Here is a 72,089-nt window from a genome sequence, read left to right on the forward strand (position 1 = left end):
ACCTCGAAGCACTCTAGTAGGTGTTTCTCCATTGCGAAATTCATCAGCATATTTTTGTTAATGCACTTATATTCTCGTGTGATTTGTTTGATCACTAGCTCTGAGTTACCCTTTATCTCGACCTTCATGGCTCCCAATTCCCTCAAGATATTGAGGCCAGTGATTAGGGCTTCGTATTTTGCTTCATTATTGGAACATTTTCCGTCGACTTTACATTTGAACTTCGTCGGAATGTCTTATGGGGATAATCTTAAGATCCCAACGCCTGTTCCATTTTTGTAACTTGACCCGTCAAAGTATAACCTCCAAGGGTTTGTGTCGACCATGTTTAGTGATGGTTCGTGTAATAACCCGTATAATATATATCTAGAATAATATCATACAAGTGTTAATAATTGGTACTGATCCAACACAAGTGCCTAATGGCATCAATATATACACATGTCCAAACTAAAAACATCAATGGAGCATGTTATACAATAGTGCCTAAACAATGAAAATCTAAGAACTATGTGCAATATCTTCACTGTACACAACCCCACAGCAGAAGATCATGATAAACAGCATCCCTTGAAACATCCATAACAGCTTCTCTTAGATTCAACCTGCAAGGATTACCTGAAAAATAAAAACAGTAATGGGATGAGATAATAATCTCAGTGAGTTCTCCTATCCTATGGGTTCACTCGGCTCTACATGGTTTCTAATCAATATTCAACTCATATCCAACTCAAGTCAACAAGGGAACGAAGACTTGAGCGATGGGGAAACTATCTCGCAATTGTATGGCAACATACATCTGAGTTCTCTTAACTCAACCACAATCATTATTCATATCACGAAACATCAATTCCCGAACGGACTTACGTTTAAGCCAGGCCCGGTTCATGCATGCTCGTATGATTCGACTTTCGTGGTGGATATTCGGTTCCCCTATAGGACTTAAATCCACTATTGAGAACTATCACTCGTATGGGACTCTACCCACTTAGAGTCTCTTTCACCGTATGGGCCTTATCCCACTTTGGTGTCCACCTTTCCCCCATGTCCACCATGGTTGGGGCTCAAACCTAATTGAGGCTCGAATCATTGGTCCCACATCCCAATGCTTACTCGCCTAAGCGTACCAATAAAGATGTGTACCATCACAGAAAACACACATTCTGAATACATGATCGGTTCCACAATCATCGGTTCCACGAACCATAACAAAATTCATCAATCACTGGTGACTTCATTCATCACAATACACAAATGACAACATGGCATATTCCATACAATGCGTCTCATTCTCAATCATGACAATAATTCGTCCACGACCTCACATAAGCGCCGTATGAATGAATACCGTTTTCTCATACATATATCACACATGTTCCATAACCTAGATTATCTTTCTAAGTTATTAATCAAGTTATTCTCCTAGGTTTCCTCACTCATCTCTGTAAGGTTTTTAATCATGTTATTTCACCTTCAACATAACAACAATATTTAACTTTCATCATAATATAAATCATAGTATTTATAAATCACATAATATTTTATAACATGGAACAATAATAATAGCCCTTTACGTTATCTTTCTAAAGCATCCGTCCGTGTCCAAAACGGAGTTATAACCCTGAATTAATTCATTAATCTATCTTAATCAAGATTTAGATTAACATTTATTCATTGCATAAGTATTATGCAATCACATCTTTGGCCTAGTGGTAAGGCTTGTACCATACTAAGGAGGTCTTGGGTTCGACCCCCATTAGTGACATATTTTAATTCATCAAATAATTAATTCATGTTAATAGATTGATCAAATGAATCAATATTGGTCGGAACTCTATACTCACAATAGGAAGTTTGTACAATCGATTGAAAATAAGGACCACCTTACTTTCACTTACATAGTTTTGCTTCATTTTTCACAACCAAACTCTTGGCATGGACATAAAACACATCAACAAACTTCCAAACAACAACCACATCATTGTATCACAATAATCCAACATATGCAAGAACACCCATACAAATATCATCAATGAAGATTCATAGAAAACTCATCATACTATCAACTATCTCACTATCAATTCCATGGTTTTACCAACCCTAATTTCTAAATCTAAAGTTCTATCTAGAACTCACATAGTAGAAGAAGAAGATGAAGTTTGGTGAGGATGATGAGTCGAAAATGGTGATGATGAGCTTTTCCTTCTCTCCTCCAAGCCTTTCTTCTTCTTTCTTTCTTCTTCTTTCTTCTCTTTTCCCCTTCTCTTCTTCTTATCCTTTCTTCTTTTCTTTCTTTATGATAACTCTCTCTCTTTCTACCTACTCTTCCTTCTTATCCACTTCTTCATTCTTTTCCAATCACCACCACACAAATACTATATAATATATATAAATAATATATAATATTAAGTAGTAATATAAAATATCTCAATTGATATTTTATCTTCCAGTACCAATTGACCAATTATCAATGTTATCAAAAATATCCTCTCTTGCACTTATTAATATTGGTTTGTCTCTTTTGTTAATAATTAATCTCTTTAGAGTTCACTGGTTACTCTATTGGTCCCAATTGATAACACTTAGAGCACATATGAGCTCTAATTGTTATAATTGATAATAGATAGAGTACACAGGAACTCAATTGGTCTCAACTGACAACTAATTGAGTATTTAAGGGACTATGGGATATTACATTCTCCCCCCTTAAATTGAAATTCGCCCCCGAATTTCCTTCACTCAACAAACGAACAATTCTTGCATTAACGTCTTAGATCAACATTTGACTTCTCTTCGATTTCAAGCCTTTGACATACTCATCCTTCTAACTTGTCCTGCTGACAAATTTCCTTCAACAAATATGACAACCTTCTAATCCATTTATTGATAATCTCATCAATTTCATTTGATCTGAGACTGTATGTTGCAAGTCTCTACTCCTATTAATTCACTTCTCTCATACTACTCCAATGAGATAGAACCATTAGCACGAGATTGTCTTACTCTTATTCTTACCTCCATTCTTATGAGTAACTATCTCCCTGATCCCCATAGACTTGATTGAGCTCTTTCTTCCATCACCTTCCATTGTCATACTCTGATTCCAATAGTGGAACACCTGGGTTTCCTAGGCACTACTATTTCTCTAACAATCTACAAAGAAACATACTTATCCTCCAGAGTGCCTACTATCCAAAATGGTACTAGAATCTTATCGACTTCCATTAGTAGAATAACTTCCTTGATGACTCACAAAAGTTCATAATAAGACCAACACTCTTCAAAAGATAGGTATCCAGGAGTTACATTACTACAACCATAAAAATGTAGAACATCCAAATTCATCACGTGTTCGATGCAGCTAAACCAAATTAGTTTGACAATATCCGGTTCTGGTTACTATATTCCATATCAAATCCTCTTGTAGGGTTTTGATTCATTCAAGATTTCTCCCGACACATGATCTCGGCCAAAACAACATAACACCATCAAGGAACTTTAAATCATCAACAAGACGTCACTTCTAAGGTACTTAAGCAATCTAGAGCGTAACTATGAGTGTCCATACACCTCATAGAGTCACACACAATATCTCACACATATCTAAAGATAACATTTCACTTTGTACCCAAAATCATTCTTCTCAATCGTCTTGTCCCATCTTCCATAATCTTGGCGCATGCTCTTACTAATACACAGTCCGAGTTACATGTTTAACTTCAGGAATATCTTATCCTCATTCCTTCTGGGAAGTATAACTCATGAATCCTTCCAATAGGGTAGAGTATCATCGTACACATCCATTACGACTCTCAAGGAGTCTACATCTAAGGCTATGAATCCGAATGAATTAATCAATTTCATACCCTGACCAACCACTTCACACCTGAATTAATCAATTTCTTGTAAATATCTTATTTTTATTTTTATTTTTAAGTAGTAATTTATGTTTGGATCTTATTCTCACTAGGCTAGAATATATATATATATATATATATATATATATATATATATATATATATATATATATATATATATATATATATATATATATATATATATATATATATATATATATATATATATATATATATATATATATATATATATATATATATATATATATATATATATATATATATATATATATATATGAATAAAAGGAATAAGTTACCACCAATGACGGATAATAAAAGAAAATATAGTAAGACAAATGATATTTTCAAAGGAAAATTTTCAAGGAAAATTCTACGTTGAAGTCATCAAAATAATTTTATTGATCATTATATGAAAAAGTGTTTTTAAATAGGGATTAAACTCCTTACTATTATGAAACACCCTTCAAAAAAAAATTTATGAGGGGATAAGTCGTTTATCTAAATAGGTCATCGCAAATTATTTGCGAGGGGCCTGCCACGTCGCTATTCTGCTTGGGGCTAAGCCTCTTGCAAAATGTAATCCTTAAATGTTATCCTGCTGACACGCAAGTGTATGCGAGAACTAGAGGCACAATGTGTCAGTATTTCCCCAGGGGTTAAGTCACCGGCAAAGCCATCTACGTTTTGGTATTTGTGTGGGAATTAACTCCTCACAAATTGGTTAATATATGTTTTGGTATTTGTGAGGGGATTAGCCCTTCGTAAATTGACCGATTATTTTTTAAATAAAATACTTTTTGGTGTTTGTGAGGGATTTAACCCCTAACAAATGTTTACTATATTTAATAAAAAATATTATAATTATGTTATTATAAATATAGTAATATAATAATAATAATAATAATAAATAACCATCAATATAATAAATAAATATGTATTATTAAATTTTGTAAAATAAAATTTAAATTAAATTATAAAATAAAGTAATTCATGATTTAAAGGTGACATAACAATAAATAGTCTCCACATTCACCAAAGTTAAGTTTAAAAATACATATTAAAAGTTTCTTATTCCAACAAACTTAATTATCTTCTTCTTCCTCCTGCTCCTCCTCAATTCCTCCATATCCACTGACTCGGTCATATCCATCACCAGAATCTTGGTTCATCTACGAGATTATAAATTGTTCAAATCTCTGTGCACCTTCATTTGGAACCCACATTGCTTCCTCATAATCCATTTTTTTCCTCCCCAATTCTTCCTTCATATCTGTTTGTTTTCTCCTCATTTCTTCCATTTTTTTTTCATTTCTTGGTGTTGTTTCGTGTGCTGCCTCGGTACGCACTAAATTTCTCGTAGTTTCTAGCATTTCAGCGGTTAATATATATGGATGTGATTATCCTTCTCCATTAGGAAGTTGGATTCTGAAACTCGTGTCACGCCACCTGATAGTTTTTCCGTACCTTCAAACACCATACACTCTCTCATTTTCCCTCTTTCCACGTGCAACATCATACCAAGTGTGAAGACTCGGACTAGGATCAACATGATATCCTGATGGCAGTTCAGGTAACTCAGGATGCTTTGGTAGAGTAAAAGAAAGTTGTTTATCATACTCCTACTATAAAAATAAATAATTAGATTTTATCATAATTTAAATAAGTTAGGTACATAAAAGAAATAAATAAAATGGTTAAATATAAGAAACACTTACTTGAGTGTTTCTTAAGCGATCATCGACAAACTCTTAATTTCTCTTCATATGAGTAACCAGATAGATCTCATTAAGAAGCAGAGTTCTACACAACTCGTCATGCTAATTAAATGAAAACATAAGTAAAAAAATAGTTTTAATTAATTTAAAATCTAAATGAAAATTTAAGTAAAACATAAATAAATGTACCATCATTCGTTCACCTTCAGCAATACTAATATTGTATGCCGCGTAGTTGCAACCGCCAACTTCAGATACTTTTTTTTTCATTTCAGATATTTGCTTAAATGTATCAGAATTCCGACGGGCAATAAACTCTTGAAATACATCTTCAACTATCCAACAAGGACATGGTCATTTTCTTTCCCAACTAAGTCTAACACGCCTAAGCGTGACAGATAATTGGACAACATATTTTGAGTGAAAATTTTCTTTAATTGGATGATGATCTCTAAATAACATTTCTTATTATTTGGAAGTAAGAATCCAGCATACATGTTGTCAAAGGTGGTAACTATTGATAAACTGAAGTTGTGCTCAACTTCAGTTGGTCTGCTAGAATAAAATACCAGAGAAGGTTGTTGCATGATCGAGGTGTGAAGACCGACTGAAGTCAATCTTCAAGTGGGAGATTGTTGAAATAAAATTTATTTTCTTATTATTTGGACGGTCATTATTTTCATATTATTTAAAAATAAATGGAAAATGTTTCTATTTTATAAGAACCATAATGAATGGGTTACGGATGATGCATCCAATGCTTTGGCTATATAAGATATCAAAGTCAAAACAATATAAATTTCAACATTGAGAGCATTTTCAATAACTAGAGAAATGCACCAGTGAGAAAAAATATGAGTGAGAGAAATTCTTAAATACAATGTGTATTTTATCTTTTCAGTAAATAAAAAAGTTTTCCGCAACCCGTATCAATTTCCGTGTGTTATTATTCTGCATTTATATCGCTATTCCACGAATATGACTATAAGAAAATGTTGTGTAATTTCCTAACAATTGGCTTAGAATATGCTTTACCAAAAAATGTTGCCTTAGAAACACTTCTGATTTTCCTTGAAAAGTTATAAATCTTAAACCCTAAAATAATAGAGTACAAGCTCAAAATCTAAATAAAATAAAATCATCAATAAAAAATAATAAAAGAAAACAATGCACATGACCATTTTAAAAGGTAGATCTTTGTAGCAATCAAATCTTACTATTGCATAATCTATTTATATATATTAAATCCAATGTTTCATATTATATTGCGACACTTAACACATTCTTATTCCAAAACAATCCACATCATACTATTAGTTTATGTGAATATCTTTTGTAAAACCACCAATCAAAACACCATTATTTATCCACATCCATATTTTGACTCTTAAAATACCAAAATAGTCACTACTATTAACAAAAACATTAATACAAATAATAAATAATAATATAATATTTGTCTAATAATAATAATAATAATATATAATATCTAGATACCACTATTAGAAATAATATTATTTATAAAATAAAAGAGAATGTTTAAAAGAAAGATTTTGATCTAATTAATTAATTAATTAATTATTTTCAATGTTATTATATTATTTTATTCTTAAAATCTTCAAACAATATTCTTTTTTTTTGGTTACTACCAAAATAGTCACTACTATTAACAATAATATTAATACAAATAATAAATAATTAAATAATATTTGGCTAATACTAATAATAATATAATATAATATCTAGATACCACTATTAGTTCCAAGTTTTTATTTATACTCTTTTAATTATTATAAAAATTAATACTTAGAAAATGAAGAGTTTTATGAAACGGTGAATGTGATGAAATTTTAATTTTTTTTTTTGGTTACTACCAAAATAGTCACTACTATTAACAATAATATTAATATAAATAATAAATAATAATATAATATTTGGCTAATAATAATAATAATAATAATAATATAATATAATATCTAGATACCATTATTAGTTACAAGTTTTTAGTTATACTCTTTTACTTATTATAAAAATTAATGCTTAGAAAATAAAGAGTTTTATGAAACGGTAAATGTAATGAAATTTTAAATTATAAATTCAGTCACATGGATATAAATTAAATTTAATAGATTTTGGTGTAGTTATAAACTCAATCAAGATATATGTGATATTTGATTTTCTCCAATAATATTATTTTATTATTCTTAAATAATCAATTTGTTTCACTTTTTAATTTAAATAGATAAATTTCTCTCACTTTTTTTCTTTAAATAGATAAATTCCTCTAACTGTCTCCCTCACACGTATCTTTTAGAACTTGATGCATAACCAGACAAAAAATGAGATGAATGGGCGAACTATTCAACACGGATTAAAAAAATTTGATTTTTCTGTCTTTATCTAATCCAAAAAATGAGATGAATGGGCGAACTATTATTTTGCAGATTTTGTAATTTGAGTGAGAGTTCAATCGGCTCCAACTCCTACAAACAACAATCTTAGAACGAAAATTGAAATACGCGTCTCTTACAATCATTTGAAGAAACAAAATTCTAGAAAATGCAATACATATGCTTTCATTCAGATATTTTTATTTTTTGTATTGATTTTTATTTTATTTTTTTGGTTTAATTTCCTTCCTCTTTCTTCATAATTCTAGAATTGTAATATTTATGTTTTCTTTCGAATATAAATTCTTATTTATATCCTTAGTATAAATTCTAATTATTATCTTAATTATATTTTATACTCATATATATTTTTATATATGTTGTTTACTGTCTTTGTAACTAGTAAAGGACCCGTGCGTTCGCACGGGTCGCGCAAGTGCAATAATTTATTTAAAAAAAATTAAAATATAATATATTTTTTTGTTTATATATATATATATATATATATATATATATATATATATATATATATATATATGGTTGGATCAACGTACACAAATTTATTGCATAAGAGTTTTTTTTAATGTAATGGATGTTAAATGATCAATAAATGGGTTCAAAAAATTTCCACATATAACTTTTTCCAGTTTGGGACATAATAAAGTAAAACATTATTAATTTATAGTAATATAATTTGCTTAATTTTTTTGTATACTATATTAAGGAAATAATCAAAAAATATAATACAAAAATATTTTTACAATTTATTGGTATATTGATATATAATAAACATTCCATTGTTAATGTTATGAATAAACATTCCATTTATCATTGAGATTTTGGACATAAGAGACAAAAATATATTTATTTAGTAATGGATGAAATTTTCCAATCTGTTACTAATTTGAGGTATAAAAACGCAAATATTAACCTTCATAATAAATGATTATTTAACCAAAATACATAAACCATGTAAAAGAAATACCAGAACCTCATTTGTTTTAAAATATAGTAATGAATACTACCAAATGTTGAAATTAATTGCAATTGATACAGTAAGGTTTAGTGCAACAAAAGATATTGAAACAAAAGGTTCACAATTTTAGTTAAAATTGTGAGAAATAAGTCCAACAACAAAAATGATTTAACTTCGTACAATTCTTTGGTCCTTAAAAAACTGGGTTTATACAAAACCTGACCGCAACCTTTTAGGAAGTGATGATTCATTACCCTGTAAAAAACAATTACATCCATATAAACAAATGTTAAAACATAATGTATATTTTATACAACTCATTCAATAAAATTCTAATAATAAACAACGACATTTCTTGATATAATATAACTAATGAAAAACTTACGTTCTATAAGTTTTCAAAAACTTCTTTGAACACGACGTTTGTTGTAGAATTCAATGGATGGTTATCCTTGTCATGGATTAATATCTTAAGCCCTTTTTTGCTTTTGACCCTTGATATTGCAACATATAGTTGACCATGACTAAATACACTTCTAGGCAAATACAATCCAACATAATCCAATGACTGACCTTGAGATTTGTTAATTGTCATAGCATAACATATAGTTATGGGAAATTGCCTTCTAGTCATTTTGAATGGCCACGGAGATTGTGTTGGAGTCATATCCATTCTTGGAATATAGATAACCCCTCCAATATTCTTTCCAGATATAATCTTTGCCTCGATAACGTGGTTTGCCAATCTTGTAACTATAAGCCTTGTTCCATTGCAGAGACCTTCAGGTTGATCAATGTTTCGAAGCAACATAATAGGGGTCCCAATCTTCAATTTAATCTTGTGGTTAGGTAGAGCGGAAGTTGTAAGTGTATTCAAAAATTCCAGGATCAGAACATCAAAAGCTTCATTTCCTTCACCGTCAAAAGTGTCTACAGAACCTGAACTTAAATATTCCTTTTCTTCACCTTTGGGAAATTTTTTGAAATTTTATTATTATAAATCTATGTTAGTACATATAAATATATGAATGTATCTATAAATATGTTTACAATGGATAACGCATACCTGGTATGAATCCCAAAACGTATTGATTTATGATGTCAACCGTTTCAATTGTTCCTGCCAATATAGCTCTTGATTGCAAAAATTCTGGATTCTTGTAATTGTTAAGAAAATTCGGATATGTTTCACTAACAATGGCTTCTAGTGGATCATCATAGTTAGAAATTAAGAAATCATTTGGAATACGAATATCCGTGTAACCATCGTTAGGTTCTTCCAATTTCCCATCGCCAACTTTTAATATCCAATTAGAAAACAATTCTAATTCAGATGTACTTGAAGTATTGTCGGCTTGTTGGAGTCGCGTGTTCTTTGTAAGCTTCAGCACAACACAATGATCCCAGATGTATGATGAATTTATTGTAGAATGTATTATATCTGAACGGCTGCCCCTTGGTACAACTGGTAATATTTGCCGAAAATCTCCACCAAATACAATTACTTTCCCTCCGAATAATTTGTCAGAACAATTGGAACGCCCCATTATGTCTTTAAGGGTTTTATCAAACGCTTCAAAACAAAATCTGTGTGCCATTGGAGCTTCATCCCAAATTATCAACTTTGCCATTTTTAGTAGCTCTGCACGATCACTACCTTTGTCGATATTACATGTAGAAGACTCCATTGTAGGTATTGGAATCTTGAACATTGAATGAGTCGTTCGACCTCCTAGAAGTAGTAGTGAAGCTATGTCCGATGAAGCAACAGTTAAACAAATTTGTTTCTTTGATCTTATGTAGGAAGCTAGAGTTCTCCACATGTAGGTTTTCCCTGTGCCACCGTATCCATACAAAAAAAATACGCCTCCTTGTTGATTGTTTACTACTTCCATTATTCGCTTGAATACACCTCTTTGCTCATCTAATTTAAAAAAAATACATAGCAAACATGCAGTGAATAAATTAATTATACATTAAAAAAAATTGTAAGATAAAATCATACTTTAAAAGTTAACTTTATAAAATTATGACAAAACTTACAAACATTTAACATATTTACCTGTAAGATTTAAGAACAAATTATTGTATTCTTGCAATTGTTCGGCTGGATTGTAACTCCGCTCTTCGTATATGAGCTTATTTCCCAACTGCTCAACCACATATCCACTTGGATAAGGCATTCCAGCAAATTCCTTTAGACTTTGGCTCTTCCTTTGAAGATTTCGTTCAATGTCAATTAATGTTAAATTCATTATCTCTTCATCCGACAACCTCAAACCTTTATATAATAGTAATTATAAGTGTAAACTATAAAACAAATTTACTTTTAAGAATCAAACAAATAAATATAATAAAAATTCACAATATAGGAAAAATAATACCTCTATTGTTTGCAATTCGCTGTTGAGCATATAGTATTCCATCAGCTAAGAGATGACATGTTTTACTCCATACATGTCTTGGCCTGTTAATGCTGCCTGATAATAACATGTGAACAAATAGTAATCTCAAATATTGACCTGAACCCCAATGATTTGCCTCTTTAATAGCTGCAATGAATTCTCTATCATTGCCGATAAAACCCATAGCAAAACAGGCATCCCGGAAAGTATCATATTTTACGTTATTCACTGTTTTTGTATCATTATAACTGCGGGGGCCTTTGACATGTGTGAGCATCAATCTAAGATAGTACAATTCGCCAGTTGTTGGAGGAACCCATATAAGCCTACCAATTGTGTAACCTTTTTGACGGGGTTTCCATTCTCTTTTTTTCTTAACATAAACAAATTTTGAAACAAATTTGCTGTAAGTTAAATTTTGTGCTTCAGGATACTTGCAATTTGCTTCGAACCATAATGTAAACATCGATTCAGTTACACTTGGTTTTTCCAGAACTGTATTGATACGATCAAAATCAGTGTAATATACCGAATTTTGACCTTCACAATGAAAGTACAGTCTCTCAACAGCTGGTTTTCTACCATGGATTGGAAAGGAGAATATCCTCCAAGATGCTTCACTCGGAGAAACGTACCTACAAATAATATAATGAAAGGCAATGGATTTAAAATTAATAGAATGATTATTGTAGACAGAATATATAAATTTTATTATAACACATATAGTCAAAATAGTGTACATATAAAATTTTCTACACCATGCATGTAAAGAAAAATTGCACACTTTTAGTTGAAATAGATAAATTGCATGACATCATATTTCAAGTGATATATTAGAAACGTACCTACAATCAATATACTGTTTGATCTCGTCAATATTCTACGGCTGGTTGGAAGTTCCATCATCATTCGGTACAATGGCAGCGGTGATTCTGTCGTAACCTTTGTTGATGTACTTGAATAAGTACTTAATCGATGTACTTTGATTGCACCATTCGATTTTTATGTGAGCTTGGTAGTTTGTCAACAACTTTGCATTGTATGGAACAACATTCCGGTTATCGACTTGAATTCCATTCTTAAGAATTGTATGTCCATTGTCCCTTCTTCTATATACCGGAAACCCATCTTGATCAACAATTGTTTCGGGCTGAAACTGTTTTGGAAAATATTTAGAATATTTTCCATCTTTCATGCACAGTGAAGATCGATTTGCAAATCCACACGGGCCATGAATCATGTGAGTTTTAACCAAATTATACAACTCTTCATTGGTATCTTGGTCAGGTATTTCAGCTAAAATAATGCGATCAATATCACTTGGAGTTGGATATTTGTTAGATGGATGGAGGAAAATTAAGATGTGAGCATGTGGTAATCCTCTCTTTTGAAACTCAATTGTATACATATCTATAAAAATAAATATATAAAATATATACAATAGTCAGCACACGAATGATAAATTTGAAAATAACAATACGATTAATTGAATATGGAATAAGTTACTCACATGCAAGAACTTTCCCCAATAGACTTTTCTTTGTGAGATCAGACAAAAGCTCATCAAATTTCATTTTAAAGACTCTTGAAATGATGTCAGGACGATCTGATGCTTTTAGATGAACAGAACCAAGCAAACGTTGAATTTCAGGCCAGTTGGGGTTACATGTGAATGTAATGAAAAGATCTGGAAATCCGACATAGCTGCATATTGCCATTCCGTCAAAGTATAGTTGATCCATATATCTACGACTACCAACGTATGAAGAAGGTAGCACAACCCTCTTACCTGTGTTTGACCCGTGTGTTTCTCCATTTGAATTATATTCATTCAAATTGTGATACTTGCCAACCCTCAGTTTTGACTGATTCTTTCGAAGCCACCTAAGTCTTTCTGATTCCATCATTGTAAAACCGTCTACCAAAAATTGTTGATAAAGTCTCCTTGATCGCAACAATGTTTGTGCTTCATTAGATCTTGATTGAATTCTAAAGGCCAACCACTCTCTTATTGTAAGTCGATTTCGCTTTGTTGCTTCTTCCCAAGGAATATCTTTATTGTTCTGTTCTGACTGTGTTATGTCTGTGAAGTGGCGAATATTTGTCCCTTTATCACGGTGCCTCACATTAGGTCTATATCCATCCTCACCATATGGAAATAATAATGGGTACTAATATCCTAAATAACTGGTATGATACTCATCTAACCTTTGAAGTTCGCCACATTGTTTTTGCACTATAATGTCTCTTTTTTCTGCAGTGTCGACATCTCCAACAATTAAAGCAGCTACTTCGGATACAGTTGGTTGATTATATATCCTTCCATCATTTCTTCGTTCAGATATTAAACGAAGTTTTAAATCAAAAACACCTTCTTCACAAAGTCTGTCCCTTGCCATGCGAAATGATTGTGCATGAACATTATGTTCATATAACATTTCAGATAGTTTTCTCACAATATTAACATCAACTCCACTTTTTGACCTATAATGAAAAGAGTTGAAACAGTTTATTGCAAGTTTCTTAAATAAATAAATTTAAAGTTTGGAAAATAATAGATATCTAACCTGAATCCATGCATTCTGTTTTCAATTTCATTCTCAGTGTCATAAACATATAGTTGTGCAAATCGTGGATTTTGACCTGGCATCGGTAACATGCATCCTATTCGGTGACATGATTGACCTTGGATACGAAAATTGGAAGGGCATCTACCGTTGTTAAATCGATTGTCCACTTACGCACCGGGAGATGTAAATACAAACATAACGTTGTACATTCGAATTTGTTGTTGGAAATTTTTTGATTCACATGATTCGTTGTCAAACAACAGATGTTGTAGAACTTTAGGAGCGGGTTTTAACAAAGGTAACTGAACTTTTCCTGATCCACAACACATGGAAAATTTAGGATTGGACGCATGACGACATTTGTTTTTCCTTTCCGAATACCACATATTTGCACCACAATATTGACATTCAATGACAGGATCCCCTATATCATAATACCCTCCTGATCATCAATAGTATTTAATTCATATGTTAAATGAGTTGTATTTCATAATAATAAAATATTATTTATAGTAAATCATTTTAAAATACCTGATGTAATTTCAAAAGTTTCCATAGCATCTGTTCCATTAGACATTTCATCTTCATCAAAACTTGAATTTGTTGTTGAACTGTAACCTTTTGACATAACATTTATTGTGTTAAGAATTTTGTAATATTCTATGACATATCATAAATAAATTAACTCAAATGAAAAATAATTAAGAATATACCGTCAGATTCATCATTCATATTATCGTCTCCACTATCAGATGCAAAAAGCTCATTGAGTTGCAATTCTGGTATTGGATCTTGATTTGATGTTGTTGCAGCAAATGTATTGTCAAACCTCTTAGATAAGTTAACTCCTAATTTGGTAATGTTTCTGCTTGATATCCTTTTTGATCTGATATTATTATTGGTACTTGGCTTAGTCTTTAAGGACGAATGAAGTTGACGACTTACTTCAACGTTGGCTATACCACGACTGTCATTTAGTATGTTTGGCGAAAGTTCTGATAGTGGTATCCTCAAAGCTGTTGAGTCATTGCCGCGTCTTTTATCAAATGTACCGTTTTCTTTTAGAGCAGTTTTCAACCTCTTAGATTTCTTGTCATCAATAACACTCTTTCTATAAATTTTGGCTTTTGCAGCATTCTTCCTCCTCAAAACAGTTTTAAAATGTAATTCTTCATCTACCATTTTGAATATTTTCTATTATAGTACTCACTCAGGCTCTATAATTCAAAATGATCATACTTGATCATACATCTGAAAAAATTACACATATATAACAGATATTATATATCTTCATCATTATAAATAAAACAAAAGATATATAATTTTATAGTGAATAAAAATATCAAATGTTCACCCGATAAAAAACATAACTTACATTGCCATTATATATATATATATATATATATATATATATATATATATATATATATATATATATATATATATATATATATATATTTGGTACGAAAATTCGTCTGTTCCCTCCAAAATAATTGACAATTATATAACATGTGGATATGTGTAATATAGGGAAATGAAAAGTTTTTCATCAGCCTATGTATTAATATAGCCGTAAAACCTAAAGGGATTTCATTAGAGCATGTTTATCTATAGTTTTCCCAAGTTCCTACACATTTACCGATGTTGCTGTGTCAGAAGCATTTGGATATTTGAGATTTTCCAACGTTCTCTCATTTGCAATGTCCATAAAGAAACATACGCTCCTACAATTTAAGTGGTTCATATTTATTATTAAAAAAATTCAATTTGTCATTTAAAGAAAATCAAACAACGATAGTATTTGGCAAAAAAAATACAATAATAATTAATTTGATTTCATTTAAAGAAAATCAAGCAACGATAATATTTGGCAAAAAAACTACAATAATAATTAATTTGATTTCAGGATATTGATTTCGTTTTGGAATGATAAGATTGCAACAACAATAAAATAACGGTAATATTTTTTAGTAGTATAAATAGGTAAGAAAAAATATTGTCAATGTAAGAAAAAAACAGTATTAAGAAAAAATATTGTCAATGTACAGAATGAATTTATAAAAATTGCAATTACATAATGATTTTTTTTTTAAAAAATATATGAATCCAAACAGAATATTGTACCTGGAATTAATTTAAAATTGTATTTTAGTAATCTTATAGGGGAATGAAATAAATTTGTTAGATTTCAAAAAAATTAATATTATATTATTCAAATTTGGTTTCTATCTTTATTGAAAAGTATGATAGATATAGGTTTGATGTGATGTTAAAGTAGAGCATTAATGATGGTTACTTTTGGGAAAGTTTGCTTCAAATATAAGCAAAAAATATTGAAGTGAAAGGTGTGGATATATTGATTTTTTAGGGTTGAAACACGTGTATTGGAAGTTGCATATCTGTATCCATTACATTTAAAATGGTATAATATTGTCAGTGGTTTTGGAATAGTGGTTTTGAAATATTTTGAGTTATTAAGTGGGTAAATGGGATTAATAATGATGATAATAAATATTAATAAATAACAATATTAATAATAATAATAATATCAATTTATTCAATTAAATAAAACCCTAATTTTCATCAAACCGTTTCATATTACTTCTCCCTCTTTTCATATTCTCGGTTTGACATCTCAGAAAGACCACTTAAAAAATAAGTATATTTATTATTAAAAAAATTCATTTTGTCATTTAAAGAAAATCAAGTAACAATAATATTTGGCAAAAGAACTACAATAATAATTAATTTGATTTCAGAATATTGATTTCATTTTGGAATGATAAGATTGCAACAACAATAAAATAACGGTAATATTTATTATTAAAAAAAATTCATTTTGTCATTTAAAGAAAATCAAGCAACGATAATATTTGGCAAAAAAAACTATAATAATAACTAATTTGATTTCAGGATATTGATTTCATTTTGGAATGATAAGATTGCAACAACAATAAAATAACGGTAATATTTTTTAGTAGTATAAATAGGTAATTTATTTTATCACATTTTTCACTCACATCTAGTCTAAATTTGACCAATTTATTTTATTTAATTTTAATTTTTATGTGTACACATTTCCTCAATCAACATAACACATGCTCAAATTTTATGCAAAATGATGGAAGTCCTCTTTGTATCCCAAATCAACAAAACACCTCATATTTTGGAAATCCACCTCTTATTCCAAATCCACACCATAATTCAAGATTTCAAAATTCTCTTTTTATCTCAAATTCATAAAATAATTCACCCATTGGAAATTACTCATATCATACATCACCTTACCCAATGAAAAACTCTCTTTTAATGTATTTTGATATATTTGAATCAATTTTTTAATTATATTTTATATAATATATAGTTGAATCAATTTTTATGTTGTCGAGGCAAATTTATTAAATTGTAAAATGGTAGAGTTAGTTAGAGTATTAAATAGAGTTTAGTACGAAATTACTTCAATTTCAAAGTTCATATAAATTTACAGGTCTTCAATTTGAAAGTTTATAGTCTCTATGAATTATTAGATTTAATTCATATTTAAGTTTGTTAGATATTAGATTTAAATATTAGATTTGATTCATATTTAAGTTTGTTAGATATTAGATTTAAATATTAGATTTGATTCATATTTAAGTTTGTTAGAGGCTTATAAATAGGGTGTCAATCATTGTAACTTTTAATCCTTTTTGTAGCCATCATTCTCTGAATAAGAATATTTCCATTCATCATATATTCTACCTTTGCACCAACAATTGGTATCTAGAGCTCCGGTTCGGATTCATTGGGAAACACGGGAAACACGAGTGAACGTGAGGTCTTGTGTGTTTGATTTTGATTCTTAGATTCGTGTTGAATCTTGAACAAAATCTGATCAGAATTTTAATTCTGTGGGTTGGGAAACACTGTGTGAGAAATCTGAGTGTATTGTGCAAGGTAGAAAGATGAACGGAAACGGCAACATGAACACCAAACTTCCAGTATTTGACGGTAAAAACTGGAATCGTTGGATGATCCAAATGCGTGTACTGTTCGGTGCTCAAGATGTTCTAGATCTTGTCACTGATGGTTATGTTCCGGTAGCAGCAGATGCGACGGATGAACAGAAAAACGCGCAGAAGGAAGTAAGGAAGAAGGATCAGAAAGCATTGTTCTTCATTCATCAATGTGTTGATGTAAATGTGTTTGAGAAGATTGCAGATTCAACGACAGCAAAGGCTGCGTGGGACACACTGGTTAGATGTTATGGTGGTGACGCATCAGTGAAGAAGGGGAAGCTTCAGTCCTTGAGAAAGCAATATGAGAATCTCAACATAAAGAATAATGAGAAAGTTTCTGAATACATCTCCAGAGTGATTCTGATCACTAATGAGATGAAAGCGTGTGGAGAAACTCTTTCTGAAGAAACAATCATGGAGAAGGTATTGAGATCCCTTACCTCTCAATTTGATTACATTGTGGTAGCAATAGAACATTCCAAAGATCTGAGCACCATGAGAATTGAAGAGCTGCAGAGCAGTCTAGAAGCGCAAGAGTTGCGTTTGACTGAGAGAACTTCTGAAAGGGAAGTAGAGCAGCAGGCTCTGAAAGCAACTTCTGATAGGAGGTATCAGAAGCAGTCAGAAGCCAGGAGAAGATCTGATGGTGGTCAGAAGTCAGAAAGCTCAACCTCTGATAAACAAAAAAATGCTCAGAAGGGAAAAGAGAAGTATGACAAGAAGAAAATCCAATGTTACTGCTGTAAGAAGTTTGGTCACTTTGCTAGAGACTGTTGGTCAAACAAGGAGAGAAAATCAGAAGAAGCAAATATAGCCAGAAGTTCTGATGACGAATCTGTGCTATTGATGGCCTCTGAATCTGATGATATGGATCTGATAGACTGGTGGTATATGGACACTGGCTGTTCAAATCATCTTACTGGAAACAAGAAATGGCTGGTTGACTTTGACTCTGAAAAGAGGACAAAGATCAGATGTGCTGATGACAAATATCTTAATGCAGAAGGTATGGGAAATGTCAGAGTGACTCTGAACAATGGGAAAACAGCATTGATTCAGAACGTGTGGTATGTACCTGGCATCAGAAGCAATCTGATGAGTGTGGGACAATTAATTGAGAAAGGTTTTTCAGTTACCATGAAAGACAATCTTCTGAAGTTGTATGACTGCAATCAGAAGTTGATTATGGAGTCAGAACAGGGAAGGAATAGAACATTCAAGGTGAATGTCAGAACTGCAGACTCAGAATGTCTTAGTGCAACAAGTGCTGAGAAGGAGAGTGAGCTGTGGCACAGAAGATTTGGTCATTTGAATTTCAGAAGCTTAAAACATCTGAATTCAAAGAAGTTGGTACATGGAATTCCTGCAATTAAGAAGCCTGAAAAGTCATGCAAAGTTTGTATGGAAGGAAAACAACCACGATTGCCATTTGCGTCAGAAACTGCTCCAAGAGCAAAACATGCCTTGGGAGTTGTACATTCTGATGTGTGTGGTCCATTTCCAGTAGCATCGATGGGAGGGAATAAATACTTTGTGTTATTTGTTGATGAATTCACAAGAATGACATGGGTATCCCTTATTAAGTTCAAACACGAGGTGTTTGATGAATTCAAGAAGTTCAGAATGAAGGCTGAGAATCAGAGTGGTCAAAAGCTGAAGATTCTTAGAACTGACGGTGGAGGTGAGTATAACTCCAAAGAGTTCCAGAAGTTCTGTGAGGAGAATGGAATTGAGCATGAGGTTACTGCTCCTTATACCCCTCAACACAATGGTCTTGCTGAAAGAAGAAACCGAACTTTGCTTGATATGGTGAGAAGCATGCTAAAGGAGAAGAAGCTTCCTCAGAAGCTCTGGGGAGAAGCTGTTGCCACCGCAACGTATGTACTGAACCGATGTCCTACGAAGAAGTTGAAGGAAATAGTTCCAATACAGAAGTGGACTGGAGATAAGCAAAGTGTTAGTCATCTGAAGGTGTTTGGTTCTGTTTGCTATAAACATGTTCCAGAAGCCAGAAGACAGAAGCTGGATGATAGAAGCAAAGTGATGATTCTGATAGGGTACCACAGTACAGGTGCATACAAGCTCTATTGTCCAGAAACCAATAAAATTGAATTCAGCAGAGATGTGATTGTGAAGGAATCAGAAGTTTGGAATTGGGATAAGTCTCAATCTGACTCTGATGTTAGAACCTCTGAAGAAAGGTCAGAGTTCAGAATTTCTGAGGCTGGAGTAAACTCTGATATTGATTCTGATTCTGATAGTGATTCTGACTCTGGAGAAGACTCAGAAGATGAAGGTGACTCTGATGATCCAGACTCTGATGACCCAGACTCTGATGGTAATCCAGATTCTGGTGGCAATTCAGACTCTGGAAATATGCCAGACCCTGAAGATGGTCAAAGCTCTGGAGGAAGTCAACCATCTGAAGGTAGAAACTCTGAAGTTGAAGACTCTGAACAAGCTCAGAGACCACAAAGAGTCAGAAACATCCCCAGAAGATATGCAGAATTTGACATGCTGCAAGACACTGAAGTAGACTCTGAAGGAGAAGTTATTCAGTGTGCCATGTTAGTAGACTCTGAACCCATAAGTACAGAAGAGGCTCTTAAGCAGAAGCTCTGGTTGAAGGCCATGAAAGAAGAACTTGATGCTATAGAGAGAAACAAGACTTGGAAGCTGACAGAACTTCCAAAAGACAAGAAAGCCATCAGCGTCAGATGGGTTTTCAAGCAGAAGTTAAAGCCAGACGGTTCAATTGGCAAACATAAAGCAAGGTTGGTAGCCAGAGGATTTCTACAGAAACCTGGGTTGGATTACTCTGAAGTGTTTGCACCTGTAGCAAGACATGAAACAATCAGAATGGTGATTGCAATAGCTGCTAACAGGAATTGGCCTCTGATGCATTTAGATGTAAAATCTGCATTTCTGAATGGTCCATTAGAAGAAGAAGTTTACGTGTCACAACCTCCTGGATTTGTGAAAAAGAATCAGGAAGGGATGGTGTACAGATTATACAAAGCTCTATATGGATTGAAACAAGCGCCCAGAGCTTGGAATAAGAAGATTGATTCTTTTTTCAAGAAGCAAGGCTTTCAGAAATGTGAGATGGAGTACGGTGTCTATGTTCAGCATACTTCTGAAGGAAATATGACTCTGGTATGTTTATATGTTGATGATATACTGCTGACTGGAAGTTCTGAACAGGAGATAGCCAAGTTCAAGAAAGTTCTGATGAATGAATTCGAAATGACTGATCTAGGCAAAATGACATACTTTCTAGGGATGGAGTTCAGATACTCTGAGAAAGGTATTATTTTGCATCAGCTCAAGTATGAATTAGAACTTCTGAAGAGATTTGATCTGAAGAATTGTAAGATTGCTGTTACTGCATGCCAAGCTGTGTGGATTCTGAATCTATTGCAGGATCTGAAGATTAAAGTAAACAAACCTCTGAAGCTGATGATTGACAACAAGTCTGCAAACAATCTTGCCAGAAACCCAGTGTTGCATGGGAGAAGCAAGCACATTGAGACCAAGTATCATTTTCTGAGACATCAAGTTCAGAGGGGAGTGTTAGAAGTTGTACACTGCAGCACTCAGAAGCAGTTGGCAGATGTTCTGACGAAAGCTATCAAGACTGATCAATTTCTCAGATTAAGGGATGGAATTGGTGTTACAAGTTTTGATGGAATATGAATTAAGGGATGGTATTAGATTTAATTATTAGATTTAATTCATATTTAAGTTTGTTAGATATTAGATTTAAATATTAGATTTGATTCATATTTAAGTTTGTTAGATATTAGATTTAAATATTAGATTTGATTCATATTTAAGTTTGTTAGAGGCTTATAAATAGGGTGTCAATCATTGTAACTTTTAATCCTTTTTGTAGCCATCATTCTCTGAATAAGAATATTTCCATTCATCATATATTCTACCTTTGCACCAACAATGAAGTCCTCTTTGTATCCCAAATCAACAAAACACCTCATATTTTGGAAATCCACCTCTTATTCCAAATCCACACCATAATTCAAGATTTCAAAATTCTCTTTTTATCTCAAATTCATAAAATAATTCACCCATTGGAAATTACTCATATCATACATCACCTTACCCAATGAAAAACTCTCTTTTAATGTATTTTGATATATTTGAATCAATTTTTTAATTATATTTTATATAATATATAGTTGAATCAATTTTTATGTTGTCGAGGCAAATTTATTAAATTGTAAAATGGTAGAGTTAGTTAGAGTATTAAATAGAGTTTAGTACGAAATTACTTCAATTTCAAAGTTCATATAAATTTACAGGTCTTCAATTTGAAAGTTTATAGTCTCTATGAATAATAATCATTTAGATCATCAAATTTTTTGAACTATAATACACATGTTTTCATCCAGATATAACCATACCAATTAGATTTTTTTTTTTGTTTAGTTTCCTTCTTTCTCTTACAATCTCTTTCGAATATAATCATACCAATAATATTTAATTTCAATTTAATTGTTACGAAGTTATTCTTTGGTTTAATTTCCTTCCTTCTATTTTAAAACATTTTTGTGGTTTAGCTATATGAAGTAGTTGATGTTTTTATTATTTATAAAAAATATTTTATTCCTTTAGACAAACTATTTTTAACAATACTATAATTAGTGCATATAGATAATATCTAATTTTTATTTCTAACAATACAATAATTAGTGTATATAGATAATATTTAATTTTCATTTCAATTGTTATGAAGTTTTATTTTTTATTTCTTTCTAATTGTGGCTAATAATAATCTATCATTCTACATTCATATTTAATAATTAATGACTTATTAAAAAATTAAAATTTATTTCTCACTATTTTAATTATTTATCAATCCAAATTATGACTCTAAATCAAAAGGAAGCTCCATTTTACAATATTAATGACATTATCTACCAATCAAAATTTTAATTTTATAGTTAGTATCATATTAAAAAAATCAAATTGAATATCAATTTCTCACTATTTACTAATTATCTATCAATCTAAATCTTCAACCTATAATTAAGGACTATTAGAAATTTTGAAATTATATTTCTTACTTATTATTGATGATAATTATCTACAATTCCAATTTCTAACTCAACAATTAATGTAATATTAAAAATTTTGAAAGTGTTTTTTCATTATATTTTAGTACAATTATTATTGCTTTATAATTGCCAATAAATCAATTATTCTCTTTGAATAAAAATAAATTAAACTATATTAAAAATTTAACCATGAAGTTGTTCTATTATCTATTATTCAATCATTAAATTTTTAAGATACAAACTAATTGATAAATTTTAGTATAATTCTTATATTGTTTACAATTACATCAATCTTTTTTATTACTCCTTAAAATTTAAGTTATTCTCAAATGTCCTAATAAACTCATATAATAGTTATTCACATAAATTCACTCGGAAAAAAATTCTATCAAAATAATCAATTAATTTTCTCTATTACTTTTAAAATTCAATCTTTTTTCAAATATGTATTTATTAAACTACATATAATAATTATTCAAATATAATTATTTAAAAATTACTCAATACAAAAAATCTAAAATTTTGATAAAGTTTAAAATTTCATATAGAGTGACATTAATATATTATAGATCAACCGTTATATTCTAGTTAAATGTAAAAGGTAGAGCTTTGTTGCAAACATATTGTAGCTATCATCAATCAAACAATATTGTTAATGCGGTAACTTCTTCAATTGTTTTGGATTGCAGTTGTGGTGTGATTTTTTAATTTAAAATCGCACATCCGATTGCATTAGGAACCGTATGAGATAATTTCTCAATGTTATTTTCATAAAAACTCCCAATATCAAAACCTTAAAACTCAATTTAATTTTAATGTAATGAAAAATCTTAAAATATTTTTCAAATGTGCATTTCAAACACATATCAATAGAAATTCTCCCGTAACGACCACAATGTGCATCACAACAACCGCAATGACCCCAGCTATACTCGCGACTGCAGCCGTAATTTAAAACCATAGTATTGTTCTTCTTAAGGTTTTAAGTTTGAATACCATAAGACACGAAGATTGTTTGAGTATAGTTTCAATCATGATCTCCGCAAGTGGGCGGTATGACTGTTTCTTTGGATTAATCGGTCATAGAATCAGATATCGAGTTTTCAAAAAACAACTTTACACCTTGTAGAGCCCTTTGCTAATGAAGATAATTCAGAATATCTGCATAGTAGCTATACTTATTTTTCATAGTCTTTAGAACTTTTGAATTTTGCAAAATGTATTTTGCAAATTGGAACTATGGGTGGATCCTTCAAACAATTTCATAAATTTCTGTATTTCAAACATTTAAATACATGAAATTATACTTAAAAATGAAAAAAAAAATATATAAAATTGAAACATCGTCAAAACATGTATGATTAAGCTTTGAAGTTTGTGGCATTGTTCAAGCATTTTTAGGAACCAATCCCGTATATTATCCCAAAATATAGGGAAAATTTTAAGTTCTACATGTGTTGGGAAGTTTAGAACACTGTACCAATATTATCGGCATGAATTACACAAGACACATGTAGAGATTCTTATAACCGAATATTCTTATTTTCAAGAACAATATGTTGATCAACACATAGTTTGAGATGTAAGTATTTGAGGGTGTAACTGACATCTGATGTTAGCCGATTACCGTTGAATATAGTTTATTTTTTATGTCGGTTATAATTGGTTACAGGCCCGAGATTTTGAATGTTTTTATTATGTAGTTACATGTTTTGTTGGGATTTTGCATTTTCTTAGGATTTTGTATTTTGAGTTGATGTGGCTGTTCTGCTCCATTTTTAAAGAAATAATACTTAAAGTTTTTTTTGTTGGGATTTGAAGCATATCTTGGATTACTTTTTGGTTTGGTTATATTCAATATCTGAGGGAATATATGGTATTTTAAAAATAAAAAAATGGTGGTTTTTGGAATTATATCTCGGTTTTTTTTGGTGGGTGAAGTGAAAACGTTATCATGAAATCTAGGAAATATCCACTAAATTGAGACCAAATTCCCACCTCCAAGCACCATCAAATCAAACACCTAAGATAGGGAATTCCACGGAGATTTAGTAATATTGTAGAGTTATTTGTGGTGTTACAATTTGTGTCAATATTTCATACAAATTTGTGACAAGACTCACAAAAATGAAAACAAAACACTAATTTTTTTATTTTATCCAAAATATCTCTCAAAGTTTTGTATCGATTTTAATATTTCTTATGGATTTGAGACGGAGCTCATAAAATAAAAATATATTTTTTTAGTATACAACTCATCCAAAACATGTCTAAATGTTTCACACGAATTTGAGACATATAATAGAAAATATCAAAATTTAAATTTTTATTTATTTTAATTAAAAAGTAACACAGTCATTAAAAAAATATAAGGGTGCAAGGTATTATTTTAGGGCTATAATTTTAGGCCCAATTAATGAGTTTTAGTTTGGTTTTGAAACAATAACAAAAACCTAAATAACATTTTTTTAAAACCCTAAATATAAAGTGTACTCAGTACAAACCCTTTTCATATTTGAAACATTAGGATTGAACTAATTACGGCATGTGATGCTGAGGACAGAGATAATGGCAGATAGAATCAGTGAGTTGCATGATTCAATTCTCTGTCACATTCTTTCTTTTCTTCCAACGAAACATGCTGCAACCACAAGCATCCTCTCTAAGAGATGGAAATCATTATGGCTTTCAGTCCTCACTCTCGAATTCGACTGCAAATCCTTCAAACACATGGCCTCATTTGGATATTATATACACAAATTGATGCCCTTACGAAAAATTGAACTTCCAATCCTTTCGTTTCGTTTCAATTGCAACTACTGGTGTCCAATTCAAACCCAATGTGATGTTACTCTATTTGTTTCCTATGTTTCCTATGTAATGAATAGAGGAATTGAGAAACTTAACATTAGCGGCGACATGAAATTACCACCTAGTATTCTTAGTTGCAAGACCCTTAAGGTTCTTAAGTTGAAAGGAATAATAGTGAATGGTTTTTCTCATCAAGTGGATTTTCCTGTTCTTAAAATTCTTCATTTAAAGAGAATGATTTTCGAACGGCATGAATTGCTTCTTAAACTTCTCTCTGGTTGTCATATACTTGAGGAATTGGAAACCAAATATTTAAGTTTTCGTAATGGTTCGCGTGTTCCAGCAAAAGAGTTTGATTGCTTGTTACCTAGTTTAGTCCGAGCAAAGATTTCTTGTCCTGATTATATTATTCCTCTTCATTTGGTTTGCGATGTGGAGAGTCTACATATGGAACAGGTATGACAATATAGATTTTAATTTTCTATAAATTCATGATTTTTTTAACTGTAGTCCATAGTTTTAAATTGCAGTTGCGAACATGTTTGCACGAGTTGCAATTGCAGTTGTGTCGGGGACTGCAGTTGGTTATATAGAATTCTCATGTACTGTCTTGTCACTTGTGTAACTCATGCAGGCACAATTGAAATGTTGTAGTAAACTTCCCATGTTTCATAATCTGACACATGTGAAACTTAAATTTTTCTTTAATATGTGGGATTGGTTGCAACAAATGCTTCAACAATACCACAAACTTCAAAGTTTAATCATATATGGTTGTGAATATCAAGACGAAAGTTGGACCGATCCACCAATAGTTCCAAAGTGTCTTTCATTGCACCTGAGAACATGCTGTCTTGCATATTGTAAAGGCACTGAATCTGAGCTCCAATTTGCAAAGTATATTTTGCAAAATTCGAAAATACTGATGACTATGAAAATTAAGTATGATCACTGTGCAGATATAAAAGCAAAACACGAAATGACAACGGAATTATCTTCATTCACAAAGGGCTCTACAATGTGTGAAATTGTTTTTGAAAACTCGGTATCTAATTCAATTTCCGATTAATTCGGAGAACAGTCGAATGCTGTAATTTTATATCTAAAGATTTGATATTTCTTTATTATTGCAATTTTATGGGTGTAATTTCTAAATTTTAGAGAAGTCTAGTTTTCCATTAATTTGTTTGTTCTTGACACTGTTAAAAGAATATTTTTGAAACCTTAGTGTAATTTTATCAAATGAAGAAAAGTAAAAAAATTGTTTCTGTAGCAAGTTTTGTAATATATTTTAGGAAAATATGTACCATCAGCATTTTCAACTTCCTACTAATTAAGATACACATCAGCACAGTAGATAACAAGTTGTATTGTAGCACTGCAAAAGCAATCGTTGCGGTGGAGAGACATTTGTGGTATTGGAGTGATGTTTAATTCGGATGTTAATTGAACATGTTATCTGCAAAGTTGAATTTATTAAGAAGAGATATTAATTTGGGTAATTCTAGTTGTCCTTTTTGCTTTAATGCCGACGAAACTCTTTTCCATCTTTTCTATTATTGTGATATGGCTCAATCGATTTGGGATCGTCTGTGTGGTATTGGGATCGTCAGTGTGGTAGGTTAAACATTGATTTATGTGGGGAGCAGATTTCTTTAATCTCTTTGTTTTTGTATTTTAAAAAATTATGTTCTAGCAAATTCAAGATTGAGTTTCATAGTTGTATTTGGAATGGGATGGTTTTTCCTGTTGCTTTTGTCTTTGGTGATTTAATGGTGTTGTAAGGGTTGAGGACCCATTGTCCTCTTTTTTATATATTATTTTTGCCTATAAAAAAACCAAGTCTCTAACATTTGTGTAACTAAGTGCTAAACATATTAAATTTATTATATTATTTTTTTAATTTTTAAATCTTATTTTTTGAAAATCAAAATTCATAAAACACATATAAATATTGTCACGATATTTTCAACAAAAACTTCATCTTCTTTCTCCAAACAACAAAAACTTCATCTTCTTTTTCTAACCAACAACAACTTCATATTCTTTTTCCCAACTTGTAGAACTACCCACATTCATATTTTTCCACCACAATTGTAAAACAACCACTGATTAACGCATGTTTCACTTCTTTCACCATTGTGAAACGAGTTTTCTTTCCAACATTGTATAACGAATTAACCTTTAATATTCTCTCATACAGTCGCTCCTCACATAATTTATCGCTGTCTAAGCCCCCCCCCCCCTTAGACAACGCTTTGGCCAAAAGCGCTTTATAAGACCCTCTTATTTTAAATTTTTTAGGTATATCTTAGACAGCGCTTTTGAAAAGCGCTGTCTAAGCCCCACCCCCTTAGACAGCGCTTTGGCCAAAAGCGCTTTCTAAGACCCTCCTATTTTAATTTTTTTAGGTATACCTTAGACAGCGCTTTTCAAAAAGCGCTGTCTAAGCCCCCCCCTTAGACAGCGCTTTTGCCTAAAGCGCTTTCTAATCCCCCCCTTAGACAGCGCTTTTTACAAAAGCGCTGTCTAAGGTATACGAAAATTTTTGAAGCTTTTGTTTTAAACCACATTTTTTCCAGGTTTATAAACCAGAATTTCTACCTGTTTTCAACCAGATTTTGACAGACAATTATCACATTTTATATATGCCATTTTGGCCTTTTTTCTACCAATTTTTGGCTAACAAATATATATATATATACCAATTCAAACCAATTTTGCCTTAAATGTATCAAAATATATACAAATTTATGTACACATTTACAAGTCATAACATATACTACAAATGTACACATTAATTACACAAATTTATGAACAAACATTGAGCTTTATCATGAATTGACACCACTCCTCTTTGATTTCGTCCACTTGATCCTTTGTATAAAATGCACACTTGAATTCATCAAAGTACTACATAATAATATAACATATTTTGAATTAATTCCAACTATTTAATTATATGAGATATGTGTAAATATAAAAATAACTCATAAGTTAGAAATACATACATCGGTGGGAATCTTTAATCGGCCCAAAGCAAGAGTATCTCGCATAAACCTCAACATGAAATACCCGCAATCTATTTGATTACGTTGTTGAGGAAACTACATATGAAAAAAAAAATATGGATTATAAATCCTAATTTTTATCAAGTGTCATCACTAATATAATAAAAAATGTGGTAATTAAAAATATACCGCCACTTTAATCCATGTAATGGAGTTGGCGCCCCTCCTTGAGGTTTGGATATCTCGTTGGGCCCGAAAAGCTTGTAGGACGCTAATAAAATAAAAATGAAGCAATTAGAACAATTCACATAAACTAAGAAAATTTTTGAACATTCTCACTTACGTGTCAATTAGGACCTTCATATCCGGGTATGTTGTCCAATCATTTCCTAACGAGTCAAGATAATACATAATTTCTCGGATAGGATTGATTGCGAGCAACAACCAATGTCCACTGTAATGATTAGGCAAATGTTAGATGGTAACTTGGAAAATAATTATAATAGATGAATTTAGAATGAAATGCTAACCCGGTATTAAACGGTATAAAAAACAACTTCTCCGCATCTTTATTGTCCATGAGGATCCGAAGAACGTACTCCGTCACGGTATCCGGTCTACTTAAGATTAAACCTAAGTTGACGGTCACGGGTGCTAAGAATCCGAATGACACGTCCAAACCATTGGGGCGCATCAATTTGTCATACAAAAACCTAATATAAAAACATCATTAACACCTCTTTTGAAACATAAAGTAAACCGGATTAACATAAAGTAAACATCATTAACATAAGTTGTTTAATTAATAAAACAAAGTAGACCGGATTTATAAATAGTTAGATCAAATTAAGAATGTAACAACTTCCATGAATATATGTCATATAATTGTATATTACCTCGTTTCTTGAAACGGTGGACTCGGTATGCTGTGGAATCGCATTATCTTTTGATTTGGATTTTGTGGGAGTCTATTTAACATAACCAAGGAAAATATGTAAGTAAAATTTTAAGCATAAATTTTAAACTTTGAATATACACATTAAAGTTAACATAAGTTTTAAGCATACCTCATATCCTACGCATATGAGGTTTGTCGGCCATGCAACAAACGAACCTACTGCTTCGTGCACCGTTGTTGCATCCGAATCATCGCTAGGATATGGTAATGCTGCATTCGGCTCAACTGCAATATCAACTGATACCTTCAAACATCCAGCAGGGAGCTCTCTAGTGTGGAGTAATACTCCGCTAACGTTATGCACTTTTCCCTTGCCAACCATCCGATAGTATGGTGACGACAAATACAGCTGACAATGGGAAATGCCCTAAAACCAATAATGCCCTAAAACCAACAATTCCCCTAATTTTTTTCTTCTCATTACATCATTTGAATCCTAAAGAATTTGTGCTAAGACAGATAAATCCTTAATAACAGTAATTTTCTCCGCTTCATGTTTATATAACAATTTATTATTTTACTGGATTAATATCAGTAATTATGAGAATATGTGATCAAATTAGTTGGTGGCCAAATTTTACAACAGCTACACCATACTTTCTTACTTTCCCCTTCCCTTATTCATAAAAATTGAGGTCCACTACATATGATGTTACATGGAATAGTGACCGCACATCCAACATATCATAACAAACAATACCAATCTTATTTATCATTACAGTTATTGATGCACTTTGAATTTGCAGGGGGTCTAAAAACCCACAATATCAGCCCACATTTACCATTGTGGCGAGTCTAAAAACTACCTTGTTTATCTGCCATAGCGGTCATTGTGCCACTATTTGATAACACTATGTAGGATTAAGAAGCTAAACAACAGGAATATGATGAAACCATGGAATTAATTGATGCTGGTGTGATGAGTTTCGTTTGAAAATTTAAACCCTTTGACTGTTTGGTTTAATGCAATACAAGACTGGTAGACTAATAATATTACAATAAAGGATTTCAACTAAACACGTGGGGTGCATTATAGCAGACACAGACATATGCAACCGGTTAAATGAGCTATAACTCTATGACACATGGGGTATGTTTCTCATCCACCCTTATAAATCTAAACTAAGCTCTCATAAACAAACACACGTATCCACAACAATGTTCATAGAGGGTTTAATCCGTCTCATGATAATAACATCAGCAATCATTGACATTTTCTAATATCAAATACACACACTTTCTTAATGAACCAAAAAGAGAGAAAACTAAAAAGATTTTGCCAAGAAATAAATTACTAAAAAGATATGCTCAAGACAAAAAGACAATAGAATGATGCAAATCACCAAATAATAGTCATGATTCACACACTCTAGGGGAAACAAAATAACCCTCATAAAATTCATCTATCATTATTTTATTTCAATTAAAAAAAGCATACCACAAAAATAAAAAGATAGATCTAAAATCTTATACAGAAAAGTTCAGTAACCCATTCCGAAATTGTATCAACTACCCAATTAAAAAAAAACCTAAATTGAAGAAACGTCACCGTTTAAACGAAGATCATTATCGCAATCGAATCCGCATCCACGCTGAGGGCATTCAAGGAAATTCTCAGCCCCAAAACTAGCAGAAGTAATACCCACAGAAAAATCAATATCATCACCACTCCGAGAAACCTCCACAATACTGAGCCACAAAATCACAATCTTGACGGAAATACCCTTGAGTTTATAAAGCTTATTCTCAGAAATCACGCCAGAGATAGTAGACTTGTAACTAAGCGTGTAACTTTCAATAGTGAAACTACAACTTTTTTCGAAGAACACTGAAAATTGCCCCGTTTCTCTGTTCAACGTGTACCCAATCGCGCCTTTTGGAAGAAGACCCATCGGGAAACCGTATTCCATGAGAAGATCATAAGCTGATAGATTGTTCTGTTGAATCAATGCATGCGATGATGTTGATGACGACGACAACGATGGTGATGATAGTGTTAGAGAGATTAACAAAATCAACATCAATTTAATTGAACACATCGTAGCGAAATCGAAAGTTGATTTTGATTTGTAAATTTGGTTAAAGGGGCACTTTAGAAGAGTTCAATTTTTGGGTTGTTTTTGTTTTTGTTGTTTGAAGATGCGGTGGATATTAAGGTGGAGATTCTTCTTATGTTTATGCTTTTGGTAGGTTAGGAAAAGTTTAAAATAAATCAAAAATATATAAATTAAATATGGTTGTTTGTTGCAAGCTTATAAATAATATTTAATTCTTCTTATGAAGCGGAGAAATGACAGCTGAAAATAGAAGTCTGAAATTTAATTTTAATTAGACCTTAGACAGCGCTTTTGTGGAAAGCGCTTTCTAAGATATGCCTTAGACAGCGCTTTCCAAAAGCGCTTTCTAAACCCCCACCTTAGACAGCGCTTTTGGTTTTAATTTTTTTTTAATTGAAAGACTTTAAACAACGCTTTCTCAAAAGCGCTGACTAAGGTCTATATTTAAAAGCGCTTTCTAAAAGCGCTGTCTAAGGGGGGGTCTTAGACAGCGCTTTCTAAAAGCGCTGTCTAAGACCCCCCCTTAGACAGCGCTTTCATTATTTTTTTAGAACATTTTCCGTGTTTTATTTTTATTTTAACCTTAGACAGCGCTTTCTTTTAAAAGCGCTGTCTAAGATGCGCTGTTAAAAAACCTTTTTGGCGTAGTGATTCATATTTTCTGACTGTAGATTCTGGAGACTCTGAAGATACTGAAGATCTTAAGTCAAACTACTGATGATGTCAAGATTCTGACCAAAGATTTTGATGTATTTGAATCTTGCTCTATGTTTCTTCATTTCATGCTTCATCAACTTTTATCATAAGCCAATGAACTTAAAGATAAGATCAAATGGGCACGTGATCAAATAGTACAAAGTACAAGTCAAATATTCTTTCCACTACCTAAGTTCGTGGGCAAAGACAATACTATACATCACACATGTCATTGATTTTGTGGGGAAGGACAATATGCAATATCACTCCTTTCACCATTCAACAGTGGACAAACGCTCTATTTGGTTTCCCCATTTTTTCCTCCAACGATCTCTTTTCTTATGCTATATAAGTGAGACTTGGAGACTTGAAAAAAAAAACAAGAGAACACACAAGAACACTTAATGCTGCAAGTTCTACAACATTATTGACAAGTCTGTTTTTTTGTGAAAAGCTATCAATTTTGTACACAGTTTTCTTTCGGTAATTGTTTATCATTTTTGTAAAATCTACTTGTATAGAAGCAACTTGTAACACATAAAATATTATTCAAACTGTTTGTTTGATTCCTTAAGGAGACTAGGGTATAGTCGAATCCTTGAGAAAACCAAAAGAATTATTCTTTGAGTCCTTAAGAAGATTATGGTATAGTAGGATCCTTGAGAAGACAAAGACGGTTATTATAATTTGTTGATTATAGTAGATTAAATTCTTTTATATAAGGCAAAATCACCATGGCGGATGGATTGAAGTAGCTTTGAGTTTCAAGCGAATTAGGATAAAAATAATTGTGTTTTTATTTCTTTGTTATTAACATTTAAGTGGTATTCTTGAGTTGGTAAAAAACTTTTGTTTTGTAAAATCAAATTCAAATCCCCCTCTTTCTTTTATTTTTCACACCTTCAGTTCCATGATTTGATAACATAAACATATACCTGTATGCTAAAAATAAATAAAAAATATTAAAATTGAAGTTTAATTAGTTAAATAAATTCACGTAACATGTCATATAACTTCCGAAAATTTAATTAACATAAGCTACAAATATTTAAGTTGGGTGAATAAAAAAACAAAAAAAACAGAATATTAATGGGACGACATCCCGAGTTCGTCCTTTCGGCCTCCCGCGATGAATTCCAACGCCGCTGGCTACTAAAACTCTAACACAAACCCTAATTAGGGTTTGTCATCTTACACGAATTACAACTGAACAAAACCCTATATATATTGCTATTGATATGCTACTAAACCTCTACCCTTCTTTGCTTGCACCGTTCACCATTACAAACCATGTCTTCTGGCCGTTCAATTCCATTATGAGGTGTAAGACTCTTGAAATACTTAAGTTGGTAAACATAAAAATGTGGGATTTTGATCACGTGAAATTTCCCAATTTGAAAACAGTTCCAAGTCTATTCATGTCTCAACACGGGAGAGGAAGGGGTGCAGGTCATTGATAGAAATACTTTTGTTTTCTTAAAAATTAAGTGTCATACAAAGAGTCTCAAGTTTTTGCTAGAATAACACTTTGTTAAACCAGTGTTGCATCCGCTTGTGTCTTAAGCTGTAATACTTAATTATATCTTCAGGCTACTAGCTATAACCTATATGTGCTAATAAGAACAATTGATATGATTTGAGTTCTGTGTATGTGATGTGATGCAAAATTTGCTTGCCAACATGATTGAATTGACCTATGTTTAAATTTCGTTATCCCCTCTTCATGATCACGACGAATAACATGCATATCCTCTAAATCATTTTCTTCAGATGTTTGACGTACATGTGTTGCTAAACAAGGTGTTTCAGAGTTAAAATCTTGATTTTCATCAATACTATCGCGAAGATGTCTACCTTGAAGAACAATTGACCATCTGGTGTTAGAAGGATCAGTGACATAAAAAACTTGTTTTACTTGGATTGCCATGATGAAAGGTTCGTTATTATAAGTTGTCTTACGAATATCAACCCGTGTAAATCCCAATTCACCGGTTTCTATACCAGTATTACTGTCAATCCACTTGCACTTAAATAAAGACAATTTAAAAGAAACATAGTCAATCTCCAAAATCTCATTAATGACCCCAAAATACGCCCTAGATGCTAGTACAAGACTGTTATCTTTGAATCTAGAAAAGTACATGGACTCAGCCTCAACCATAACCCCATTATTTTTGCATGGTACTACGATCATCATTTGATTTCGTATAAAATGAATATTTAGAAATATCGTATGCACTCTAAGTAATTACATTAAACTTAGGCATACGTGACAACCATTTACGAAGATCTGATGCACTACTCTCTTTAGAAATGCTTTCATTAAACTAAGTTATGAAAGTTTTGTTATGCTCCGTCAACAACAATTTTTCATTCATCCGAAGGAATTATTCCTTTAAAAGACTTTTGTGAGCAGTCAAGTAAGGTTGAACTTCACTAAGGTTATTCTTTGTATATCCTTTAAAAATTTCATGTAATGCTCTGGATGACAACCATGTAAATTTGTACATATGATTTTTAAAATAATGATAATTTATTAGTCCGTGTTTACAAGATTTAAAATGATATGATATATTGCAATTCTATCACATATTTTGTAGTTTATGTGTAAAAAAAGATACAGGACATAAAATAAGATTTAAAACAATGTAAACTTAGTATTCTGTGTGTACAAGATTTATAATGATATGATCCAGGCTAGTGAAAATGAGATTTAAAACAAATTATATATTGTCAATAAATAATATTTAACCCATCGGTATTACTTAAAATCGAGGTAAAAATATATCTTATTACATCGGTTTTTAAATAAAACAAAGAGATATATGGCGTGCGCAACAAAAATTGGAAAATAAAAATATGTTGTTGTTAGGGATCAAGAGAAACAATAAAAAGTGAAACTCTCTGACACTATTTAGTATAGGCCAATGATGACAGTCTGTCATTGCATGAATTCAACTGAAGAAACAGATCAAAACAAGTTAAAGAGGAGAAAAATTGAAGAAAAAAGACCAAAGAATGAAGAAACGAATAATTAAGAAAAAATAACTAAGTGTGAAGAAATTGGACTCAGTGAAAAATTAAGTGAAAAAGAGAGCAAAAGTGTGCACCCACTTGAATAATCACGTGTAGCATTGTGCAGCATCGTACATGATATGTACATAATTGCAGCATCGCGCACACGATGCAAGTGATCACACGCGCGATGACTCCTTTTTTTGAGAATTTTCTAACACTCGATGTTGCAGGATGTGACAACACAAGGATAAACAAAAAAAACTTTGAGTTAGTATTAATAAAAAAACACAACTCAAATTTAAAATATAATATAAAACATAAACACTTACGATACTCCCCCGGGCTCAATAACAAATCTGCCAAGATGTTTCCTAATTGTTTGTGACACATTTCTCTGAATGTGCGTCCTCTTTCGCTCCCCATGAGCACTTTCAGTAAAACTTGTATCTCTATGATCATGAGCACTAGTATCTCTATGATCATGAGCACTGGTATCATCCTCATCTTCCTACTCATCATGCACAAAATGCATGGGTGATGAATGTGGCATGCTAGATCCACCTGCCTCCATATATTGCATACAAGGTTGCATGGAAGACATAGGAAAGCTAGGTCCACTTGGGTGCATGTAAGGAATAGGAAAGCTAGGTTCACTCAGGTAATGGACAACAACACTACAATGTGAGGTGTGAGACCCATGCACGAACATAAAAATTTGATTTAATTTCTAAAAAAAGACAACGCTTTAGTGATTAATTAAGATTTAATGGTTTTTAAAAATTGTTTCCAAATTATAATTGAGTGAGCGACATCAAAGCATTTACGGTTTCAAAACATAACACGGATTGTGCGAAAGTCAATAGGGTTTTTAAGTTGATATTTTCTTCCGAAAAATATTTTAAGAATTAAAACGAACTCCAAAAGTTTATAGAGTCCTAGAGGAGTGACTGAAAATTATATTTCGGTCTCGCTTTTATTAATATTTTCTTAAATAATCTTTATTTTCTATTTTGATTCCCCTTCTCATCCAAAATCCGATTATCCTTAGATTTACACAACAACAGTAGATAGCGATAAGAGTGACTATAGTTCTCTGTGGGTTCTGCAACCTTTTATACTATCCCGATACATTCCGTGCACTTGTCGAAAACATCAAAGAGAAGGAAAAATTCCCAACACATTGGCGACTGGATGAGGACGGGAAATGGTGAGCTTTTTATAGTTTATATGCACGAAATACAAATGCATGAATGTATGAATATATTTTTTATTTCAGGGAAACTGAGAATTATCGTCAATTGTAGAGTATGGAAGTAAAGACAGAAGAGGAAACTAGTATGGAAAAAAGAGAAAAGAATTTATGTATTTATGAATTGGTGTGTATCTCTTTTGTATGGTTTTATCAATTTTGTATGTTTAAGATTGACTGGAAATTTGAGATTCCCTGTATATGATGCATATGGTTTTTTCATGTGGATGGAATGCAAATAATTATGCAAAAAAATTGTTTGAATGGTTCAAATGTTTGATGATGAAATAATTTAGGTTCAAAAGTTCGGTATATATATGATGATGCAATAATGGTATGCGATAATATAAGTTTGAGATATTCTGGATAATCCGACCATGGTTCTCAAGACGTAGGTTCAAAGGTTCGACATATTCATGATTTTCAAGGAATGTATAGATTTAGGTTTCTTGTAAAAAAAACCCATATTCTTCTCACAGGTAGATTATAGTCTTCAAAAAGGTTGTCCATAAAAGGCCTAACAAAGTCATGGATCCAAATTTAAATGAGAATACCTTGTCGTAGAAAATGCTTGCACGGCAACGCTACCCCCAAGTGTCTTTAGTTTAGGTGTGGGTCTCGTGTCAACCCAACGCGTGAAATGCATGTCAATATAAAAATCCATGATTATACCCTATGTTTATACTCAAGCTCGGATGTAGAGCTTTTGTCTTATGTAACATCATGAAACCCAACTCACAATAGAGAATATAACAAATATCCATAATACGATGAATATCTATATATAAAGTAGTAAAGATGCAATGAAATAAAATAAAACAAGTAAATGCAAGTAAAGATGAAATAAAATAAAACAAGTAAAGTAATAAATATAAACACCTAAACATGAAAAGAAAAAAACTAGGCTTTACTTGCTTAGGTACTCCCTAACAGAGTCGCAGGCTGTCGTGCCGTGAAAAATACTAGAGCGCATCGCACGCTCGAAATACAACAGAGTCACCGTTGAATTTTATTTATTCTTAGAGAAAGGGAAAATATCAATAAAATCCAAAGGGAAGAAAAAAAGGGTAAGGAAGTCGGTTATGCAAGGGGAATATATTAGCATCCCTCACATTTGTCGTACTCAGCAGAAACCAGTTTGATGTTCTTTGCACGGATGTGTGTTATTATCTAAATGTTACCTGCAATTAATTTTAATTATGGGGAAAAATAATTTATCAATTAATTTTCTCACCAAAATTTTGAAATCCTTTGCCTACGTATTCGCATAGTGCTATGAGAAAATCATAGCTTCGTAGTTCGTTGTAGAAAACTACGTAATTGTTTGTTGGTTTTAGGAAACGGTGTTATAATCGTATCCTGGAAGTTCTTTGACGTTAGCTGGTGCGATCCTAGTTAAGATGCTTTAAACTTTTAGTCTGACTACTAAGGAATGGATTACAATATTTCTTTTATGAAACATATTGTTATTTGGTAAATAATTGAAAATGTTTATGAAGTGGTGAAGGTTTTGCTTGGACCAATAGTGTATTGATTGACCCAATATAGTGGTGTCTGAACTAGGAGTGTGGTATTTAAAAAATAAATGGTGACTAACAAATGCATAATCGTAGTATTTTTCCTAGATTCGGGGGTCATGGCCTACAAAAGGGCTTTACTTAAGCTATGGGACTCACAAGGGACACATGCATGAAAAGGGTCAGCCTAAACACTGGGACTCATATGGAAGACATGCATGAGGTGACTTTCATAACCTCTAGGATTTACAAGGCAAACATGCATGAGAAGGGTTTTCCTAAGCACCGAGTTTGACAAGGCAAACATGCATGAAAAGTGTTTGCCTAAGCACGCGGTCTAGCGAGGCAAACATGCTTGAAAAGGGTTTGCCTAAGCACTAGGTCTGATAAGACAATCATGTAAAAGGGGGGGGGGGGATTTTCCTAAGCATTGGGACTCACAAGTCATACATGCATGAATATGATGTGTCTTCCTAAGAACTGGGACTCACAAGGCAAACATGCATGAGTTGGCTTGCCTAAGCTCTGAGACTAATAAGGCAAGCGTGCATGAAAATGATGGGTTTCCCTAAGCACTGGGACTCACAAGGCAAACATGCATGAGTTGACTTTCCTAAGCTCTAGGACTCATAAGGCAAGCATGCATGAAAGGGGTGTTCCTAAGCACTGAGACTCACAAGGAGGACATGCATGAAAAGGGTTTTAACCATGAGAATGTGATTAACCCAAAGAGAGATGTATGGTTGAGAGATGGGTATATAACCAAGAGAAGGTGATTAACCCATGAAGGAGGTGTTTTAACAAAGAGAAGGTGATTAACCTCAAGAGATGTAGGGGTATCCAAAGAGTATTATCTTTCGTCCATAGAGAATCACTACGCCAAAAAGCGCTTTTAACAGCGCATCTTAGACAGCGCTTTTAACAGAAAGCGCTGTCTAAGGTTAAAATTAAAATAAAGCGCTGAAAATGTTCCAAGAAAATACTAAAAGCGCTGTCTAAGGGGGGATCTTAGACAGCGCTTTTTAAAAGCGCTGTCTAAGACCCCCCCTTAGACAGCGCTTTTAGGAAGCGCTTTTACATATAGACCTTAGACAGCGCTTTTGAGAAAGCGCTGTCTAAAGTCTTTAAATTAAAAAAAAAATTAAAACCAAAAGCGCTGTCTAAGGGGGGGTTTAGAAAGCGCTTTTGGAAAGCGCTGTCTAAGGCATACCTTAGAAAGCGCTTTACACAAAAGCGCTTTCTAAGGTCTTATTAAAATAAAATTTCAGACCACAAAGCGCTTTCGTGTTCTGTTCTTTTGTTTTCCCTCTTCTTCAGTCACCTCAAAAACTTACGCCATTTCCACAAAAGCCATACCTTCTCACTCTCGGCGGCCGTGCTCACGTATTTCTCTCTGGAAACAAACCGGCGGCGCGTATTTCTTTGGTACCGGCGGCGCGTATTTCTTCTCACTATACCGGCAGCGAAACAAACCCTTCCTTCTCAGTACTGTACCGGCGGCGCGTATTTCTTTGGTAAGTCTCTTTCTCAAACCCTAAATAACTTTGGTACCACATGCATGTTGAAGTAGAGGTTTCGACTACATTGTATTCATTCTTGCATATGTGAATGTTTATGGTTTGTGAGTGATATTTGATTTTATATAATGTGTTATAGATGAACATTATGTGTGAAAACTCTTGCCCCATTTTATATTTTTCTGTATTTTTCTGTATCACCAATGTTGGTTCTGTTGAAAACTCAGTCATATTTTTCTGTATCACCAATGTTGGTTCTGTATTATGTGTGAAAACTCAGTCATATAAAATGACCCAAATTTTGAGATTTTGAAGTTTATTCTGTTGCCTTAGGGTTGAATGTTGGTTTTGAAGTTGAATCAGTTAGTGTTTAGGGAATTAAAGTGTTAGTTTGAAATGTTAGTTAAGTTAGTAAGTTAGTGAAAAGTAGTTAGTTGGTTATTGATAATATGATTGTTAGTTGAGTTGATTCGATAGTTAGCTATGAAACTGTTAATTATGTGTCAGAGACTGTTAGAGATTAATTAGAGATTAATTAGAACAGTTTTGTTAGTAGGACTGTTATGAAATTTGAAATGTGATTCAGTTAGTTATTTAGGAAAGTTGGTTAGTCATGTTTGAATTGGCAAATAAAGTTAGTAAGTTAGTTAATATTGAATGGACAAGGTTTATTAGTGTATTTTGAAATCAGTTATTGAAATGCTAATAGGAGTTAAAGTAGTAGTTAGTGTATCAATTTAGTAACTCATGCTAGTCTGAAAAGAACAAGCTACAAAGTTTGGTGACAGGTGAATACTATTTAGGATGTTAAATGGATTTTGGTGAATGTATTTTGAAATCAATTTGAATGTTCATTGAAACTACTATGGAATAATAGTTTTGACCAGTTGAATGTTCAAAGATACTACCTTAGTTATGTATTTTCATCTGGATTAATTGTTTACTTAAATAAGTAGGAAAACCATGGATAAAACATGGATCTGTGCCGATCGAATGACCAAAGAGTACGAGAGTGGGGTTGCGGAATTCGTTAAGTATGCTGTTCAACACGCTGAAAACCCCAGACGAATGCATTGTCCTTGCTTGCGTTGTTGTTATATTGGTAAGGTTGACGCACATGGATTGAAATCGCATTTGCTGAGGCATGGAATTGATCAAAGTTATCAGTGTTGGATATTTCATGGTGAGAAAATTAACGAGAATGTTGAATCGAGTGGAAAAAGTAGTACGACCTATGCTTCATACGACAAAGACACGGAAACATACGATTGTGATCGAGTTGAAGAGATTGTAGAAGCACTGGAAGAAGATCTTCATGATTGTCCTGAAATGTTTGAGAGGATGGTAAGCGATGCTGAGAAACCGTTGTACAAAGGTTGCACTAAATTCTCAAGACTTTCTGCGGTATTAAAGTTGTACAACTTAAAGGCGGGTAATGGATGGTCGGATAAAAGTTTCACAGAGTTGTTGGCCCTTATGAGAGAAATGCTACCGGATGATAATGTTCTTCCTAATCGAACCTATGAGGCAAAAAAAATGTTGTGCTCTATTGGCATGAGCTATGATAAGATACATGCTTGTCCTAACGATTGCATTTTGTTTCGTAACGAATATGCAATGTTAACTGAGTGCCCTAAATGCGGTTTGTCTCGATATAAGAAAAGATTATCTCCCGCAAAAGTCTTATGGTATTTTCCGATAATTCCGAGATTTAGGCGCATGTTTCGTAGTGAAACCGATGCAAGACATCTTACTTGGCATGCAGATGAAAGAATTATTGATGGAATGTATCGGCATCCGGCTGATTCACCACAGTGGTCGAAGATTGATAATGATTATCCTGAGTTTGGATCAGAAGCAAGAAACCTTCGATTGGCATTATCTACTGATGGAATGAACCCACATGGTCTTCAAAGTATCTCACATACCACATGGCCTGTGATTCTTATGATTTATAACCTACCTCCGTCGCTATGTATGAAGCGTAAGTACATGATGTTATCTATGTTAATCTCTGGGCCTAAACAACCAGGGAATGACATAGACGTATACTTGACACCTCTGATCGAAGATTTAAAGATTTTGTGGGAGAACGGTGTGGAGGTTTATGATGGATATAGGAAAGAAAGTTTCAATTTGAGGGCGATGTTGTTTGGCACAATTAATGATTTTCCAGCATACGGGAATCTATCTGGGTATAGCATTAAAGGTCAACGTGCGTGTCCTGTTTGTGAAGACGGAACCGATACGATTCGATTGGAACTTTGCCAGAAGAATGTGTTTCTCGGTCATCGTAGATTCTTACATTCTAAACATCACTACCGTGGGTGGAGAAAAGCATTCAATGGAGACACCGAACATCGTAGAGCTCCACCCGCATTGTCAGGTGAACAAGTTTTTGAAAAGGTGAAAGATGTGCGTACTGAGTTTGGCAAGCCTTTTGCACATAAGATTGTGAAAGGTGGGTGGAAGAAAAGGTCGATATTTTTTGAATTGCCATATTGGAAGTCTTTGTACGTGAGACATTTTCTCGATGTTATGCATATTGAAAAAAACGTATTTGAAAGTGTTATCGGTACATTACTCAATATAAAAGGCAAGTCTAAGGATGGCCTTAAAGCAAGGGAGGACATGTTAAAAATGGGAATGAGAACTGAATTAGCACCCGTGAAGAAAGGAAGACGAACATATCTACCACCTGCTGCTTTTACTTTATCTAGAAAGGAGAAAAAAAATTTGTGTAAGTCTCTGAGTGAAGTTAAGGTTCCAGAAGGATACTCATCTGATATCAGAAGACTTGTTTCTATGAAAGACCTCAAGTTGAAGAATTTGAAGACACATGATTGCCATGTTATAATGGAACATTTTCTACCGATAGGTATACGTTCTATTTTGCCTGAAAAAGTAAGAAGTGCCATAACTAAATTGTGTTTTTTCTTTAGGTCAATTTGTAGTAAGGTGATCGATCCCGAGATCTTACCAACACTACAAAAAGAGATTGTAATTACCTTGTGTGAGCTTGAAATGTATTTTCCTCCGTCTTTTTTTGACATAATGGTTCATTTAGTTGTTCATCTTGTGAAAGAGACACAGTTGTGTGGACCAGCTTATATGAGATGGATGTACCCTGCTGAACGGTATATGAAAATATTAAAAGGGTACGTGAAATCCCGAAGTCGACCAGAGGGTTGTATTGTTGAACGATACATTGTTGAAGAAGCTGTTGAGTTTTGTACTGAATATTTGTCTAACGTTCAATCGATTGGACTCCCCAGAGCTCAGATTTTCGACAAAATGGAAGGTAAAAAATTAATTGGGAATAAAATTGTGACAATATCAAGGGATGAACGGGATCAAGTTCATTTGTATGTTCTGCACAATAATAATGAGGTTGAGCCATATGTTGAAATGCACAAGGATGTACTCCGAAGGTTAAATCCGAACAGAAATGAAAATTGGATAGTTATAGAGCACAATCAAAGTTTCATACAATGGTTGAAGGATCATATTTATTTGAAGCGCTCTTCAGATCCTTCTTCGGTAACAGAAAGGTTGAGATGTTTGGCGTATGGTCCAAGTTTGCATGTGTTTTCTCATAGCGCATATTCAATTAATGGATACACATTTTATACCAAAGAACAAGATGATAAGAGTACTATGCAAAATAGTGGTGTCACCGTGCTAGCTGAAGCAATGCATATATCAAGTATGAAGGACTTAAACCCCAAATATGCAAATTTGTCATATTTTGGAGTTATTGAGCATATTTGGGTGTTTGATTACGAGAAGTTTCAGATTCCCATCTTTGGTTGCAAGTGGGTGAATAGTAGTGGCATACGAATGGATAAGTCTGGATTTTTGCAAGTTGATTTTACTAGGGTGGGGTACAAAGATGAACCTTTTATTCTAGCATCTCAAGCTAAACAAGTGTTCTATGTGAATGACCCGAAGAGTACAAAATGGTCTATAGTGCTTTTCTCTAACAAAGTGACTGATGATAGCGATGTCGATCAATGTGATATTGATGTTGAGAATGAGTCATGCATTAGACGGAATGAGTTGAATAGAAATGATGAAGTTGAGGATCTTATACCGGATGAGTCATATATAAGAAACGATCATAATGAGGGAATTTGGATCAATTCATCCGTACGCATTGCTAAGAAACAAGTGATTAATATTCCAACAAAGAAAAGAAAGAGATGTTAGTGACTTAGGTAAATTATCCATGGTTTCTTTATGTTTTTTTTCATTTGTTTTGATTATAAGTTATATGTGGTAATGCATGATTTCATTATATTTTTGTATTCAATTGCTTTGATTATAAGTTATATCTGATAATGCATGATTTCTTTATTTTTTGTTTTCAATTGTTTTGATTATAAGTTATATTTGATATTTGATGGTTTCCTTGGTTTATTACAGGTTAGACATGGCTGATGACCAACATGAGGAAGTTAGTAAAGTATCCGCGGAAGAAGAAATCCGAAGAGGCATCACAGTAATGCGAAGGGTGGTCCAAGGAAGATCTCGAGGCATCATACTAGATGTCTCTTGGAACAACCAGGGACAACTTATAGAACCTAATGGGCATACCTTAACTAGTTTCATCGGTGCACTAGTAAGGAATGAAATTCCCATTACATGTGATGATTGGAGAAATAAAGAGTTGAAAGAGTCCAAAGAAAAAATTTGGAGTGAGATAAAGGTACAATCATTTGGCCCTTAATTATACGGTATCAATTATGTTTTTTTCAATTACCGATACTAACTATCAATCTGTATGTTTTTCTTAGCGATGTTTTAACATCGAAGAAGAAAGAAGAGGGTTTTGCATGAAATTGGCCGGAAAGCTTCTTAGAGGGTTTCGGACATTTTTATCATCCAAGTTCCTTAAGGATGCGGATGGTAATTTTGTGGATGCGGAGCTTCCTAGAAAATATGAAAGTTTGATATCGGCTGAAGAATGGGAAGCTTTCAAATCCAAGAGACAAGACCCGACTTTTCAAAGAATAAGTGCTACGAATCGGGAAAGAGCATCAAGTCCCGCATATCCGTACCGAAAAGGACGTGTCGGATATGGACGCTTAGAACAATCCATGGTAAGTATTTATAAATTGCGAAAACAAATTTGTTCATCATATATTAGTTTTATCTGATCAAATTGTATGACTTAATGTGTAGCTGCAGAAGGAGGAAAGTTCAGAAACATCTCTTCCTGCACATGTTTTGTGGAAGGAAGCCCGTGTGGGCAAATCTGGAGTTCCACAAGAAGAAGTTTTAAACGTATACCAGAAATGTGTAAGTATAATATTTTTTCATTAATTGAATAACATTTTTATACACATATTTGACAAGTATACGGTATTCATCTGATTTTTCAGGAGGAGCTATCTCAGTCTCTATCTCCCGATGATACTAAGAGCATACTTAGTCGGGCATTAGATGTCCCTGAGTATTCTGGTCGGGTGAGGGGTAAGGGATTTGGAGTCACTCCGACCTCCCTCAGTGTTAGAAAAGGAAAGGCTCCTAGTAATCGGGAGCTTCATGCAAGATTGGAAGCCATGCAAGCTGAGCTTGATGCATTGAGGAGAGAAAGAGAGGCTAGCGCCTCAACGGTATACAGAGATGCTTCGGACAAAAACAGTATCAACTGTACCTTTCAGCCGAACATTCCAGAGGTAATTACATATAATTGTCTTAAATTGAACTATTTGCTTAAATTATGTATTTGACATATATACACATTAACGATTTCTTGTTATTATTGGTTTTAGGGCATTTCCCATTGTCAGCTGTATTTGTCGTCACCACACTATCGGATGGTTGGCAAGGGAAAAGTGCATAACGTTAGCGGAGTATTACTCCACACTAGAGAGCTCCCTGCTGGATGTTTGAAGGTATCAGTTGATATTGCAGTTGACCCGAATGCATTATTACCATATCCTAGCGATGATTCGGATGCAACAACGGTGCACGAAGCAGTAGGTTCGTTTGTTGCATGGCCGACAAACCTCATATGCGTAGGATATGAGGTATGCTTAAAACTTATGTTAACTTTAATGTGTATATTCAAAGTTTAAAATTTATGCTTAAAATTTTACTTACATATTTTCCTTGATTATGTTAAATAGACTCCCACAAAATCCAAATCAAGAAAAGAGGTAATATACAATTATATGACATATATTCATGGAAGTTGTTACATTCTTAATTTGATCTAACTATTTATATGACATGTAGGTTCAAGAAAATGAGGTTAGCAATGCCTCCGCACAACAAATAAAGGAGGTTAGGAACGCCTCCGCACGGGTAAAAAGTTCTGGTGCTAAGAAGACCGTAGCTAGGAAAAAACCTACCACCAAGTATAGGTCGTGCCTCAGGACATTTCTAGAGATGACCGATATACCGACCGGAGGTGTTCGGATTATACATATGGAGGAAGGGATTTTCGGCTTTGATTACGACCAAATGATTGGTAATGAAGACTTCATGCAAGTTTTTGGTCATGAAGAAATCGGCGTCAACATTGTCAATACATATATTAGGTAAATCCGGTCTACTTTGTTTTATTAATTAAACAACTTATGTTAATGATGTTTACTTTATGTTAATCCGGTTTACTTTATGTTTCAAAAGAGGTGTTAATGATGTTTTTATATTAGGTTTTTGTATGACAAATTGATGCGCCCCAATGATTTGGACGAGTCATTCGGATTCTTAGCACCCGCGAGCGTCAACTTAGGTTTAATCTTAAGTAGACCGCATACCGTGACGGAGTATGTTCTTCGGATCCTCATGGAGAATAAAGATGCGGAGAAGTTGTTTTTTATACCGTTTAATACCGGGTTAGCATTTCATTCTAAATTCATCTATTATAATTATTTTCCAAGTTACCATCTAACATTTGCCTAATCATTACAGTGGACATTGGTTGTTGCTCGCAATCAATCCTATCCGAGAAATTGTGTATTATCTTGACTCGTTAGGAAATGATTGGACAACATACCCGGATATGAAGGACCTGTAGCGGTGTATTCGTCGCTATATGATCTATCGATTAAACCATAAGCTAAGAGATACATTGAAATTTCGAGTCGCCACCGCACTTTTATTTATCCAAAGGACTGGCTAAAAAGCGAACAAAAGCCTAAGAAGTTTTACACGTAGAAAACTAATAAAAAGATCAGAGATTCTGGGTAAGGGGTAAATTACGCAATGGGAAGGTGTTAGGCACCCACTACGTCCTAGGTACTCCTAGGGAGCCCTTTTCACACTTGTTATGCTAAATTGTTATTTGTTATGACATAAAGATTGTGCAAACATGAGTGGGATGATAAGAAAAGAATATACATTTTTTATTGGGTTATTGGGTTCGAACGGATGAACCCGTTGCCTACGTACCTTCCATCAAAGGTAAGGATCAGAACGCCGTAGTTCGGCTAAAAGATTTCCAAAAGTTGGTGGATTCAGTTTTAAACACAAGCACTGAGGCTTTTCATTATCAATGGGAGAAAACTCGACCAAAAACAACATCCACCATGCGAGGATAGCTTCGACGTACTAGAGGGGTTAGCCCTGTTTGAAGTACGGAAGTCTTACTGTCGACTCACTAAGGATAGGCAAGATTTACATCAACCACAAAGATAATTGAAGCCTATGGCTAATGCATGAAAAGATTAATGGACAAAGCCAAAACAAGTGAATGAGTGAGGTTAATTGATTGTGTTTATGAAAATGAGGTCAAAGTATGATTAGGATTGATTCAAAGAAGTATTATGAAATGAGGTTTGAAAAAAGTCAAGGACTTGAGTCCAGGTTTTTAGTTAGAAAACATGAAGATGTTTGCACAACACTTATGTCAAGTTTGAAAGATAAAGTGTGAAAAGGTTTAGGACACAATGAATGATGAATGGATGGGGATGGATTGTAAAACTTCTTAGAAGGTTCACTTCTTGAAATCATATAGCAGATGATTCAAGTGTGTCCTTTGGAATAGCAATTAATAATAACAAACAAACAAAGCAAAAGAAAAGCGGATATCGGATGCCAATCAATGGTCTTATACCAATCTCCTAAAACAAAATGGGATATCAGAAGCCACTCAATGGACTTACACTAATCTCCACAGAAGAAAACAAGAAATGGGATATGAAATGTGGAAGTCAACTGCCAATCTGTCTGGACTTAGGTTAACTCCACAGTATGGTCCTAGGAAATCCAATGCCACATTACAGGGACTTACAATGGATCCTCACATACAAGAACAAAAGCAACAATATGATCACAGGAATGCAAATGCCAACTTACAGGGACTTATAATTGCAACCTCTCATACAAACAGATAAAACAAACTATGATCACAGGAAAGCAGATGCCAACTTACAGGGACTTATAACTGCAACCTCACATACAAATCAAACAGATCAAACTATGATCACAGGACAACAGATGTCAACTTACAGGGACTTATAACTGTATCCTCACAAGCAAACAAACAAAGCAACAGAAGATATGAGTGACCAATGAGGTCTTACACTCTATCCTTCCATATCATAGGAGCAAATGCCAAAGCAATGGACTTACAATTGTCCTCAATGGGCAAACAACAATGATAGCATCACAAAGACAAATGAGATGATCATGCATCAATGGCAATTGATGATGATGATAAATGCATAACATACAAGCAAACATGTGCATATGAAGCAATCAATCAATCAATGAATATCAAACAGCACACTCTATAGCCAAACAAAGGGGGGCTCACACAAGAGGGTTTGACTTTGAAAGTCCACTGTAATGGGTAAAAGTCGCTCTTAACCTTGCCATTGAGAGGCTAAGGTGAAGCAGATGAAAAGGAGATGAGGGGTGTGCCTCATTGCTTCTATCTCAGATCAGAGAGAGCATCAAATAATAGAAAGTGGGGGAGTTCAGAAAGATGGAACTCTTTCCCCTTATTGACTCGATTAGATCTTGGGTATTTATCTCAATGCTTCAACCATGTAATGGGAGCAAAGAGAGGACACACTGAATAGTGGGGGATAGATTGCTTATCCCTACCTTCCACCAATTGCCTTACTTGAAGGACTTTTCCTGCTTGGGACAATCTTAAACAAACACAGGCATTGCCTCTTAAGGAGGACTTCAGACAGTTTGCCCGGTCAAATAACAGACCGGGTCTCCAGACTACATGAAGAAGAAGTAATTATACCTCAAAGCAAATGCTAAAAAGCAAAGCAAGCAAGTTCAAAGAACTTAAGCAACTAAAGTACCTGAAAAAGTCAAACTTATTAGCAAACAGTTCAACAGTCAAAATCAAAGGCAAATGGATAAACAAAAGTCAACCACAAACAGAGATGCCAAGGCACAAAGCCAAACTCATAGGAGTCACACCTACAAAACAAGGGTTAGCACAATATATAATCCAACTCAATCAAATTTGAATGATCTTTGAGGCATTGGTGCTTAACCTGAAACAAGAACTCAATTGTAAGCTTACAAGACCACTAGGACTAGCCTAGGGTCAAAGGTGAAAGAAAAAAGTCAAACAGCAAAGGAAAGTCAACCCAATTCATGTTCAAACATTTGATAAGCAATCTCAATTGGATTCATAATCAAATCATGCACCAATGTCATTTCATATGCAAAAGGATGCAAAGCATGGCAAGAGAAGCATACAAAAGTCAACAGCAAAGACTTCATTCAAAAGTCAACTCAAACAATCTCAAAAATTATGAAATAAATCACACTCAATCCTAACATCTAACATGGTAAGCATGTAAAGTTTCAAGGCATTTGGATGAGAGGAAGGCAGTCAATAAAAATCATGAAGTCAAACCAAATTCAAGTAAGCACAATGAAGGTCAACAAACATGGGTCAACTTCAAAAAATCATATCAAATTGAAAACAGAAGAGAAATGAATGAGATTAACACCAATGCAAAGCTTGAGATGTCTAGTTATCACATATGAAATTTCATGGTCATGTGATATGGTATGAGGATTTCACAAAAGATTTGGCAAGGCATAGCACAAAAAGTCAACAAATGACCAAATATGGAAGAAAATTCTCAATCAAATGGAAAACAGCATGATTAATTCCAAGAAAATTCATACACAAACTAGACATGTGATGGATGATTCATGCAAAATTTGGGGTCAATTGGATAAGAGGAAGCATGTGAACAAAAATTGGGAAAATACATGATCATGGTATAGCACCAAATGTAACACATAACTTCAGAAAATCATAACTCTCAATCCACAAATGATAAATGCACAAACTTTATATGGAAATGAAGATCAATGTGTCTAGTTTTACCACAAAAAATTTCAAACTCATTGGATGCAACATGACAATTTCACAATTGAAATGGTAAGAGATATCATTTTGGCATACATGTTGGGAAAACAATTATCATTTAAAAATCCAGCCACTGAAAAATTAATTAAAATTCACAATAAAATAGAGGACACATTCATGAGTTTAATGCAAAAAATCCCACAATTTTTGGAGTTAAAATGAATTAAAAATGAATTATGGAAGTTGAGTGATGTTTGAAGCAAAAATGAACAAGATAGCATGGCAAAGTGGTCAACAGGGGGGTCAACGATGGCATTTGTGTAAATAGTGAAGCCACTTAACTAAACTGCAGCGTTTTGGCAAGGCAAAGGAAATGTTCCTATTGGCTCTCAGCCAATGGAACAGTAATTTGGCCAATGGTTGTAATTTCTGGGTTTAAGACATAAACCCTAGGGTTTTAGCAACATGGTTTCAGCATTGTAAGCATCGAATCATGAACAACAACATCAAGCAGACAGCATGGCATATGCATCAAGTTCATCATGCAACATTAACCAACAACAACCAAACACGACAAGCACAATTCAAAGGATTTTTCTGGGCAGCTTACAATAGCAAAACAGCAGGGCTTCATGTTCAACTCATAAGAGCAAGCTTCAAACAACATCACACAATAACATGGCATTGGTACAGCAGGTTCATGTAACACACAAACAGCAGTCAATCAACTTTGAATTTTCTGGGTTTTCATGCAATACTAGGTTTCACATACAGCATACAATTCCAACATCAATTGTTCATCATTCAAGCATCAACTGTAACCAATATCAACAATCAAAACAAAGCAATGTAACCTCATCATTAAACAACATCAGCTAACAACCAAACAAACACAAACATGGGAAATCTGGGCAGGGCAAGGTTGCAGCAGCAGCATAAATTCATCATCAGTCTACAGCATGGCCAACAGCATAGCAGCAAATACAAACAACAATAGCAGGCAACACTAGCAATATGTGAACAGGGCAAGTTTGCTGGAAAATTACTAGGGTTTCAACAACAGCATGGCCATGGAATCTTCATGTTATCATCAACATCAAAACCAAATTCGACCAGCACACAAACAACACATTATTCAGCCACAAACAAATACAAGCATGAAAAATTTCTGGGCAAGTAATGTTTAACATGAACAGCATACATTCATCATCATCATGCATCTTGAAAATTCGAAATGTCCAGAAGTCCAAATCAAGTATACCAATAGCATCATCATGCATCATATAACCTAAATATGCTATTCATTTTCATCAAATCAGCCTGAACCAACCAAATCGATAGGAAACACATTTGTACATGAAAATGAGATTTCAGATTTAAAGCAATATAGTCAACCATTTAACATGATTCAAGCTACAATGGAACAAGCATGGGAAGGACTACAAGACACATGGCATGTTTTGGTGAAAAGAGAAGGTCGAGGGCTTACTTGTTTTTGAAGAAAAACTGGAAATAGTGATGGAATGATGTTGCTGTGCTTGAAAAGATGCAGGTCCAAGTTGGTAATGATGATTGTTTGAAGCAACTTGACTTAATCAGCTCAAATCCGGCTCGAGTTCACAAATGCCATGGCTGATGCTTGGTAAAAAACAGAGTGAGAAAATGAAGCTCCAGCTGGTGATTAAAGACCCAAAAGGTTTCCAAAGGTTGGTAGGATGTTGAAGGATGCAAGGGAACTCGTGGTCTTTGAGGGTTTCTTTCAAATCGAGCCAAAATGCAAAGTTGCAAGAGAGTAGAGAATGGAGTTTTTCTGTTTGGTGGCTGTGATTCCCTAGGGTTCAAATGACAGAAAACTTCCCTTATGTAGTCTGTTTAAAGCCCTTTAATCAAATGGTAAGCTAGCTTAGTGTAAATGAAACATTTTGCCAATTTGCTAATTTGTACCAAAGTGGATAGTGGAGGTGTGTTTGTGGTCGAGTTGGGCTTGGAATGAGCTGCTAGCAGACCAAAACTCTGCTGTTTGGGTTGTACATGTGAAATGCTGTACTGGTTTTGCTTTTGTGAAGCTTCTTGCAAAATTTTCAAGTTTTGCATTTTGGTCAAAATGATGGTGTAATGGTGGTATGGTTATGATTTTAAGCTTGGAGCAAATCACAAATGATATATGGAACATTTCCCAATTGGCCAAATCAAGAAAAAGTCAAAGAATCAAAAAGTCAAAGTTTGGTCAAACTTTGAATTTAAATGAAAAAGGTCCAAAAATGCCATTTTGATTGGTAGGGTTTTGGTGAATGAAATTTATATTTTTGGAAAGAGGATGAAAAATGTGGTTTGTAGGAAAAAACCCCACCAAATTTGGCCTTATGGTTTGAGAGATATGGCTTGTTGAAGTTCACAAATTGGTGAAAATGATTTGATCATATCTTGACAACCACACATGGGATTTGAGAGTTCTTGGACTTTTTGAAAATGGGAGAACAAGATCTTCAACTTTCATGTTGGGCAAAAATTCATTTGAAGCTTTTATCATGATGTAAGTTTAAGATCCAGAAGTTTCCATTTTTGGCAGTTGAAATTACAGGTCCACTTTCTATTTCTGGAAAATTTTCTGATTTGACTTGATTTTCTTCCATGATGAGGTTGAACATGATAGATGAGGCTTATACAAGCATGAATGAGCTCCTTCAAATCAATTCCATCCATCAAATCACTGATTAAATCCACAGTTGACCAAGTTTGACTTTTCTAGGGTTTTGGATGACTGGAGCATTTCTGATGAATTCCAAACCCTAATTCCTTGAGAACTTGACTTCAAATGATGTCTCAAGATGTATGAACTTTTGATTATTGATCATGATGCCCAAATTCCACAAGAATGGCCACCATCCATTGCTTTGACTGACTGTTGACTGACTTTGACCTAATTGCCTCATCTGCAATCAACAAGGTTAGACTGACAATATTTTTGTACTTTTTGGTTAATAAACACATGAAAAGCAAAGATATACAAATGCAAAGTATGCTTGGTGATCAAGAATCAACCCACAAGGCAACCACCCACTAGGAGGGAAACTAGGGCATGCAGTGATCCTTGAGGCCATGATATGATATGATATGGGCCATGAGGGATCTTAGGGCCCAAAATTGGGGTCTTACAGATGCCCCTATTTAAGGTCATTCTAGCCGGAGAAGTGAAGTTTAGAAATCTTCATTTCGACGCGGTAGAATGGGCTTAAATAACAGTAATGAGACAAATTTTGGTCCCTAAGAGACCTCATGATGCGAATGTATGCATGCAAAAGACACAAATTCTGTGGGGAATATGATTCACACAGAAGAAAAGACGATCCATCGGAGTAATACACTCACCAGGAACAGAGACTCTAACAAGACTCTATGGGGGTAATAAAAGAAAAAGAAATGCGTGAACAATACACGACTCCAAACTGGGGAAGATAAAACTGACATAACGTGAACAAGACACGACTCTGATTAAAGAAAACAGAAAAACAGACTGGAGAACTCACTGGGGGGTGAAGGACTCACACTGGGAAAAGAATTCCAAATGGGAAATAAATCCATTGGAGAGACGTAAGCTGACTCCTGAGGAGAAGCAAAAGAAAACTCCACTAGGGAAGTAACAAGCAAAATGAGGTATTACCGGGCAAGGGTAACAAACTCAGGAAGGAACACCAAGGATACCGGGTTGTAGGTATGTAACAGGTGACCGACCAAAGGCGTGAATTGGTGTGTGTTCCAAAACACTCATCATCCTGAAGTGAGCGAAAGCAAACTTGTTTATAGGATGGACATTTGATTCTGTAAAGAATGCAAATCTTACTCAGTTGGGGAAACAAACAAAGTGTTCGACAAGAGAGTGCATGAGATATATTATCTATAGCCGTCAAAACGTAGATAATATACTCGCAAGGAAAATTATCCTGAACCGGTTACTGGGTTGTTTATAGGATAAGATCCGGAGACGTGAATTGGTTTGTGTTCCAAAACACTCATCATCCGAAAGAAAGCGAAAGCAAACTTGTTTAAAGGATGGACAAAAAAGCGTGAATTGGTGTGTGTTCCAAAACACTCATCATCCGAAAGAAAGCTAGAACAGCAGACTTGTTTAAAGGATGGCTGAAAAAACGTGAATTGGTGTGTGTTCCAAAACACTCATCATCCAAAACGCAAACTGGTTAAAGGATGGGCAAAAAACGTGAATTGGTGTGTGTTCCAAAACACTCATCATCCGAAAGAAAGCTAGAACAGCAGTCTTGTTTAAAGGATGGTCAAAAAAGCGTGAATTGGTGTGTGTTCCAAGACACTCATCATCCGAAAGAAAGCTAGAACAGCAGACTTGTTTAAAGGATGGACAAAAAAACGTGAATTGGTGTGTGTTCCAAAACACTCATCATCCAAAACGCAAACTGGTTAAAGGATGGGCAAAAACGTGAATTGGTGTGTGTTCCAAGACACTCATCATCCAAAACGCAAACTGGTTAAAGGATGGATATTCGATTCTACAAAGAATGCGAATCTTGCTCAGCTGGGGAAAATCAACAAAGGAATCCAACTAAAGAGCGCATGAGACATATTATTCATTACCGGCATACCGTGAATAATACACTCGAAAGGAAAAGACACCAGAGATACCGGTTACTGGGTATATAATAGGTGACTATCCAAAATAGAGAGACAATCGATACCAAGCATACGGGTAAACGAAAGACAACTCAAAGGATAAATTGCAAGCATCCAGCAATTATCCAACAACAAGAATATTCGACTCCACAAAGGGAAATAACGAATCTTACTCGACTGGGGAAACACAAAAGGCTTCGACTGAAGAGTGCATGAGATATATTATTCATTACCGGCAGACCGTGAATAATATACTCACATGGGAGATTATCCACAACCGGTTACTGGGTTAATAAAGGATAAATCAACCGAAAAGAAAGGCATCGGGATACCAAACTAGGTATATAAAGACAACCAATCAAAAGGAGCAACAGACATTACCGACAAAAAGGGTAAATGAAAGGCGAACTGCTGAGGATAAATTGCAAGCATCCGGCAATTATCGACAGAAGACTAGCTGGGGATGCACTGGTAAACAACCAATGATCCGGGGAACAAATCACTAGCATACGGTGAAAAGACCCACTGGGGATAAAATTGCTAGCATACGGCAATTATCCACAAAAGACTTGCTGGGGGCATAAGTGCTGATCTGAGCAACTTATCCAAGCAAAGGAAAATCAACATCAAGAACTAGATGAAGATAGCCACAAAATTAGGGTTTACATCTACCGAATACGGGATGGAAGACCAAAAACTCCGCGTGGGGGTGGAACAGATCACAAATCCGCACGGGAAACCAAAATAGGGTTTATAACAAACCACAAACTGCTGAAGAGCAGGAAAATAGGATTTACAACTACCGGGTAGTAGGTAGAAGACCAAAACTCTGGCTGGAGAATAAAAGGTGTATAACCACAAATTCTGTTAAGGAAGCCAGGAAAGATAGGACTTACAACTACCGGTTTATGAGGGTAGAGGCCCAAAAAACATTCCGCTGGGGAACAACCCACTGGGAAACACAAGATATCTGACAAATGGCCGATTCGGGAATGATCCGAAAAGACAGACTGAATAAAACACGTCCTAATGAGGATGTAACTCAAATAGGAAAATCCATCCCAATATATGTGTTGGGAGGAAACGGAAGAAACCGTCATCCACGAGGATATATCTCAGTGGGGAACTGCAGAAGGAAAGACAACATTTTCTGCTTATGGGGCTGACTCTATATGGAGAGATTTTAAACACCCGACATCTGCTTGGGGAGATCTGTAAAGAGATCTATATCACCATAGCAGGAGACACGACAAACAAAGGATACATGGCGAGAAATGCAACATGAATATCTGAATGTTTATGAATATGCATGAATATGCGTGATTTATGTTTGATGAATGCTGACACAACAGACAATTCTAACACAAACAGGTTCAGGAACAAAACGTCCGGTATTATACTTCCAGGGGGAAAAAAACCAGCTGGAGAGCCAATCTGCGGCGATCTACATGCTGTAAAGCAAAGATCTGCAGGTACTGCTGAAGAAGCATAGAATCAAAGATATCAGGAAACAACCCAATCAGGGTACAGAAAGTCACAACGGGCAAGACAGCCACCAAGACAAATCTGTAGGGGAACAAGAGAAATCCCAAAGTATCTGCAGGGGATCCCAGTGTCAACTGCGAAACAAAGGGTGCGTAAGCACGAACTGCTGTAGAAGCAAATCCATATAACTCCACCGGGGGAGAATCCACTGGGGGAGAATGATATCATCCAAATAGAATCTGACTGCCTAAGCAACTCTACTGGGGAAAACTGTCGGCTACTCTCTTGGGGACAAACCACTGAGGGAGGACAGATCAAACAAGTAGATTCTGCAACGAACCATTCCTCTTGGGGAGAACACACAGCAAACTGATCACAACAAGTAGATTCTGCAATATAAGCCACTCTACTGGGGATCACAAACAGTCAGGAAATAAATCCGTTCACTGGAGGCCAAAGCCATCATCCGACCATATCGGGGGTTGAAGGAGTATTCAACAGGCGAAACTGCCACAACGAACATCCTGCAGACTACGCTGAGGAAAAGATGGTTGCAATATACTGGGATGTCAACCCAAACAACCACTGAGTAGGAAAATAAATCCTGCTCTGCTGAAGAGAATAAACTCTGATGGAGAGGTAGCAACAATTCCGCAGACGACTTCGCCGGGGAAAAGGTAAAGTACCGGGTATCAAACCACTGACTTACCAAGTCTTCAAAAAGAAAGCGATCGTGCTGAGGAAACAGACAAATCCTGCTGGCACACTGCATGGGGGGAAAAGCGGTAACAACTCCACTTGCAACTCTGGGGGGGATATTAATGACAGCTCTACTCGCGACTCAGAGGGGAGTATCAATAACAACTCTACTCATGGCTGTGCTGAGGATACAAATAAAGTCTGGGGCATACGACCCACTAGAGAAAGTGACAGGGCACCAGGATGACAAACCATCAACCGCCGAAACTTCTCAAGAAAACACCCATGCTAGGGGAAAACTGCTGCTGGAGAAACGAAGTCTTCAACAACACTCTGTTTGCGACTGTACTGGGGAACAACCCCAATCAACAACTTTGTTTGAGGAACAACCTCAACAAAGATCTGAAGAAAGAAGATACCACCAAACCAGGAATATGAACAAATGTCTTACCTGTTGGGAATCATGCCACCCTCGGGAGAGCACTGAGATATTCTTGAGTATCCTTTCAATCTTGTGAATGTTCACTTTGTTTAAAACACAATTTTTTTGAAAAATTTGATTTGTTTAAAACAATGACATTTTTATCAATTTTAAAATATGCAAAACATTTGTTGAATTGGAACAAATAAGAGTGCAAATAAATTGGATAAAAAGCTCAAATTGATTTGATAGAATGGTAGTCCGCAAATGGCAAGACTCCATAGATCTGTACGAATTTGAAATCAGTGATATATATTGGAAGAGGGCTACATTGAACATAATGATCCTTTCTCTACCAATTTGAATCTCGATGTATCCGAAGCTTCGGTTGATGACGAATCGAGAATCTTCTGACGAAATGACGACTGATGAACAGAAAGTCTTGTCAGGATGCAGTTACTTGCCAAATCCCTAATTTTTGCCTAGATTGCCCCAGAGTGAGGTACTCAATCTAGCGGGATGTAAATATATTCTTTTTTCAAGTCTCTAATTTTTGCCTGGATTACCCTTGCGGGTTCTCCACCGAGACGCTCATTTTTGCCTAAGCCGCCCTTTCGGGTTTTCAACTTAGCGAGCTATTCTGTTTTTTTCATTTGTTTTTTTTTCATTTGCAATATACTTTTTTTTTAGGCAAAGTATCTCTTAACTGCATCTGAATTCACAGGACGAGTGAAATCCTCCCCATCCATTGTCGTAAGCATTAAAGCTCCGCCTGAAAAGGCTCTCTTAACAACATATGGACCCTCGTAGTTTGGAGTCCACTTGCCCCTGGAATCGGGCGCGAAAGACAAAACTTTCTTGAGCACGAGGTCACCTTCTCGGAACACGCGAGGCTTGACCTTCTCATCGAATGCTTTCTTCATTCTTTGCTGATATAGCTGACCATGACACATGGCAGTTAAACGCTTCTCTTCGATTAAATTCAACTGGTCGTAACGACTTTGAATCCATTCAGCATCAGTCAACTAGGGACTTGAGGGTATAATCTTTCTTTTTTCTTTTGAAGAAATCTTGAAATTTTTTTTTGCTGATTTTTGATTTTTTTCATCTTTTTTCACCCTCTTTTCATTTTTTTTCTTTTTTTTCTTTTTTTTTTTTCTTTTTTTTTTCTTTTTTTTTTGTAATCCCCAGTTTGACTGTTTTGCTGATTTTCATGATACAGCTGAATGAGCTCTTTTGCTCAAGAAGACGGGTAATCTCGTCAGGAATCCCCTCAACATCATCTTCCTCTGCCTCAGATACAAGGACTTCAAGATTAGGAGATGGCGTTGGATCATTATGTTCAATGGGTTTAGAAATCCCTGCATAATGATTTTGGATAATGAAAAGCTTTTGTATTTTAAACAAGCAAATCATTTATGCAGATGAAAAAAAGCTGTTCTTGTTTTTCATGGTTTTTTGTGATCACTGATTTCATGCAAAAAAGCAAAAAGTGAAAACAAATGGAAAAACAAATGTTTGACAATGCATTAATTGAATGAAAACATCATTGTATTAAATGCTGCCAACAATGCCATCACTTCTCCTTTTGGCATGGGAGAAGGGTTTTAAACAAAATGAACAAATCACGCTGACTTATGAATGACCATAGGAACATCCACAGCGACCCAATTGTGGCAAGACACCACCAGGAATGATGAAACTGTTCAGATCTTCTGCATCTTCTTCTAAGAAAGCAGCATCTTCTTCGGGTTGATTGGCATGGATGAATCCTCCACTTGTGAACAGACCTTGCTCCTTAAGTGCCCCAGAACAGTAGCCAATGCCAGCCCGGGATCGGTTATCTAGGAAGAAATCCATCAACAGGCATGAATCCATTAAAAGGCACTAATGCTGGCAAAATCCTCCTCTAAGTTCACAATCCTCTTGCTCAGGATGATCCATAAATCTGGCAGAGTTGGCTCTGGTATAATACCGGCAAAGTGCGTCTTCAAAATAAATGAAGATCGCAGGGTCAGACCACAGGACGGGAAACCGGAACAAAACACCTGCTTGTGCAAATGATGCATGAAGTGTTTATGCATATGCTTGTTTTTTATATCAAAGGAACCCGAGGGTTTTATTTGCAAACTTTGAAATGTTTAAGCATTTTGATCATACATGAGAATATCTCATCAGATATATCAGGTGGAAAAAAAATTCCCGGTTTTTTCATGTTTTGAAAATTTTTGCAAATAAACTCCTTTGAGTTCCTTGAAAATTTTCTTTTTTTCTGATGACATGGATGCAGATGAATGCGTGAGTGCATGAATGCAACAAACACACTCAAGGATCAAGCAAAGCACACCAAACAAAGGTCGTGGGAAAGCTCTATGTATCCTTAATATCAATCATCCATTTTGGTGGATTTAGGTTTTCACCTTATCGACACCCAAGTTCCATTGATATTAACGGTACATGAACCGGTTCTAACATTCTTAATATCAACCAGCCGCTTTGATGGATTTTAGGTTTTACACCTGATCCGGGATCCATTGATATTAACAATGTTTGAACGACTCAACCACGAATCACGGGTTTGTTGAGAGTCACGAGCATGGAGTCTTGGTTAAGAACCGCCCAAAGGGAGTGTACTAGGGTTCAAACCTGCCAGACATGTTCTATCAGAGGTTCCCATAATCATCGTTCCATCTCTCGAATATTATCGGAGGAACGAATACTCGTATTCCAAGAATATTCTCAAGAGAAACTCTTATGAGTGTAGTATCGCGTGACAATCGCATCAGAACTGACATCTGAACGACCTCCGCACTACGGTCCTAAAAATAGGCCAAGATGGGTTTGGTAAACTAAGGTCCTTGGCTTCTGCGGAACATGATTGAAAGAATAATGCCTAACCACAAATAACTTGTGTGACATTATTAGTTCAACATGACCTCCACCAAGTGAATGGACTCGCAAGTCAACTGGCTAAGGACTACTCCACACCAGTCAACAAGACTATGCCATTCTCCTATCCTAGAGTGCACTCGAGTTCGGGTATAGAACTCATCTCACAGATCACCAAAGCAAACAGCAAATGTATATCAAGCAATTCACACATTACAATCAATACAGTGATCCCAAATTGTACAAAAATATGTCAAAGGACAAATAATAATATAGCACAACAAGGGTGAAAAGTAGGCAATACAACCAGGGACTCTGGTGAGACGTTCCCCAGCAGAGTCGCCACTTTTCTGTGACTTCTCCCCAGCAGAGTCACCACTTTTCTGTAGCGGTGTATTCGTCGCTATATGATCTATCGATTAAACCATAAGCTAAGAGATACATTGAAATTTCGAGTCGCCACCGCACTTTTATTTATCCAAAGGACTGGCTAAAAAGCGAACAAAAGCCTAAGAAGTTTTACACGTAGAAAACTAATAAAAAGATCAGAGATTCTGGGTAAGGGGTAAATTACGCAATGGGAAGGTGTTAGGCACCCACTACGTCCTAGGTACTCCTAGGGAGCCCTTTTCACACTTGTTATGCTAAATTGTTATTTGTTATGACATAAAGATTGTGCAAACATGAGTGGGATGATAAGAAAAGAATATACATTTTTTATTGGGTTATTGGGTTCGAACGGATGAACCCGTTGCCTACGTACCTTCCATCAAAGGTAAGGATCAGAACGCCGTAGTTCGGCTAAAAGATTTCCAAAAGTTGGTGGATTCAGTTTTAAACACAAGCACTGAGGCTTTTCATTATCAATGGGAGAAAACTCGACCAAAAACAACATCCACCATGCGAGGATAGCTTCGACGTACTAGAGGGGTTAGCCCTGTTTGAAGTACGGAAGTCTTACTGTCGACTCACTAAGGATAGGCAAGATTTACATCAACCACAAAGATAATTGAAGCCTATGGCTAATGCATGAAAAGATTAATGGACAAAGCCAAAACAAGTGAATGAGTGAGGTTAATTGATTGTGTTTATGAAAATGAGGTCAAAGTATGATTAGGATTGATTCAAAGAAGTATTATGAAATGAGGTTTGAAAAAAGTCAAGGACTTGAGTCCAGGTTTTTAGTTAGAAAACATGAAGATGTTTGCACAACACTTATGTCAAGTTTGAAAGATAAAGTGTGAAAAGGTTTAGGACACAATGAATGATGAATGGATGGGGATGGATTGTAAAACTTCTTAGCAGGTTCACTTCTTGAAATCATATAGCAGATGATTCAAGTGTGTCCTTTGGAATAGCAATTAATAATAACAAACAAACAAAGCAAAAGAAAAGCGGATATCGGATGCCAATCAATGGTCTTATACCAATCTCCTAAAACAAAATGGGATATCAGAAGCCACTCAATGGACTTACACTAATCTCCACAGAAGAAAACAAGAAATGGGATATGAAATGTGGAAGTCAACTGCCAATCTGTCTGGACTTAGGTTAACTCCACAGTATGGTCCTAGGAAATCCAATGCCACATTACAGGGACTTACAATGGATCCTCACATACAAGAACAAAAGCAACAATATGATCACAGGAATGCAAATGCCAACTTACAGGGACTTATAATTGCAACCTCTCATACAAACAGATAAAACAAACTATGATCACAGGAAAGCAGATGCCAACTTACAGGGACTTATAACTGCAACCTCACATACAAATCAAACAGATCAAACTATGATCACAGGACAACAGATGCCAACTTACAGGGACTTATAATTGTATCCTCACAAGCAAACAAACAAAGCAACAGAAGATATGAGTGACCAATGAGGTCTTACACTCTATCCTTCCATATCATAGGAGCAAATGCCAAAGCAATGGACTTACAATTGTCCTCAATGGGCAAACAACAATGATAGCATCACAAAGACAAATGAGATGATCATGCATCAATGGCAATTGATGATGATCATAAATGCATAACATACAAGCAAACATGTGCATATGAAGCAATCAATCAATCAATGAATATCAAACAGCACACTCTATAGCCAAACAAAGGGGGGCTCACACAAGAGGGTTTGACTTTGAAAGTCCACTGTAATGGGTAAAAGTCGCTCTTAACCTTGCCATTGAGAGGCTAAGGTGAAGCAGATGAAAAGGAGATGAGGGGTGTGCCTCATTGCTTCTATCTCAGATCAGAGAGAGCATCAAATAATAGAAAGTGGGGGAGTTCAGAAAGATGGAACTCTTTCCCCTTATTGACTCGATTAGATCTTGGGTATTTATCTCAATGCTTCAACCATGTAATGGGAGCAAAGAGAGGACACACTGAATAGTGGGGGATAGATTGCTTATCCCTACCTTCCACCAATTGCCTTACTTGAAGGACTTTTCCTGCTTGGGACAATCTTAAACAAACACAGGCATTGCCTCTTAAGGAGGACTTCAGACAGTTTGCCCGGTCAAATAACAGACCGGGTCTCCAGACTACATGAAGAAGAAGTAATTATACCTCAAAGCAAATGCTAAAAAGCAAAGCAAGCAAGTTCAAAGAACTTAAGCAACTAAAGTACCTGAAAAAGTCAAACTTATTAGCAAACAGTTCAACAGTCAAAATCAAAGGCAAATGGATAAACAAAAGTCAACCACAAACAGAGATGCCAAGGCACAAAGCCAAACTCATAGGAGTCACACCTACAAAACAAGGGTTAGCACAATATATAATCCAACTCAATCAAATTTGAATGATCTTTGAGGCATTGGTGCTTAACCTGAAACAAGAACTCAATTGTAAGCTTACAAGACCACTAGGACTAGCCTAGGGTCAAAGGTGAAAGAAAAAAGTCAAACAGCAAAGGAAAGTCAACCCAATTCATGTTCAAACATTTGATAAGCAATCTCAATTGGATTCATAATCAAATCATGCACCAATGTCATTTCATATGCAAAAGGATGCAAAGCATGGCAAGAGAAGCATACAAAAGTCAACAGCAAAGACTTCATTCAAAAGTCAACTCAAACAATCTCAAAAATTATGAAATAAATCACACTCAATCCTAACATCTAACATGGTAAGCATGTAAAGTTTCAAGGCATTTGGATGAGAGGAAGGCAGTCAATAAAAATCATGAAGTCAAACCAAATTCAAGTAAGCACAATGAAGGTCAACAAACATGGGTCAACTTCAAAAAATCATATCAAATTGAAAACAGAAGAGAAATGAATGAGATTAACACCAATGCAAAGCTTGAGATGTCTAGTTATCACATATGAAATTTCATGGTCATGTGATATGGTATGAGGATTTCACAAAAGATTTGGCAAGGCATAGCACAAAAAGTCAACAAATGACCAAATATGGAAGAAAATTCTCAATCAAATGGAAAACAGCATGATTAATTCCAAGAAAATTCATACACAAACTAGACATGTGATGGATGATTCATGCAAAATTTGGGGTCAATTGGATAAGAGGAAGCATGTGAACAAAAATTGGGAAAATACATGATCATGGTATAGCACCAAATGTAACACATAACTTCAGAAAATCATAACTCTCAATCCACAAATGATAAATGCACAAACTTTATATGGAAATGAAGATCAATGTGTCTAGTTTTACCACAAAAAATTTCAAACTCATTGGATGCAACATGACAATTTCACAATTGAAATGGTAAGAGATATCATTTTGGCATACATGTTGGGAAAACAATTATCATTTAAAAATCCAGCCACTGAAAAATTAATTAAAATTCACAATAAAATAGAGGACACATTCATGAGTTTAATGCAAAAAATCCCACAATTTTTGGAGTTAAAATGAATTAAAAATGAATTATGGAAGTTGAGTGATGTTTGAAGCAAAAATGAACAAGATAGCATGGCAAAGTGGTCAACAGGGGGGTCAACGATGGCATTTGTGTAAATAGTGAAGCCACTTAACTAAACTGCAGCGTTTTGGCAAGGCAAAGGAAATGTTCCTATTGGCTCTCAGCCAATGGAACAGTAATTTGGCCAATGGTTGTAATTTCTGGGTTTAAGACATAAACCCTAGGGTTTTAGCAACATGGTTTCAGCATTGTAAGCATCGAATCATGAACAACAACATCAAGCAGACAGCATGGCATATGCATCAAGTTCATCATGCAACATTAACCAACAACAACCAAACACGACAAGCACAATTCAAAGGATTTTTCTGGGCAGCTTACAATAGCAAAACAGCAGGGCTTCATGTTCAACTCATAAGAGCAAGCTTCAAACAACATCACACAATAACATGGCATTGGTACAGCAGGTTCATGTAACACACAAACAGCAGTCAATCAACTTTGAATTTTCTGGGTTTTCATGCAATACTAGGTTTCACATACAGCATACAATTCCAACATCAATTGTTCATCATTCAAGCATCAATTGTAACCAATATCAACAATCAAAACAAAGCAATGTAACCTCATCATTAAACAACATCAGCTAACAACCAAACAAACACAAACATGGGAAATCTGGGCAGGGCAAGGTTGCAGCAGCAGCATAAATTCATCATCAGTCTACAGCATGGCCAACAGCATAGCAGCAAATACAAACAACAATAGCAGGCAACACTAGCAATATGTGAACAGGGCAAGTTTGCTGGAAAATTACTAGGGTTTCAACAACAGCATGGCCATGGAATCTTCATGTTATCATCAACATCAAAACCAAATTCGACCAGCACACAAACAACACATTATTCAGCCACAAACAAATACAAGCATGAAAAATTTCTGGGCAAGTAATGTTTAACATGAACAGCATACATTCATCATCATCATGCATCTTGAAAATTCGAAATGTCCAGAAGTCCAAATCAAGTATACCAATAGCATCATCATGCATCATATAACCTAAATATGCTATTCATTTTCATCAAATCAGCCTGAACCAACCAAATCGATAGGAAACACATTTGTACATGAAAATGAGATTTCAGATTTAAAGCAATATAGTCAACCATTTAACATGATTCAAGCTACAATGGAACAAGCATGGGAAGGACTACAAGACACGTGGCATGTTTTGGTGAAAAGAGAAGGTCGAGGGCTTACTTGTTTTTGAAGAAAAACTGGAAATAGTGATGGAATGATGTTGCTGTGCTTGAAAAGATGCAGGTCCAAGTTGGTAATGATGATTGTTTGAAGCAACTTGACTTAATCAGCTCAAATCCGGCTCGAGTTCACAAATGCCATGGCTGATGCTTGGTAAAAAACAGAGTGAGAAAATGAAGCTCCAGCTGGTGATTAAAGACCCAAAAGGTTTCCAAAGGTTGGTAGGATGTTGAAGGATGCAAGGGAACTCGTGGTCTTTGAGGGTTTCTTTCAAATCGAGCCAAAATGCAAAGTTGCAAGAGAGTAGAGAATGGAGTTTTTCTGTTTGGTGGCTGTGATTCCCTAGGGTTCAAATGACAGAAAACTTCCCTTATGTAGTCTGTTTAAAGCCCTTTAATCAAATGGTAAGCTAGCTTAGTGTAAATGAAACATTTTGCCAATTTGCTAATTTGTACCAAAGTGGATAGTGGAGGTGTGTTTGTGGTCGAGTTGGGCTTGGAATGAGCTGCTAGCAGACCAAAACTCTGCTGTTTGGGTTGTACATGTGAAATGCTGTACTGGTTTTGCTTTTGTGAAGCTTCTTGCAAAATTTTCAAGTTTTGCATTTTGGTCAAAATGATGGTGTAATGGTGGTATGGTTATGATTTTAAGCTTGGAGCAAATCACAAATGATATATGGAACATTTCCCAATTGGCCAAATCAAGAAAAAGTCAAAGAATCAAAAAGTCAAAGTTTGGTCAAACTTTGAATTTAAATGAAAAAGGTCCAAAAATGCCATTTTGATTGGTAGGGTTTTGGTGAATGAAATTTATATTTTTGGAAAGAGGATGAAAAATGTGGTTTGTAGGAAAAAACCCCACCAAATTTGGCCTTATGGTTTGAGAGATATGGCTTGTTGAAGTTCACAAATTGGTGAAAATGATTTGATCATATCTTGACAACCACACATGGGATTTGAGAGTTCTTGGACTTTTTGAAAATGGGAGAACAAGATCTTCAACTTTCATGTTGGGCTAAAATTCATTTGAAGCTTTTATCATGATGTAAGTTTAAGATCCAGAAGTTTCCATTTTTGGCAGTTGAAATTACAGGTCCACTTTCTATTTCTGGAAAATTTTCTGATTTGACTTGATTTTCTTCCATGATGAGGTTGAACATGATAGATGAGGCTTATACAAGCATGAATGAGCTCCTTCAAATCAATTCCATCCATCAAATCACTGATTAAATCCACAGTTGACCAAGTTTGACTTTTCTAGGGTTTTGGATGACTGGAGCATTTCTGATGAATTCCAAACCCTAATTCCTTGAGAACTTGACTTCAAATGATGTCTCAAGATGTATGAACTTTTGATTATTGATCATGATGCCCAAATTCCACAAGAATGGCCACCATCCATTGCTTTGACTGACTGTTGACTGACTTTGACCTAATTGCCTCATCTGCAATCAACAAGGTTAGACTGACAATATTTTTGTACTTTTTGGTTAATAAACACATGAAAAGCAAAGATATACAAATGCAAAGTATGCTTGGTGATCAAGAATCAACCCACAAGGCAACCACCCACTAGGAGGGAAACTAGGGCATGCAGTGATCCTTGAGGCCATGATATGATATGATATGGGCCATGAGGGATCTTAGGGCCCAAAATTGGGGTCTTACAGGACCTAATTGACACGTAAGTGAGAATGTTCAAAATTTTTCTTAGTTTATGTGAATTGTTCTAATTGCTTCATTTTTATTTTATTAGCGTCCTACAAGCTTTTCGGGCCCAACGAGATATCCAAACCTCAAGGAGGAGCGCCAACCGCATTACATGGATTAAAGTGGCGGTATATTTTTAATTACCACATTTTTTATTATATTAGTGATGACACTTGATAAAACTTAGGATTTATAATCCATATTTTTTTTTCATGTAGTGTCCTCAACAACGTAATCAAATAGATTGCGGGTATTTCGTGTTGAGGTTTATGCGGGATACTCTTGCTTTGGGCCGATTAGTGATTCCCACCGATGTATGTATTTCTAACCTATGAGTTATTTTTATATTTACACATATCTCATATAATTAAATAGTTGGAATTAATTCAAAATATGTTATATTATTATGTAGTACTTTGAGGAATTCAAGTGTGCATTTTATACAAAGGATCAAGTGGACGAAATCAAAGAGGAGTGGTGTCAATTCATGATAGAGCTCAAAGTTTTTTCATAAATTTGTGTAATTAATGTGTACATTTGTAGTATATGTAATGACTTGTAAATGTGTACATAAATTTGTATATATTTTGATACTAATTGTCATATTTGTAAATGTGTACAAAATTGGTTTGAATTGGTATATATATATATTTGTTAGCCAAAAATTGGTAGAAAAAAGACCAAAATGACATGTATAAAATGTGATAACTGTCTGTCAAAATCTGGTTGAAAACAGGTAGAAATTCTGGTTTATAAACCTGGAAAAAATGGGATTTAAAACAAAAGCTACAAAAATTTTCGTCTACATTAGACAGCGCTTCTGTAAAAAGCGCTGTCTAAAGGGGGGGTTAGAAAGCGCTTAAGGCCAAAGCGCTGTCTAAGGGGGGGGCTTAGACAGCGCTTTTTGAAAAGCGCTGTCTAAGCCCCCCCCCCCCCCCTTAGACAGCGCTTTTGCCTTAAGCGCTGTCTAAGGTATACCTAAAAAAATTAAAATTGGGGGGGCTTAGACAGCGCTTTTTGAAAAGCGCTGTCTAAGCCCCCCCCCCCCCCTTAGACAGCGCTTTGGCCAAAAGCGCTGTCTAAAGTATACCTAAAAAAATTAAAATAGGAGGGTCTTAGAAAGCGCTTTTGGCCAAAGCGCTGTCTAAGGGGGGGGCTTAGACAGCGCTTTTAAGATTTAAAAAAGCGCTGTCTAAACCTTTAGCAGCGGAGGTTTAGACAGCGCTTTAAAGCGCTGTCTAAGGCCAAAAAAAGCGCTGTCTAAGGTCTTGTTTGGCATAGTGAATGGTGTTGTTAATGTGGATTGCTGAGTTGTTGGTCTAAGGATGAAAGTTGAAAGTTATTTTGGCTTGAACAAGGGTAGGAGTGCTCCTTCTCATTCTTCTCCATTTCTTAAGGCTCATGGCGCATAATTTGCATCATAATTAACAAGTGTTTTGAAGTTTGAACATGTTTTTTGTTTGAAAGTGTGTATAGGTTGATTAGAAAGAGGAAAAAAGGTGTGAAAGGCATGTAAAGGAAGGTGAAGTATGTGAATCAAAAATGAAACTTTTCTTTGATTCAAAGTGAATCACCAAATTTGATTTGGAGGGAAGTTAACAATTTGCCAACTTCTTTTTCATCATATTTAGAAAGGAATTGGATTTCAAATTAGAATTTGTTTTGGCTCAGATAAGTGATTATTCTAACATGCATTGTAGAGTCATGATGTTGAATACATTTTCATTAAGTGTTTTCATATTTATTGAATGATTTGAGACCTATAAAAGAAAATATCAAATTTTCAATTTTTATTTTTTTTAATTAAAAAGTAACACAGTAATTAAAAAAATATAGGGGTGCAAGGTATTATTTTAGGGTTATAATTTTAGGCCCAATTAATTGAATTTTAGTTTGGTTTTGAAACAATAACGAAACCCTAGATAACATTCTTTTTAAAACCCTAAATATATAGAATACTCACTACAAACCCTTTTCATATTTGAAACATTAGCATTGAACTAATAACGGCATGTTATGCTGAGGACAGAGATAATGGCAGATAGAATCAGTGAGTTTCACGATTCAATTCTCTGTCACATTCTTTCTTTTCTTCCAACCAAACATGCTGCAACCACAAGCATCCTCTCTAAGAGATGGAAATCACTATGGCTTTCGGTACTCACTCTCGACTTCGACTGCAAATCCTTCGAAGACATGACCTGCCATGGATATTCTGTACACCAATTGATGCTCTTACGAAAAATTGAACTTCCAATCCTTTCGTTTCGTTTCAATTGCATCTACGGTCATTCAATTCATAACCAAAATGATATTAATCTATTTGTTTCCTATTTAATGAATAGAGGAATTGAGAATCTTAACATTAGCGGTGACATGAAATTACCACCTAGTATTCTTAGTTGCAAGACCCTTAAGGTTCTTAAGTTGAAAGGAATAATAGTGAATGGTTTTTCTCATCAAGTGGATTTTCCTCTTCTTAAAATTCTTCATTTAAAGAGAATGATTTTTGAACGGCATGAATTGCTTGTTAAACTTCTCTCTGGTTGTCGTATACTTGAGGAATTTGAAACCAAATATTTAGGTTTTCTTAATGGTTCGCGTGTTCCAGCGAAAGAGTTTGATGGCTTGTTACCTAGTTTAGTCCAAGCAAAGATTTCTTGTCATGATTCTATTATTCCTCTTCATTTGGTTCGCAATGTGGAGAGTCTACATATGGAACAAGTATGAGAATATATCTTGCTCCTAAATTAATTCTTGTTTCACTATAGCTTTAATCTATAGATTTCTGATGTAGTGTCTTGTGTAACTCATGCAGGCACAATTGGAATGTTGTATTACTAAACTTCCCATGTTTCATAATCTGACACAAGTGAAACTTCAATTTTTCTTTAATATGTGGGGTTGGTTGCAACAAATTCTTGAACAATGCCACAAACTTCAAAGTTTAATCATACAGGGTCTTGAATATCAAGACGAAAGTTGGAACAACCAAAGTTGGAACGATCCACCAATAATTCCAAAGTGTCTTTCATTGCACCTGAGAACATGCTGTCTTGCATATTGTAAAGGCACTGAATCTGAGCTCCAATTTGCAAAGTATATTTTGCAAAATTCGAAAAGACTGAAGACTATGAAATTTAAGTATAATTACTGTGCAGATATAAAAGCGAAACACCAAATGACAATGGAATTATCTTCACTCGCAAAGGGCTCTACAATGTGTGAAATTGTTTTTGAAAACTCGGTATCTAATTCAATTTCCGATTAATTCGGAGAACAGTAGAATGCTGTAATTTTATATCTAAAGATTTGATATTTCTTTATTTTTGCAATTTTATGGGTGTAATTTCTAAATTTTAGAGAAGTCTAGTTTTCCATTAATTTGTTTGTTCTTGACACTGTTAAAAGAATATTTTTGAAACCTTAGTGTAATTTTATCAAATGAAGAAAAGTAAAAAAATTGTTTCTGTAGCAAGTTTTGTAATATATTTTAGGAAAATATGTACCATCAGCATTTTCAACTTCCTACTAATTAACATACACAAAAGCACAGTAGATAACAAGTTGTATTGTAGCACTGCAAAAGCAATCGTTGCGGTGGAGAGACATTTGTGGTATTGGAGTGATGTTTAATTCGGATGTTAATTGAACATGTTATCTGCAAAGTTGAATTTATTAAGAAGAGATATTAATTTGGGTAATTCTAGTTGTCCTTTTTGCTTTAATGCCGACGAAACTCTTTTCCATCTTTTCAATTATTGTGATATGGCTCAATCGATTTGGGATCGTCTGTGTGGTATTGGGATTGTCTGTGTGGTAGGTTAAACATCGATTTATGTGGGGAGCAAATTTCTTTAATCTCTTTGTTTTTGTATTTTAAAAAATTATGTTCTAGCAAATTCAAGATTGAGTTTCATAGTTGTATTTGTAATGGGAGGGTTTTTCCTGTTGCTTTTTCCTTTGGTGATTTAATGGTGTTGTAAGGGTTGAGGACCCATTGTCCTCTTTTTTATACATTATTTTTGCCTATAAAAAAATACTAGAGCGCATCGCAAGCTCGAAATACAACAGAGTCACCGTTGAATTTTATTTATTCTTAGAGAAAGAGAAAATATCAATAAAATCAAAAGGGAAGAGAAAAAGGGTAAGGAAGTCGGTTTCACAAGGAATCTCTGAATATCAATTCTCATTTTTAACTTTTTACCTTTATCCATAAATTATATTATTATATTAATATATAAAATATATATATAACCGTGTCCGGGTCCTATGATTTATACATTAGTGGGATCCTCGTGTTCGTGTTCGTGTCCGGACTTCATAGTTATTTGATATATGATATTCAAATTCTAATATAGTATTAAAGCACTCGTTTTAAGGGGGTTTCAATATATATATATATATATATATATATATATATATATATATATATATATATATATATATATATATATATATGATAATGAAAGGACTAATTTACGTCCATTAGATTAGAATCGATGACAAATAATAAAAGAAAATATAGTAAGATGCATGACTTTTTTCAAAGGAAAATTTTCAAGAAAAATTCTACGGTGAAGTCATCAAAATAATTTTATTAATCATTATATGAAAAAATGTTTTTAACTAGGGATTAAACTCCTTACTAGTATAAAACACCTTTCACAAAAAAATTGTGAGGGGATAAGTTGCCTATCTAAATAGGTCATCAAAAATTATTTGCGAGGGACATGCCACGTCGCTATTCTTTTTGGGGCTAAGCCTCTCGTAAAATGTAATCCTTGAATGTTCTCCTACTGACATGTTCTCCTTGAATGTTCTCCATCTAGGTTTTGGTATCTGTGTGGAAATTAGCTCCTCACAAATTGGTTAATATATGTTTTGGTATTTGTGAGGGGATTAACCCCTCACAAATTGACTAATTATTTTTTAAATAAAATA

General features: G+C 34.4%; 3 protein-coding genes and 1 pseudogene across 3 annotated transcripts; 2 read left to right on the forward strand and 2 right to left on the reverse strand.

Annotated features, from left to right (window-relative positions):
- Positions 1-9,347: 9,347 nt before the first annotated feature.
- LOC127081557 (uncharacterized) lies at positions 9,348-15,116 on the reverse strand (annotated as a pseudogene).
- Positions 15,117-25,575: 10,459 nt separating this feature from the next.
- Positions 25,576-26,887, forward strand: LOC127081558 (F-box/FBD/LRR-repeat protein At4g26340-like). Its single transcript, XM_051021803.1, has 2 exons — positions 25,576-26,274; positions 26,453-26,887. The coding sequence occupies exons 1-2, from the start codon at positions 25,576-25,578 to the stop codon at positions 26,885-26,887; spliced, it is 1,134 nt and encodes a 377-aa protein (XP_050877760.1).
- Positions 26,888-31,211: 4,324 nt separating this feature from the next.
- LOC127082867 (uncharacterized) lies at positions 31,212-31,932 on the reverse strand. Its single transcript, XM_051023099.1, has one exon. It carries the CDS (start codon positions 31,824-31,826, stop codon positions 31,317-31,319), a length of 510 nt encoding a protein of 169 aa, XP_050879056.1. The 5' UTR covers positions 31,827-31,932; the 3' UTR covers positions 31,212-31,316.
- A 37,247-nt stretch (positions 31,933-69,179) lies between these two features.
- LOC127081559 (F-box/FBD/LRR-repeat protein At5g56420-like) lies at positions 69,180-70,416 on the forward strand. Its single transcript, XM_051021804.1, has 2 exons — positions 69,180-69,869; positions 69,964-70,416. Exons 1-2 carry the CDS (start codon positions 69,180-69,182, stop codon positions 70,414-70,416), a joined length of 1,143 nt encoding a protein of 380 aa, XP_050877761.1.
- Positions 70,417-72,089: the final 1,673 nt, after the last annotated feature.

This window comes from Lathyrus oleraceus, chromosome 5, assembly GCF_024323335.1.
Source record: "Lathyrus oleraceus cultivar Zhongwan6 chromosome 5, CAAS_Psat_ZW6_1.0, whole genome shotgun sequence".
Lineage (NCBI taxonomy): Eukaryota > Viridiplantae > Streptophyta > Magnoliopsida > Fabales > Fabaceae > Lathyrus > Lathyrus oleraceus.

Excerpts from the sequence above, each read along its gene's own strand:
- LOC127082867 (XM_051023099.1), bottom strand. The coding sequence starts at position 31,826 with ATGTGTTCAATTAAATTGATGTTGATTTTGTTAATCTCTCTAACACTA.
- LOC127081558 (XM_051021803.1), top strand. The coding sequence starts at position 25,576 with ATGGCAGATAGAATCAGTGAGTTGCATGATTCAATTCTCTGTCACATT. Across the intron at positions 26,275-26,452 it reads AGAGTCTACATATGGAACAG|GCACAATTGAAATGTTGTAG; the intron begins GTATGACAATAT and ends TAACTCATGCAG.
- LOC127081559 (XM_051021804.1), top strand. The coding sequence starts at position 69,180 with ATGGCAGATAGAATCAGTGAGTTTCACGATTCAATTCTCTGTCACATT. Across the intron at positions 69,870-69,963 it reads AGAGTCTACATATGGAACAA|GCACAATTGGAATGTTGTAT; the intron begins GTATGAGAATAT and ends TAACTCATGCAG.